The following is a 72089-nucleotide window of genomic DNA, read 5'->3' as shown; positions in this document are numbered from 1 at the left end:
AAAAGTGCTTTAGAGATTCAATGCAATTCCAATTAAAATCCCAATGATGTACCTTACAGAAATAGAGCAAGCAATTATGAAATTCATGTGGAAGAATAAATAGAATAGCTAGAATAAATACATACAGAATTGAATTGCTAGAATAAATAGAAATAGAATAGAATAAATAGAAAGCAGAATAGCTAAAGCAAGCTTCAGTAGAAAGAGTGAAGCAGGGGGTATTGCAATACCATATCTTCAACTCTACTACAAAGTAGTAGTAACAAAAACATCATGGTATTGGTACCAAAATAGGTAGATAAATGGTACAGAATAGAGGACATGGACACAAAACCAAAAACATACAATTTTCTCATACTAGACAAGGGGCCAAAAGTATGCAATGGAGAAAAGATAGCCTCTTCAACAAATGATGCTGGGAAAACTGGAAAACCATATGCAACAGAATGAAATTAAACCTCTATCTCTCATGCTGCGCAAAACTTAGCTCAAAATGGATCAGGGACCTCGGAATCAGACCAGAGACCCTGCATCTTATATATGAAAAAGTTGGTCCACATCTTCAACGTGTCGGCTTAGGATCAGACTTCCTTAACAGGACTTCCATAGCACAAGAAATAAAAGCAAGAATCAACAATTGGGATAGGTTCAAACTAAAAAGCTTTCTCTCAGCAAAGGAAACTATCAGTAATGCGAAGAGTAGCTTACAGAGTGGGAGAATATCTTTGCCACTCATATTTCAGATGGAGCACTAATTTCCAGAATATATAAAGAACTCAAAAAACTCTACACCAAGAATACAAATAATCCAATCAACAAATGGGCTAAGGAAATGAACAGACACTTCACAGAAGAAGATGTACAAGCGATCAACAGATATATGAAAAAATGTTCAACATCTCTAATAATATGAGAAATGCAAATCAAAACTACCCTAAGATTCCATCTCACCCCAATTAGAATGGTGATTATCAAGAACACAAGCAACAATAGGTGTTGGCGAGTATGTGGGGATAAAGGAACACTCATACATTGCGAGTGGGGTTACAAATTAGTGCAGCCACTCTGGAAAGCAGTATGGATATTCCTCAGAAAGCTTGGAATGGAACCACTATTTGACCCAGCTATCCCACTCCTTGGCCTATACCCAAAGGACTTAAAATCAGCATACTACAGAGATACAGCCACATCAATGTTCATAGCTGCTCAATTCACCATAGCCAGATTGTGGAACCAACCTAGATGTCCTTCAATTGATGAGTGGATAAAGAAACTGTGGCATGTATATACAATGGAATATTACTCCGCCATAAAGAATGATAAAATTATGGCATTTGCTGGCAAATGGATGAAATTGGAGAATATCACGCTATGTGAGATAAGCCAATCTCAAAAAACTAAAGGATGAATGATCTCGCTGATAAGCAGATGAGAAAATATAATGGAGTGTGGGAGGGGTTAGCGTTAGGGTTAGGGTTAGGTTTAGGGTTAGGTTTAAGGAGGATGGTAAGAATAGAGGAAGGAAGGACTGTATAGAGGGAAAAGAGGTGTGGGAGGGGTGGGGGGAAGGTAAAAAATAACAGAATGAATCAAACTACATTACCCTATGTAAATTTATGATTACACAAATGGTATGCCTTGACTTCATGTACAAATAGAGAAGCAATATGTATCCCATTTGTTTACAATAAAAAAGAAAATAAATTAAAAAAAGAAAAAGAAATTATTTACTCTGAATTACTGAATCATACAAGCAAAACTTTTCCTGCATTCAGATATCTCTTACATGATCATTGTATGCTATTCCCGGAAATATTTCCTAAAGTTGGTTTTTATGCAATTAAACTTGAGTTGCAGTTGGCAATCTAGAGGCAATTTTCTCCATGAAAGTCAATTATATAACTCCATTGCTATGTTTATGTGTCAGAGAGTTAAAGGCATTTCCCCCAAGCAATTGAGTTATGCAGCATAAATGCAAACAAAATATCACAAATAAAAAATTAGAACAAGAGCATTAAGTCTGCCTATGTGAAAATTCAACATCTTCAAGTTATGCAGAAAGCCTCAGTTTGTGGGATTCTTCAGTGGAATTACAACATTATCATTGCCCAAATCTTCTAAGTTTAAGAGTTTAAGGAAGACTTGTCTTTAATTTGTTGTTATTAGAGATAAAAGAACAATTGTGTGGCAATACAAATCTTAACTTTAAATTGATTCAGGCTTAGCTGAGCCAAAATACATAATTCTCCTCCAGTGATCTCAACTAAAGGTGAACATCTATTTTAGTAATCTTGTATGTATCTGTATCTGTAGAAAGAATTAGCAAGTGACAATGCTGAGAAATATTTTTCTGTGATTTCAAAATAACAAAAAGTCTTGATACTACCCTTTGAAAAATTATAGTGTTAGACTGAAGTGTATAGCTCAGCATTCATGAGACCCAGGGTTTAATACTCATTACCACATACATACAGATAGTAATAGTGTTGTAATACCATTTCATAATTTTGTGATGTGTTTTTGCTTTATTTATATACTTTAAATGTTCATTATATAATGACAATATTCAGCCTCCAACCTGGCTATGGATAAATTTTGATTTTAATACTCAGCTATTAGCAAAATGGTATAATTTTCACTTTTAATACACCCATTTCTTTTCTGTCTTAACTTCTCTCTCTCTCTCTCTCTCTCTCTCTCTCTCTCTCTCTCTCTCTTTCTCTCTCTATTTCTCTCTGTGTTTTCTCTTTTCAGTGCTGAAGATCAAAGCCAGGGCTTTGTTCATACAAGGCAAGCTCTTTGCCTGTGAGCTACAACCCAGCCCTGTACACCCATTTCTTTACTGAAGGAAAGACCAGGATAATTTATGAAGACAAATACATGGAAAGAATTTAAAATTCCAGCAAATTTGATCTTTCCTTAAATTTTGGAAAGAGAGTACCCAGTGAACCTTTCCCTTCAGGGCCTGGATTTCTTGACTTTAGGTTGACATGGATTTTCTAAGAAGCCCTTTTGTTATACCCTTCATTCTAAAACACAAATATTTTCTAACAATGGAATGAAACTCAAATCTTTTCCAATAATGAGAGAACTCATTTCCTGGCTTCTTTCACCTTCTTCCTTGTGTCCTGCTCCACTCCGTATAGACTGTCTGTATAGACTGTCTCCACTATCTCCACCCAGTATAGACTGTAAAGACAAGCAGAGCACTAATATTTATTGGTTTTTAGTTTTACAAATGTCTGGGAGGGGGTCACAAGTACAGGGATGTGCTGGACATGGGATCCTGTATCACTGCCATGGGCCAGAGAAATACTTTTCTTTCAATTCAAGTTTCCTTTTCAATATTCCTTCTAGTGCAACTTTCTGGTCCTTTACTATTACATAATACATAATGCCCTGTTTAATAAGTACCTCTTTTCCAAGGACAAACATTAATATTTTAAGAGACAATGTACTTTCAGTTCATACTTAGAAATAATATTTCCTACATTAACAATGTTTCTCCCCTGCCCTTGGAGTGTATGATTCCCCAATGTTGCTCTGAGGGGCTTTTTATTTCTCTTCTACTTTTCCTATGGCCCACAGAAATCATAAAAATTTACATTAGCCTTTAATGTCCACTTTTATTGGGACCTAGGGACATACTTTCTATTCTATTCCACTTTTTGGAGTCAGAGCTTCCCTTTGATTTAAGGAAAATGGAAGCTGACAATTACCAGCATGTCCTACAACTGACCCACAAATGAATAAAGACCTGAATAGTCATTATTGTACTGCATAGCAAGTAGGCTTACACAAGAAGAAAGGTTGGAATTAAAGTACAGTCATGCATTGTTCAATGACAGGGACACATTCCGACAAATGCTTTGTTAGTCAATTTCATTATTGTGCAAACATCTTAGCGTGTACTCACACAAACCTAGATGGCATAGGTTGGTCGCTTGATGTACCTCTTGATGCAATAAAGAGTGATATACATGAGATGTGATATAACATGATATAATACTTTACAGTAAACATTTTTGAAAGTAGAAGGTGTGTACTCTAAAATGTTAAAATTCTAGTAAATACAGAAAGTGTAATGTAGTTGTTTATTACCATTATTATTTTGTACTGTACATAATTGCACATGCTATATATTTGACCGGCAGTGCAGGTTTGATTACATGATCATCACCACAATCACATAAGTAATGTGTTGTGCTGTGACATTAAGCGGGTGCAACATCTCTAGGTATCAGGAATTTTTCAGTGACATGATAATTTCATGTGTTTTATATGGTCTATTGTTGAGTGAAACCTCTAGAGTGCATGGCTCTGATAACAATAACAATCCACACTTTTTCCTGAGCTTTTTCTGCAGTTATCTATAGTAGTGAATAAAATAGACACAATTCACTGTCATCATTGAGTTGATGTCCTACAGGAGAAAGAAATGATAAGAGTCATTCAAAAAAAAAGTGCTATGAGGAGAACACAGAGAAAGCGTAAAGGAATACACTGGTGAGGATTAAGTGCGGGATTTTAAAGAGGGATATTTGAGCAAACACCTGAATGAGAGGAGGTAACAAGTTAGGCAGGTATCTGAAAGATGAGAGTTCCCAGCACAGGGAGTACCAAAGACCTTGAGGCCAATCATGCCTGAAATAACTTCATAAACAACAAGGAAGCTGGCTGGCATGACCGGAGGGAAGTGGATAGAGAGAAAAGAATAGGGGGAGACAGGAACACTAGACTCATGTCAGATTTGTGGGATGTCATATGGATGGGATCTGGAATTATATGTGAGCATTTGAGCAGAATTGTGACATGATCTGACATGTCTTAAATGAATCACTCTGCTTTATTGAGAATAATTTAAAGTGGGAGGTAGTTAAGGCATGGAGATCATTTAGAAGAATATTAAAAGTCAAGCATTATATTATGGTGGCTTGGAACAGGGATATATCATGTAAATGGAAAGAAACAGACAGATTTAGAATATATATTTAAGGGATAACCAATATTTGCTGACAAATTGGATGTGGAATATTTGAGGAAGACAGCAATTGAGGATATATCTAGGTTTTGAGCTTGAGCAAATAGGGAGATGCAAATATTGTCAATTTGGAGAAAAGTGAAAGAGGAGTATTTTTCAGAGTGAGATGGGGAAAATTGATATTTATAGTTTTGAAAATGTGAAATTTGATGTGCCTAACAGATATACAAGTGGAGGAGTTAAGTAGAACAGTTGGATATTTTGGTTTTGAGAGATGTATGATTGCAGAAATAAATTTAGAAATGTACATCACGTATTATAATTTTTTTTATTGTAAACAAATGGGATACATGTTGTTTGTCTGTTTGTACATGGGTTAAAGGCATACCATTTGTATAATCATAAATTTACATATGGTAATGTTGTTTGATTCATTCTATTATTTTTCCCTTCCCCCTATCCCTCCCATCCCTCTTTTCCCTCTATACAGTCCTTCCTTCCTCTATTCTTGCCCCCCTCCCTAACCCTAACCCTAACCCTGACACTAACGCGTCCCACCCCCCCTTATGTGTCACCATCCGCTTAACAGTGAGAGCATTCGTCCTTTAGTTTTTTGAGATTGGCTTATCTAACTTAGCATGATATTCTCCAATTTCATCCATTTGCCTGCAAATGACATGATTATATCATTCTTTATGGCGGAGTAATATTCCATTGTATATACATGCCACAGTTTCTTTATCCACTCATCAATTGAAGGGCATCTAGGTTGGTTCCACAATCTGGCTATGGTGAATTGAGCAGCTATGAACATTGATGTGGCTGTATCTCTGTAGTATGCTGATTTTAAGTCCTTTGGGTATAGGCCAAGGAGTGGGATAGCTGGGTCAAATGGTGGTTCCATTCCAAGTTTTCTAAGGAATCTCCATACTGCTTTCCACAGTGGCTGCACTAATTTGCATCCCCACCAGCAATGTATGAGTGTACCTTTCTCCCCACATCCTCGCCAACACCTGTTGTTGCTTGTATTTTTGATAATCGCCATTCTAATTGGGGTGAGATGGAATCTTAGGGTGGTTTTGATTTGCATTTCTCTTATTACTAGAGATGTTGAACATTTTTTCATATGTTTGTTGATTGCTTGTACATCTTCTTCTGTGAAGTGTCTGTTCATTTCCTTAGTCCATTTGTCGATTGGATTATTTGTATTCTTGGTGTAGAGTTTTTGGAGTTCTTTGTAGATTCTGGAAATTACTGCTCTATCTGAAGTATGATTGGCAAAGATATTCTCCCACTCTGTAGGCTCTTTCTTCGCATTGCTGATAGTTTCCTTTGCTGAGAGAAAGCTTTTCAGTTTGAATCTATCCCAGTTATTGATTCTTGCTTTTATTTCTTGTGCTATGGGAGTCCTGTTGAGGAAGTCTGGTCCTAGGCCGACATGTTGAAGATCTGGACCTACTTTTTCTTCTATAATCTGCAGGGTCTCTGGTCTGATTCCAAGGTCCTTAATCCATTTTGAGTTGAGTTTTACCCTGATACCCAAACCAGACAGAGACTCATCGAGGAAAGAAAATTTCAGACCAATATCCTTAATGAACATTGACGCAAAAATTCTCAACAAAATTTTAGCAAATTTGCATGCAAAAACATATTAAAAAGATAGTGCACCATGATCAAGTGGGTTTCATCCCAGGGATGCAAAGTTGGTTCAACATCAGGAAATCAATAACTGTAATTCAGCATATCAATAGACTTAAAGTCAAGAATCACATGATTATTTCAATAGATGCAGAAAAAGCATTCGATAAAATACAGCACCCCTTCATGCTCAAAACACTAGAAAAAATAGGGATAGTGGGAACATTCCTTAACATTGTAAAGGTCGTCTATACTAAGCCCATGGCTAATATCATTCTAAATGATGAAAAACTGAAAGCATTCCCCCTAAAAACTGGTACAAGGCAGGGTTACCCACTTTCACCGCTTCTATTCAACATCGTCCTTGAAACGCTAGCCAGAGCAATTAGACAGACCAAAGGAATTAAAAGAATATGAATAGGAAAAGAAGAACTCAAACTATCCCTATTTGCTGATGATATGATTATATACTTAGAGGAACCAGGAAATTCTACCAGAAAACTTTCAGAACTCATAAGTGAATTCAGTAAAGTAGCAGGTTACAAGATCAATGCTCATAAATCCAATGCATTTTTATACATAAGTGATGAATCTTCAGAAAGAGAAATTAGGAAAACTACCCCATTCACAATAGCCTTGAAAAAAATAAAATACTTGGGAATCAATCTCACAAAAGAGGTGAAAGACCTCTACAATGAGAACCACAGAACACTAAAAAAAGAAATTAAACAAAACCTTAGAAGATGGAAAGATCTCCCATGTTCTTGGATAGGCAGAATTAATATTGTCAAAATGGCCATACTACCAAAAGTGCTATAGAGATTCAGTGCAATTCCAATTAAAATCCCAATGATGTACCTTACAGAAATAGAGCAAGCAAATATGAAATTCATCTGGAAGAATAAGAAACCCAGAATAGCAAAAGCAATCCTTCCCAGGAAAAATGAATCTGGGGGTATCGCAATACCTGAACTTCAACTTTACTACAAAGCAATAATAACAAAGACAGCATGGTATTGGTACCAAAATAGACAGGTAGATCAATGGTACAGAATAGAGAACATGGACACAAACCCAAAAAAATACAATTTTCTCATACTAGACAAAGGTGCCAAAAATATGCAATGGAGAAAAGATAGCCTTTTCAATAAATGGTGCTGGGAAAATTGGAAATCCATATGCAACAGAATGAAACTAAACTCATATCTCTCACCCTGCACAAAACTCAACGTATTATAATTTTCGAAAAGTTTTCTGGTGTTGGGAGAAATTTAGAGAGCATGGCAAAGTTTGGCCTCTTTCCTTTATCAGCATATTGCATCTTGATTCATTATTTTGATCCAGTTCCTGTGTGAGCATATGTACTAACAAGTGTTTATCCTGAGCAGTATGGTCTACTGGTTAACAGCAGAACTTGAAATAAATTGTCTGTTTGATTCCATCTGTTTGATCATGAAGAAATTATTAAATCTCTTCATGCCTCATTTCCTCATATAAAAATTGTAACTAATGGTATTACCTATCTCAATTTTTGTCAGAATGAAATGAATTAACATATGGTAAGTGGTGGAAACAAGGGTGATACATAGTGAATTTAGTACATGTTAACTATTATAATTTTTACAATTAGAACTTTCATTATTTATTAATGATATTTGGAACAGATGCAGTTTGAGCACATCATTGCCTTCTGTCAATTTTGAGTGGAGAAAAAATATTCTAATTTTAGAGCAATTAACTTATTCATATTTATCTGTGTAAATTATGGCTATTACTAAATTGCAATTATTATTCATGATTGCAAGGCAATTATATTCGCCAAACAACTAACTTTTTTGAAAAAGAAAACATTAAAAATTTGAAAAAGGAGTTTCCAGTATGCTTTTTACAACCATTTTGAAACAAAATTCATCTATTCCACCATTCATCAAACTTTTTTTATTATCCCTAATATAGTTATATTCTGAGCAGATGAAATAATTTTTCTGTATTTTAAAATTGATAAACAATTTTCGCACATTGAAATGAACAAACTTTTAGAGCATAGGTCCATGAGTTTTGAGAAATGCATACACTCAAGTACCTGTGTCCTTTCAAGGGACAGAACATTTCCATTACCCCCAAAATGTTTGTCATGTTGACTTCAGTTAATTCCTTACCAATTTCAGTAACTATTGATCTGTGGCTGGAGGTATAGTTCAGTGGTAGACCAGAACTTAGCATGTGTGAGATCCTAGGTCCAATCCCTAGCATAAAAAATATAAACAAATAAAAAATAAATTACTGTCCCAATTGACTTCATCAAGTGTTTATTCTGCCTGTTTAAGAACTTCCTCAAGTGCAATAATATTTTATTTACTCAAGTTTTATGTCTGGCTTCTTTCAGCATATCATGTATTTGAGTTTGATTCATATATTTTGGGTGGATGAGATCCTTTTTATTGTGGATTTATTTTTCATGTTAAGCATACACCAAATTTTGTCTTCTGATTTTTCTGTTGGTGGTTGCCTTATAGTTTTTTGTCTAGTGAGCATAAATTTACTACAAACATTCTTATACAACTCTTTTTTTGTTTTTAATTTCCTGTGAATAAATATTTAAAACTGTAATTTCTGAATCCTGGGGTAGTTACATGTTTATTTTATTTTATTTTATTTTATTTTATTTCTTCCTTCCTTCCTTCCTTCCTTCCTTCCTTCCTTCCTTCCTTCCTTCCTTCCTTCCTTCCTCTTTCCTTTTTTTCTTCCTTCTTTCTTTTTTTTTTTTTTTTTTTCTTTCTTTCTTCTTTTTTTCCTTCGTGGTACTGGGGATTAAAACCAGGGCCACTCTACTACTGAGCTACATGTTCGGCCCTTTTAATTTTTGAGACAGGATCTGGCCAAGTTGCTGAGGTTGGCCTCAAACTTAACAATCCTGCCTCAGTCTCCTAAGCCTCTGGGGTACTGACATGCACAACCATCCCCACATGCCTGGTTACTGATTGTGAGAAATGACCAAACCAGCTTTCAAAGTGACTGTATATGTTTATTCTTTCCCAAACACTGTAGGAGAATTACAGTTGTTTTGCAGTCCTGCCAACATTTGGTGTCATTATTTGATTTATATTAAACATTCTAGTATGTATATAGAAGAACAAAACTGTTAATTTAAAACCAAGTCTCACAGGTTTTGACAAGCATTATGTTGAATCCATAGATCCATTTCAGGGAAATATAAATCTTATGAATAATGAATCCTCCAATATCTTGATCATGGTTATCTTTCTATATATTTAACTTTTCTTTTATATCTTTCAACAGTGATAATAACCCTATTTGTTAATAACCATGAAGCATGATTGAGTGTTGCATGTCATAGAAAATAGCTCTTTCTTATATAAGAGATACGTAAGGCCTGATGTAGTGATGCATACCTGTAATCCCAGAAACTCAGGAGGGTGAGGCAGGGGGATTGAAAGTTCAAGGCCAGTGTCAGCAAATTATTAAGATACTCAGAAAATTAGTGAGACCCTGTTTCAAAATAAAAAGGGCTGGAGATGTAGTGCAGTGGTAAAGCTGTCCTGGGTTCAATACCCTGTCCCCTGACAACCTTCTAAAAAAAACAAGTTATGTCATTTTCCCTGATCATGTTATTTTCCAAGTGGTCTAAGTTGCTGAACTGATTAATTTCTGGAGAGATATGTTTACCTCTTGGTATTTTGGGTAGTTGGTTGAAAGTAAACAGAATTTTCCAAATTACTTAAGGCTCCTATATAACTTATTCTAAAGCCCAACAATTATATTACATATTTATAAAATGTTTGGGACTCAGATCCTTGAATCTTACCCCCCCCCAAAGTATATAGTCTGAAAAGATAGCAGCAATATACCATGTAAGGCAAAACAGTTTAGGAAAACATTTTTCAGAGCCCATTCACCTCCATCTATACTGATGAATTTAAACTGGTTCATTGAAGCAGCAAATACATTTCATCTCTTATCAGGTGTAACCTCTGCTGAATCACTTAGTTCTTTCCACCTCTGAGTTCTTTTTCCTCTTTGGTCTATTCTTGATGACACCAAAGCACTTGAGGTATATTATTTCTGGTTTCTTCCATACATGAGAATGTTCAATGAAAATCTCCAAATTTTGCATTTGACTTTAGTAGAACTATCAAAATATATCAAGAAGGAAAATAAGGCAATGAAATTTAAGTACTTATCCATTGCAAGAAGACACTTAATATTGATATAATGGGAGACAATTGATATTTGTGTACTCTTATTAAAAGAAGAAAATATGTAGTTCTCAGTTCTTATTGAACTTGCCCCCCAAAATGAGAATAAAGAAAAAATATTTGCTAATTCTAATAAAATTACCTTTACCTTTTATATTCCTTTTGAAAAAGTAAAGTAGATGTTATGTGAATTGTGGTTCAGATAAATAAGGTCACTTGACAACCTTTAGTTTCACTATTCTAGACTGCAGGACTTTAGAGTTCCAGGTAAATAATGAGTTCTGTCATAAAAATAGTAATAGTTATTACGTTCTGAGTACTTATAATGTACCAGAGATTCTGTACCTTTTCATTTATTCCTCAAAATAAACCCAAGGGCATCCTTTATTGCTCTTTGCTGTGTAATCTAATAAATTGAGACTTTAGGGCAATTTGGATGTGGACATCTTTAGGGAGCACTGTTCTGACTCTCACCTAGCCATTCCTGGACCTCTTATAAAGGCCTGTGATGACTACCTGGTTCTACCATCCTTGAGTGGCATTTCAGCCACAGTTTTTGTTTTCCCAATTATGCAGGAAAGTTTAACAGCAGGTTGGGGTTTTTGAATGTTGTACGTTCTGAAGAAAGGCCTGCTTTCAGGACTGGGCTTTGGCCTAGCTCCTGGGTTTTAACCCCTAAATCCTGGGAATATTCTGCCTTATTAAAGCATTTCTATATGCTGAGTCTTTAAGCCACACTGTCGCATTGTGACCAAATAGTTTACCTGCCCACGTGATTTATGAAGAAATTCCTGTTTTTGTTTTAGGGTCCTGGGGTCTCAGTAACCAAGATTAGTCATGCAGGCTTTGTAGGCCGATGTGACTAATCTTCCCTAGGAGCCCTGGACTCAAGGCTCAGGTGAGCTTTCCAGGTCAGTAACACTTTGAGTATGTCACACACACTTCCTGGGAAAATGAAATATGCCCTTGTTTGACTGCTCTCAGGGGACAACACAAAGGCTTTCTCTTGAGTTTCTCTCCATAACTCCTCTTTGCCTTTGTTGATTCTAATTTGTATCATTTTCCTGTGATAAGTCATAAGCATGAATATTATAGTGTCTGAGGCCTGTGAGCCCTATAGTGACTCACTGAGTCTGAGGGTGGTCTTGGGACCCTTCACACACCAATATTGTGAAACCTAAAATAGTTGTGTTGTATTCCCTGCTTCAGCATCAGCTTTATGCTTGATTTCTCACTATCTTGGTTGTTATACTTTTGAATCAGCAAACTCCTTAAGGGTAAATTCATGTTGTTAGGTTCATTTAATCTCTCTTCTTTCTGAATTAAACTTCACTATTTTTTCTTCCAAATTCTGCGAGATTGTTAAATTTCTGCTCAGCTTATGTGCTTCCTGGTTGTTGCTTTGTAGTCACCTTCTCAGCTTGTCTGTGCTGATTATAAATTGACAACTGTATAGTAAGGCAATGCAGAATATCGGGCTCATCATGAGCCATTTTTTTTCTCTATCAGATAATGTTCACTCAGGTGTTATCTGCCTGTTGTTCTCTGATGGCCTTTGGCTACTTTTAATGGAAGGATTTATCTGATATAAATGTGTCCTTCGACAGCAGAATAACACATCTTTCTATTCCCATTTATTTCTGCCTGTCATATGACATTCATTCTTGAGCTCATCCATGTCTCATAGTGTGCTTCCAAATGCTGCCAATGTCAGCCAAACATACCACTGAATATGGTGGTCCAGCTGTCTATTCTCTTTCCCTAAAAGAACAAGATCATTATCTCATAATCTTGTGATAATTTTCCTCCTGCATTCTCCAATTGCATGTTTTACTCTACTAAAAGGAAAAAAATCTTTGTCCAGTGCTACATATTTTATGTTTTATTTGCATTAGCAAATCATTCTTGATACCTGTTTCTTTCCAGCTAAACACAGTAAGAGTTTATTTCTCACTCATGCTACATGTTGATTTTGTTTGAAGTATAGTTCTACTATACATGATTCTTCAGAAACTAGCATGATGATAGCTGTTCAATCTATTATAATTTTACTACACAAATTATGAGGTCTTTTATTTTTAACTTTGGCACTTTTGTACATGGTTACTACTGGTCACACAGTGAAGCTTAACGGTGAAGAGGTTCAGAAATATGTGTTCCCTCAAAGGAAAGAAAACACACACACAAACACTGGGTATTTCGGACCACTAGTTAAGTTCACCCCGGAGCTCATATTTATTGCACATTCAACTCAGTGCTAGGAGACTTAACATACATTATTTCATTTAATGCCTATAAATACTATATTGCATAGTTATTAATAATTTTACCAACGTTTGTGTAGATTTAATGTCTGTTAGCATACATAGTTAGAGGAGAAACAAGAATGAAGTCCAGAATCTGACTCACTTTAGATCTGTGTATTCCCCTCTTGTGTATAAAGCATTTTTATGTAATTAGTATTAATGAAATAAAATAAAAATTATATCTTTGGTAGTTGGTGCCGTCTCAGTTTTCTAGAGGAAAATATTGTTATTTCAGAACTTATTTGGGAAGAACATCATCAAAAATATGTCATCTATCACATGCTATCATCTCTGAAATTTTTCTTCCACAATGTCTTTATCTCTAAATAACTACTAGGTTAAAATAGCTTTATTCTGTAATGGTTACATTTATCTATCTATCTGATCTCTATTTTCATCATCATCTATCTTTCCACATGACTTAGAAATTTGTTTTCTATAGAAATTTCATCTATGGGTTTGAGTCTCAAATTTGGGAAAGTAGAGACAGTCAAGAATATTAATTCTGTTTAATAAAAATATAATATGTTGCTGGGCACTATGGTGCATGCTTGTTATCCCAGCAGCTCAAGAAGCAGAGGAAAGAGGGTTGGGAGTTCAAAACCAGTCTCGGCAAAAGTGAGGTGCTAAGCGACTCAGTGAGACCCCATCTCTAAATAAAATTCAAAATAGGGCTGGGGATGTGGCTCAGTAGTTGAGTGCCCCTGAGTTCAAACCCTGAACTCCCCCAATAAAATACACATTTTGTGGATGTTTTAGTTAGATTTTTTTTACTGCTGAGATGAAAGGAGCTGACCACACAATTTTAGAGGAGGAAAAGTTTAGTTGGAGGCTCAAGGTTTCAGATGAGTCCATCCATAGACAGCCCACTCCATTTCCTGGGGCTTGAGGTGAGGCTGAACATTATGGTGGAAAAGTGTGGTGAAGGGAAGCAGCACACATGATGATCAGAGAGCAGAGAAAGAGACTCACTCACAAGATACAAAATATACATCCCAAAGGCATGCCCCTAGGAACCCACCTCCTCCAGTCACCTAGTACCTGCCTTCAGTTGCCATTCAGGTAATCTCATCAGAAAATTAATTCACTGATTTGGTTAAGGCTGTTATAAACTAATAATTTTTCCTCTGAACCTTCTTGCATTTTCTCATATATGAGCTTTTGGGGGACACTTAATATCTAAACCGTAATATTCCATCCCTGGCCCCCAAAAGCTCATACTCATTTCACAATGCAAAATACATTTAGTCCATTTCCAGGAGTACCCACAGTCTCAGATTCCCAGATTTCCCATAAGATCAAGTCCAAAGTCTCCTCTGAGACTCAGGGCAATATCACATTTTGAGCACCTATAAAAATCAAAAGTCATTTACAAGTATTCAATATATTAAAGTGCAGAGTAAACATTAGCTTTCACAAAAATAGGGGCATAGAAAGAAGGTTGACCAAAGAAAGATTGAAATCCAGCTGGGCAAACAAGTCCTGTAGCTCCATGTTTAGCATCTGGGGCACAAGGGCATGATAATCTTCTGTCCAAAAGGCTTGTGTAGTTCTGCCCCTGTGGCCTTGTTGGTTATAGCCCAAGGCCAACTGACCTTTCTGTTGGCTTGTTTCAGTTTGCTTCCTGCAGCCTTCCTCAGCAGACATTCCATGGTACTGGCATTGCTTAATCTTCGTGGGTCTCCACTGGAGCTTTGGTTTCCTCCACACATCTCCATGCATCACCCTCTCACGGGGTGCCCCCCAGGAACTCCGACCCTGCTGCACTTTGCCTGGTCTCCTAGACCTTCCTCTGAAATCTTGATGGACGCCTACATAACCCCCTAACTTCAGCATCCTGTATTCTTACAGAACTAGCACAACATGGTTGATGCCAAGGTCCGTCACCATCTCAATAGTAGCGAAGCCTCCAAGGACCCTGGCTGTAAACCTCTGAGAGTCCGGGTAACTGAGAACCTTGCAAACACTTTCTAGGCCCCCTTATGCAAGGTGGGTACCCCATTAGTCTCTTTTCAAGATAATTTTTACTTTTACTTCCTTGAGTCTGAAATGGATTTAATCTTTACAATTCCTGAGATGCCCTCAACCCATCTATCTTATGTCTCTGGACAAAGTCTTAAGCATTTCTTTAGTGTCAGTAATATCTTTAGCAATCGCAAATTCCTTACCCCCTGTTTTACTCCCACCTTTCAATCCCAGTTTTTCAAATCTTTCTGCTCTACTTTCTACTCCTGATTATCACAATTAATTTGTCTAAAAGCTGCCAGTAATATTCATGCCACCCCTGGATGCTATGCTCTATAGAAATCTTCCACCAGATTAAGAAGTCCATTGCTTTTAAAATCAGCCTCACAGAAATTCTGAGGACATGGGCAATATGCAGACATCTTCTCAACCAAAACACAACATGAATAGCCTCTAGTCCAATTACCAATAATGCCTGCTACACATCTCAAAATTTGTCCAACAAATTCCAAAAGACTCTAGTCTTCTGAACTACATGATTAGATTTGTTACAGCAACCAGCCAACTCCTCGGTACCAATTTCTGCTCTCGTCAGTTTTTTTTGCTTCTGTGACTAAAAACCCCAGCCAGAACAATATTAGAAGAAGAAAAGTTTATGTGAGAGTTCATGATTCTCCATCCATAGATAACTGGTTCCATTCCTCAGGGCTGGAGGTGAGGCTGAACATCATGGTGGAAGTGTAACAGAGTGAAGTGGCTCACATGATGATCAGAAAGCAGAGAAAGAGACTCCACTCTCCAGATGCAAAAGATATGCCCCAAAGGAACACCCCAGAGACCCCCCTCCAGCCACACCTTACCTGCCTACAGGTAATCCTTATGAGGTGATTAATTCACTGATTGGTCTAAGACTTTCATACTCAATTATTTCACCTCTAAATTTTATTACAATTGTCTCACACATGGGCTTTTGGGGAAACCCCAATCCAAACCATAATACCCCCCACTAGCATGTTCTTTATACCTAAGAGTGAGACTCATTGTGATATGTTAATTCAAACAATAGCATAAGTTGGTTGATTTCTTTACCTCCCTTCCTCTCCCTTGATATCCTATTTCTACTGATCTCCTTTCATGAAATCCTCTTATTGTTTTATTCCTTTTTTTCTCTTTAGTTTCCATGTATGAGAGAAAATATGTGGCCATTGACTTTTCACTTAGCATGATGTTCTCCAGCCTCATTCATTTATAAGCAAATGTCATAATTTCATCTTCTATATGGCCACATAGAACTCCATTGTGTATACACCACATTTTCTTTATCCATTCAGCTGTTGATAAACACCTAGGCTGCTTCCATAACTTGGCAATTATGAACTACATTGCTATGAACATTCATATGCTTGTATCATCATATGCTGATTTTAGGTTTTGTACAAATTCTAAGGAAGAATAGCTGGGTCATATGGTGATTCCATTCCTACATCCTCTTTTGAGGGATCTCCATACTGATTTCCATAGGGGTTGTACAAATTTGTAATCCCACCAACATTGTATAAGTGTTGTTCTTTCCCACATCTTCACTGGCATTCATTATTATTTATATTCTTGATGATTGCTATTCTAACTGGGGAGAGGTGAAGTCTCCGTGTAGTTTAAGTATGCATATTTTAACAGTGAAATTATAATTACTTTTGTTAAAAAATAGGTCTTGGCAACCACTTTGGAGATCAAGAAAGGAGGATTGCAAGTTAGAGGCCATTCTGGGCACTTAGTGAGACCCTATTTGAAAAGAAAAAAGTAAAAAACACAGTGGTAAAGCACAACTGGGTTCAATGCTCAGTACCACAGAAGGGAAAAAGGAAACAGGATTCAGAATAGGATACAGTGTGTCTCATTTATTTCAATATTTTGCACTAGGGAAGACTGGCTTATGAAACATTCAAGAAATCTCTTATTTTAGTGGAATTCGAGCATAAATTTTACATATAAGAGAGATGTAATCTGACACATGAAAACAAGTTGATACTTGGGGCAGATTCCCCTTAATAATTAAAATTTATGTCAAAGACCAGTTGTGCTATTCAAGCCTGAAACATAAAATTAGGAATTAAGAGAAAATGCATTTTTTTTTTCTTGGAAGAAAATATGTAACAAGGAATTGAACTCTTCACTTTCTCCTGTAAATTCCAATGAATGGCTAAAAACTGGATTAAAGACTTGGCATCTCTGCCTTCATTTGGCATCCTCTTTCTTATTTGGAGTCACTTTACGTTCCAGGACCAAGGTCTGATCTTATAAAGATCTTGTGATGATCCAACCTTCCCCGTAATACATCAGAAACTTTCTTAGCAGGGTCAAGTCCTTGCCTGACACAAAGATGGATAGACCACACCTGATCAAGATCACCTGCTTTGACAACTTCAAAAACCTTGCCTTTATTTCCCTTTCTGTAAAACCTCAGAGATGTTGTCAGCTCCTCAAAGTCATGGCTAAAGACATGGGCACCCTGTCTTTCCCATGTTGCTGCACTAACTAAAAACTAAAGTTCCATTTCATGCTGCTCACCATTACATTTCTGTTTGATTTGGGGGATGAGTGACTGGACTTGATCTGTTGGATCCTCAGAGTAAGGTCTCTTTGGCCTAGGATTCCTGTAGCAAATGCAGTGACTATTATTTGCCAGATACTATAGAAAGTGCTAGAGTGGGATTTTTATATTTATTTAAAGGGAATTGACAAATTTATATAACTCAAACATTCACTCCCAATTTTTATGTCATGATGAGAAATTCTCACACATCATTTTTTTTTAGTCAGTTTTTTTACTGCTGTGACTAAATAATCTGAGCAGAACAATTATAGAGGAGTAAAGGTTTGTTCGAGGGTTCACAGTTTCAGAGGTCTCAGTCCATAGAAGGCTGGCTCCATTCCTTAGGGCTCAAGGTGAGGCAGAACATTATGGCAGAAGAGCATGGCAGAGGGAAGCAGCTGGCATCATCAGGAAACAGAGAGAGTCTCCTTTCTCCAGATACAAATAGATACCCCAAATCCACACCCAATTCCAATTTCCTCCAACCACACACTACCACTTCAATTTATCCCAACAGGAATTAAGTCACTGATTGAATTAAGACTTCACAATCAAACATTTCTCTTATGAACCTTCCTGTATTATCTCACATGGGAGATTTTGGGGGATACCTCACATCCAAACCATAACAAGCACCTTCTAAATTTCTCAAATAAATAAGAAAATATTTCTAAAAATGAGAAAAATCAAATTTTCAAAAAGATGAGGAATATTTCTACAAAAATTAATCTCATGCTTCTAGAACTTTACAAGCTATTGATATAGAAAAGATTTGGAATTTGGGAATTAATCTATTAGGCAGAGATGTTTTCATAACTATTTTTTAAAGAAAATATTTATAGCTTTGCTTCTTTTTCCCGAGATGAATGTGCTTTCCTTTATAATTTTGAATCCCTACTGGTTCCTTTCCATCATTCAGATAGGACACGGCAGAGAATTGCTATCAATAAAAGAGCAATTTGTCTTTGAAACTCAACACACAGAATAGCTCCTTTGCTGCCATCAGCTATTGATTGCATTCTGATAGATTTGCTCCTTCTTTTCAAAAAGTCTTAAGACCATTGCTTTCTTGTTAACATAAAATTCCACTCTTCTTATTTGCATAACTTGTACTCACATTCAAGACCTAATGCTGAATTATTTTCTTCATGATGATGCTCTTCATAGTTATTATGAACTACACATAAAGAAAACTTGAGCCGTCTTTTAGTTTTTCTTTGTTTTCTTTTCAGCAAAACTGAAGGCTGTACCCAGGTCCATGCAGATGCTAGGTAAGATTTGAGATGCCCTTCATCCTATTTTTATTTAATTTTATTTTGAGAAAGGTCCCACTAAGTTACCCAGGCTGGCCTCAATCTTGTGTTCTTCCTGACTCCATTTTCTGAGTAACTGGGATTGTAGGCGAAACTCACCATGCTCAGTAAACCTTAAGTTTTCTTAGCAGATTCTCATAACAGATATTTATCTGTTTTTAATTTGTATTTATACTTTTTTTAACAAAATTAATTACAAATTCAGATCTGAAAAGGATCATTTTGATGTAGCTATATATTTTAAAGAAAAGCATGAGAATGAAATGCAAATGAATCAGGCATGGTGAGTTAGGCAGCTTTGTAATAACATACAACCCCAGGTCTTAGGGCTTAAAATAACAGAGGTTTATTTTTTGCTCACATGCTATGTTCATCCTGAGCAGTGTAGTGGCGCCCCCTCCTCCACCAAAGAATCTTAATTAAGCTTCTCTAGACACCCACACCATAATTGTTCTTATTAACAAATATTAGCAAAAATTTCTGCAAAGAACTCAATATGGTTTGAAACTTCCTATTTTCTGTAAGGGTCAAGGGCTTTGCCTTGTAAAAGCTAAATTAGCCCGCTAACTTGATGGTGTACAAGAATTGTTACTTCTGCTTTCTGTGGTAAAGATTTGTGAAACCTCTGTCAAGTCTGAAAAAATGGAACAAAAAGCACTTTTCATGTAAACCTTCAAACCCCTCCTCCTACTGGGTATAAAGATTAAAGAATTTCCATTTTTTCCCACCATGCCCCTCTGGTAATCACTGTTCTGTTCTGTATCTCTAGGGGATGCAAAATGACAAATATGTAATATGAACAAATCTAGAAATCCAAAGTACAACACAAGGACTATAGGTAATAAAATTGTACTGTATATGGGATTCAGAGTAGATATCATTTGCTCTAGGCACAAAACAAACAAATGAATAACTATAGGAGATAGTGGATATATTAATTTGCTTCATTATAGGAAACTTTTTACTATCTACTTATATCATATAGCATCATGTTGCATACCTTAAGTATACACAATAAAATTTATCTTAAAAAGAAAAAAAAAAAAAAAAGAATTTCCAGACGCATAGTCCAGAGGTTTTTAGGCATGATCCTTCTCTGGAGCACTGTAGACCAAAATAAATCTCCTTCCACTAATTCCTTGGGTGCCCAGCCTCATTTGTCCTCCATCACTAGCTCATGAGTAGCTCATCCAACATTAGTAGCTCAGCTTCCTGAACCTTTCACTCCTGGACCCAGGATCACCATCTGAAAATTTTCAAGTTGTATTTCAAATCAAAAGAAAATGTAGCTTAGGTGCACTGGCACCTAAAACTTCCTTCTAGTTATGCCATGTGGCACTCTTACATTTTCATTTATTAAAAAGAGTTGCATGCCAAGTTCAATATTCAAATGTGCAAAGAATGTTCAATATTTCCATGTGCCTAGAAAGAGAATATTTGAAATATTTGCAAATAGCCCTAACAACCATCTCAGGAATCATGATGATTCATCATGTATTTTGATGGATTTTAAGGGAAAAAAAGAGATTTTTGAGGAAATTTTGACTTCTGATTTCTTTTTTCAAATTTCTTCAAATTATGTGTTTTGTTGAAATAATTATGTGTTATTATCTAAAATCTATAATAAATATGGACTGTTGGAAAAGTTTTTTGGATAAAGCAGTATCTGTTTCATGCTTAAATAACCAGACCTTGAAATCTAGACATTATCATCTTAGTATTGTTACCCATTAGGTAATCTGGTTTTGATTATCATGCTAATTCTTGGAGAAAATCTTTAACCTGGAATTTTAATGACAAAGGATTGAGAATCATTAAACAAATAGTCTATTATGGAAACCATGCATAATTTACTCAATCAGTTAATTTTATATAAGGTTCAAAGTATAACAGATGTGCATGCAGTTCCTTTTAGAATTTCAAATCTTATAAATCCTAGGTTGTAAACTCAAAAATTCCTCCTGACTGCAAGCTTATCAGGGCCTGATTATGCAACTCTTCCATTGATATTATAGTATTATGCATTTTTCCAGAAATTGATGTTATTTTCCATTTAAACAAGTTATTAATCTAATTCAGTAGTCCTTAAATTTGGCAGAACTATTAGACTATTCCAGGGAATTTATTAAACCTTTTATTGAGCCATATAGCTCAGGAAATTCCAAATGCATAGTTTGGAAATTCCAAATGTATAGAATTGGAGACTGGAATGTGTATAATCCAGAAGGTATAGCTGTAATATCTCCAATTAAGTAAGTCAAATATACATCTTGGAGTTGAATATTAACTAATTTATTAAGTAGCTATAGCAGTAAATGGAGAAACTAAACCTCAGGTGGGTAGTTTACACAGGGATTAAGAAGGTTATCATGAGACAGGTTATCCTAACTTTGTTATTACTGATAATGTGATCTTGGACAAATTAGTTTTCCTTTCATACACAGATAGAAACCCTAAAAAACTGGGAGAAAAATTTCTTCTTCCTTACAGCACATAATCAACTTTTAAACAATATTAGTTCATATTGTAATTATTTTTGGGATAATATTACTTTTTTCAGATTTTATTCCTTTTTTTTTTTTGTCAGGGAGGGGTCCAAGGAATTAAACTCAGGTACTTGCACATGCTAGGCAAGTGCTCCTCCACTGAACCATACTCCAGCCATTTTCATTTCATTTTGAGATATAGGCTCATTAAATTGTCCAGGCTTGCCTCAAATTTTTGATATTCCTGTCTCAGACTTTCCAGTAGCTATGATTATAGGCATGTATTACCACACGAAATCAGTTTTCATTCTCAAACAGATCTTCATTGAGCTTTTTGCAAACTTTGATGTTAAAAGTGTTAATTGCTTAATAAATAGTAGGAGAAAAACTGCCAGAAACATTTTTTTTTAATGACAGTTTATAGGAACACTCCTTTGACTTTGAGTTGATGGTAATTAAAATGAACTTTGTTTGAAAATCTTTTACCTGGTTTGTGAAATCTGTGAGGAAAATCTATTCCTTTAAACAGGTTTCACATTTAATATTTATAATCATGTTTTCTTTTTTTATTTGAGAGAGAAGATAGATTTTTTCTTTATTGCACAAATTGAAGATGTAAAGCATGATATTTTAATGTACTTTAACATGCTCAAATTATGATAGTCAAGCAAATTAGATTATCTGTCCTCTCCAACTTGTAGTCCTCCGGCCTCTGCATCCCAAGTCACTGGAATGATAGGCATGCTCCACCACAGCTGTAATCATGTGCTTTTGATATAAAGATAATTTATGCATTTCTTCTGACACTTATTCCTCCCCCCAACTCACCAAAGGCAAGTGCAGTACCATTGATCTATATCCCCATCCCTTTTTTATTTTATTACAGGCATGCCTGTAATTATAGCAACTCAAGAGGCTGAGGCAAGAGGTCACAAGTTCAAGGCCAACTGGGACAATTTAGTGAAGCCCTGTCTCAAAATTTTTTTAAAAATTAAAAAAAAAAAAAAAAAAGATAAGAAAAGAGCTGAGGATGTAGCTCAATGGTGCACTCCTGGATTCAATCCCCAGTACCACCACCAAAAAAAAAAAAAAAAGAGATAAGGAATTTCCATAAAATGCTTAGTTTATATGCCTGAAATGTTAAATATTTAGCAAATGATAACTGAACTTTTTATATTTTATCTCAGTGTTAGAATTGTTATTTAATTTTTTATGTGGTAGCAAATAAGAATATTATTTTTAGATTGCATTTTGAAGTTTGACAAGAGGAAAAACAGATGCCTTTCAGGCATTCCTTAGGGTCTATATTCCTTTATTCCCATTTTAGTTCTGATACCAGAGATGGAAATTTCTGACTCAGTTAATGTAGAAACAAAACTGAGACAAGTGAGCATGAACATAGAGGCAAGACTTTAACTGAGCTGGGGAATTCTCCTTGAGAAGAGTTGAAACTGTGTTGATTGAGAATGAAGTCAGACTGACCACCAGACCAAGGAAGGAGACATTGATGTGTAGGGATTGCAGGATTGATCCAACATTCTGGCCTTGAAGAAGGGGTTGTTGGTGTCCCAGAAACTCTTGTGTTCCTGGTGGTGGTGTGATCCTGGCCTTGGGGTAAGGTTAAGCTATTATAGCTGCTGAGAAAGCACATAGGTGGAGCTGGAAGAAAACAAACATCTTGTTTTTGACTATTAACAGATTATAGGCCTGAGAGTCTGTCTTCTGTTTTTCTGTGGTGATCTTCAGCTGTCTTGTTCTGTCATTTGAGTTTATTCTTGGAGATGTTATGGCAAAGGCATCCTAATTTTTATAATACACCTTGTTTCTATGGCTGATAAAAACATTTGGGAAAGTGAGGGATTAGGGAAGACACCAGATACTTACCATACTTTTTATGGGTAATAGGTCATTATTTTCTGGCTTTGGGAGTGCATCTGCCCCCTTGTTCACATGGTGGTTCCTGATTATCTCAGTTCTATCTGTCAGAAATATTTTAGGAGATATTAAAACATAAGCCTAATAGTTTGCCACAGACAAGATTATTTCTGCAGTACCGTGAATTGAACCGCGGATGCTGTAGCACTGAACTACATCCTCAGACCTTTTTATTTTCTATTTTGTCACACAGTCTCACTAAGTAGCTAAGCCTGGTCTGAAACTTGCTATCATCCTGCTTCAGTCTCCTTAGTTGCTGGGGTTACAGGTATGCACCATTATTCCTAAAGGAACGTTTAGAGTTGAATTTGAAGAATAGTTATAGATGTGCAACATTCTCTTGCACTCTCTAACTTTAAAAAAAAAAAAAAAAAAAAAAAAAAAAAAAATTACGAGGGAAATAAATAAAATTACAAGAGTCCAGTAATTATTCCTAAACTATCCCTCACACCATAGACCATGGATTGTCAAAGGCTTTGATTAGAGCGGTGGAATGGCGGTAGATTTTGATAAACTTCTAGCTCCCTCTATGAAATTTACTTTGATACCTCACTGATTGAAAAAAGAGGATATTTGCTAAATTGGGAGGGAATCTTTTTAGAAAAATTATGGGTATTAAAATACCTTTAAAGTATCTTTTGGGATATAAATGCACTTAATAACTTAAATATCTTTATTTTTAGCAGAAATATAATTTTACTAGTTTTGATAATTATTGAAGTAGATATTATATTTCTTTCCGTACCAGTTAAGGAAAGAAAAGTTCTATCTGAAAGACATTTCTGATTTTCTAAGATACAATTTTATAGTATTTTTATAGTATTGCAAAATAGAAAAAAGTACATTTATCAGAACAGCTGCTATATTCAAAGTAGTGCCTCAGTCAGGGGAAGATCTCTTATGTGCCACCTGTTTACAACAATATAATATAGATTCTTAGGAACAAACTATTAATGACAGTCTGTCATGATTTTTCATCACCATCTGGAGCCAGATAAGGCTGTCTCAGTTTGTTCAGCCAACTTACACAAAGAGTAAGATGGAGTAAGAGGAGGGTTGTTTCACAGTGGGCATGCTGCCAATAGCATTTAGTGGGATTATCTTTTATCTCTACATTTTTAATTGACAAACATAAAAGAACTCACTGCATGCAAAAATCATAACTTTTCAGGAAAAAAAAGAATAAAAATAAACTAAGAGAACATTCATCATAGTCACAGGCTGGGAAAATATATTTCTAAAACATCACACTGTTTAACCAAACATTTTAATAAAAACCCCTTGATCTTTGTAGAATATATTTTTGAGAGTCAATTTAAGGCAGTCAGGAGAATACCTTATTAGAATATTAATGTTTGAAGAAGAAACAGAAATTACACATCCATGTATCTTCTTTCCTAGCCAGACAACGGAGGAAAAGCTCTGTGTTTAAAGTTAGTGGCTTAGTTTTAAATTTCTGATTTGCCCCTTTGTAGTTCTGTGACTTTGAGTAAGTCATTTAATTTTCTCATCTTGGTCTTGGTAATGTCTTTTGTTTTGTTTTGTTTTTGGATATGACTCCAAAAGTATAGGCAACAGAAGTCAAAATAAATAAATGGGACTACATCAAATTAAAAATTTCTTCAGAACAAAATAAACTAAAAGCAAAATGAAATTGTGACCTGTATATATAACAGCAGCTCCTTTAAAATTGTTCTTCATGCAACCCCAGAAAGAGGACCCACTCCCTGTCTTAACTGAGTCCATTTTGTTCCTGTGGCTTCTCTCTTTTTGAGTCCTCTCTCAATTTATTTCGGATTCCAGGAATGGTGAGCCCTGTAGGCATATACCACATGAGGGGAATTGAAATTGCCTCCTACATAGGAGCAATCATCATGATGGAAACTGAAGCCCCCTAAAGCAAATGACTTCCTGGTACAAGAGGGACCTTGCAGAATCAGACCTGAGGTAATGAGCAACTAGACTACTGTTTGACCAAAACTGCTTCGTTATGCTTATTTCTTGCCTCACCCCACTTTTATCCTTTTCCTTTATAATCCAGAGTTCCCCAAATACAGAGTTTAGGATACTGTAGTTCCTGTTCCTTCAAAATGTGGCCATACAGAATACATTTCTTTACTTCGTTTACTACCATTTGTCTCCTGTTTGGTTAATTGGGGCAAGTGACTGAGTCTGGTCTATTGGAACTCTGGCCTAGGATTCTAATAACTAACGGAGGGGAGAAAATATTTGCAAGCCAAAAGGGGTTGATATCCAATCTCTAAGGAATGTACAAATTACTAGCAAGAAAACAAACAAATCAAGGTAGAAATGGGCCAAGAATCAGAATAGATTTTTTTCAAGGAAGGTAAACAGATGGTGTACAGGTGCTTAAAAGTTTCTCAGTATCACTGATAATCAAGAAAATGCATGTCGAAAACCATGAAAAGGTGTCACTTCACATCTGTTAAGATGGTTGTTACAAAAATAAGAAAAAGTTAAGTGTTGGTGAAAGAGTAAAAGAAAATATTGTAAACTATTGGTGGAAATGTAAATCAATGTAATATTCCATATATACATACCCAAAGGAAATAAAGTTAGTGTCTCAAATATCTGCACCCCACCTCCACGTTCCATGCAACATTATTCACAATACCTAATGTATGAAAACAATCTATGTTTTCACCAAATTAATGGGTTAAAAAAATTCATTTAAACGCATGTATATTTGTAATTAAAAGAAGGGAATTTTGTCATTTAAGAAAATAGAAATGAATATGGAAAATGTTAAGTGAAATAAGCCAGACACAGAAAGACAAAGATTACTTTAATCTCACTTATATTTGGATTTAAAAAGTCAAACTTACAGAAGCAGACAGTAGAATGGTGTTTGTCAGAGACTGGGACAAGGAAGGGATAGGAAAATGGGGAGAGGTTTATTAAAAGGTACAAACTTGCAGTTAACAAGATAAGTTCTGGGAATCAAATGTAATATGGTGACTATCAGTAGTATTTCTTTACTTGAAATTTAATAAAGTAGGTCATACTAATGGTCCTTATCACACTCACATGCTTAAATACACTCATTCACGTACATACAAGGGTAACTAGGTAGTGATTGATATGTTAATTAGATTATGGTAATGATTACACAATGTGTTCATATAACAAATCACCACTTATATGACTTTATACAATTTTATCATTTAAATATTTTAAAATTAAAAATGCCATCACTTTTTGGTACTAGTTGAATAAATCAGACATCTTATAAGCTTATTTGTGTGTATGTGTGTGTCTATGTGTATGTATGAATATGCTGATTTATATCTGAATTTTCCCACATTTTTTGGCAGTACTGGTTGTAATACAAAGCCGATCTCCTGCCCCTTCCATTGCACCACAACTTAACTTGCCAGTCTGAAAGTTGCTCTGCCCACCCCTTATGTTGCAGAAATTTCCAGCCTAGCTATAGCAATTTCCTGCTTCCCATGTTACCTCCTAGCTTGTCAGTCTGAACATGCTAGCTAGCTATTGGTTCATCAGTCAGCTTGCAAGTATTCTCCTCTGCTATTGGTTCCTTCAAGCCCGGGAGATTCCAATATCTGGGAGAAGCCTCCACCCCATCTTTCTCTTTCCCTTCTTTTCCAATCCTGGAGCAGATGCACTAGTCGTCAGCATAATAAAGTCTCTTGTGTGAGATCCCGTGTCAGTCGTGGATTTCTGGGAGCTATTGTTGAGCTGCAACTCAGAACGGGAGTTCAGAGCACCAGTTCCATCAGAAGGGCTGGAGCCACCGTGGGTCCCGAGCTGAGCTGCATTTTTCCTTACACTGGTCATTGAACTTGATGTCTTGCTTACTGATCTACATCCTCAGACCTTTTTACAATTTTATTTTTGAGACACTCTTGCTAAGTTGCCCATGCTGGTGTCAAATTGCAATCCTCCTGCCTCAACCTCTTGAGTAACTGGGATTGCAGGTGTTTGCCATCACAATTGGCCTGTCTCTCCACCATATTTGTTATTGAATGAACCACTGTATATTGCACAATTGATTCTAAGGGATTTGTTTCTTCTTTAATAAATATCTGCCTTTTGGCAAATTCATCCAAAAATTTACACAAGTGTTTTGGCATCTTGAGGTTCAAATATACATACATTAAATAGAAAAAGATAATAGCCATCACTGGAAGAACTGAAAAAATCAAATTGATTTCACAGCTTATGAGCATGACTGTCACTCATAAACACATAACTAATGTGGTCATGGGGTTGAACAATTGATAGAGTAGAAACATATAAATTAATAATAAATGTAATTCCATCTGACTTTGAAAGGTAAACTTCACATTTGCCTTCATGACAGAACTGTACTTGGGAGATTTTACATAAGGCTTTGGCAATCCTGATATTCAGGGCTTTGTAGATTTTCAGAAGCACTTGTTAGTAGCTAGCCAGTAAGAATGGGTGAGCAAGGAAAAGACAAGGTAGGATAACTAAAAACCACAGGGAGCTTTATCTGATAGACAAGTCCCTGGAAGATGGGGCTTGGTATGGGAAAATCTCCCACAGCCTTAATTATGAAAACTACCATTCTGTTGTTATTATCATTTGTAACCACATCTCCAGGATCCTCACTTATCACAGAAACCTATTTTATAACTCCCAATGAGGCGGGGCAGTGGGACAGTCAGTGTAGGTAATGAATAATAGGGTCAGGAAGACAGGGGCTGATTCAAAAGGAACTAAAATGCTAATACCTTTAGAGCACTTTCCCCTCCTCCAACCTGTTGCCGAGGTTACCTGCCTTCAAGGAATTGTTCCTCTGTCAAGGAGTTGTTAATAAGTAGCCCCTAGGCAGCTTCCTTCCTGCCTTTATCCCTGGGTGACTTCCTTTCTGCCCTTGGATTACTCCAGCTTTTGGATCATATAGGCAGGATGGGAGGAGGAGGAAGGAAAACAGAGGAAATCTAAAATGTGTGAAAGGGGAAGGACACTCCTACTTCCTTGGGCACCAGCTTTGGACCCCCTCCTCTACACAGGAGTCTCTGTCTTTCTCATTATGTTCTATCTTTTAAATAAAACATTTTGCTCTTGCCTTGGAGTTTCTTGGGTATTCAATCTTCAGCACCAGGGGAATGGGACTCAGAACACTGGTATCATCTCTGGTCTCATCAACACCATGATAGCCAAAACATCAGGACCCTCACAAGAAAAACTTGATTTGAAGGATAATAAATGAATTAAGTGTATGGGAAATTAAAGCAGAAACAGGGGAACTGAATTATAAATGCGTTAAGGGGACAGAAAATTGAGACAAAAACAAAAGAACTCAGTTTCCTTAAAATAGTCATGCTTTTTCTCTTGAAGGCAGTCCTTATACTGCCTGAAGTCAGAAGGTGGATTTTGCAGGATTCTGGAAACTTCCCTGGGACCCCCAATAAAATTGGAGGGCAGCAGGGTCATGCTGCCCCTCTATTCTCTGAGTGGACTTACTCCCTTCCTTGAAAATGTCCCTTTTCCTCTTTCCTGTCCCTTCTAATAAACTCATACTTGTTATTCTGAGCAACATGTCTGAAATCTTTCTGACCTGATCACAAGAATTAGAGTAAGGGGGCAGGATTGGGGGCATGTCTTTGTGCTGCAGAAGTACTCAGGGAATGACATACTTGCCTCTGCCTAGTCCTGGAAGTGAGGCTATTACTGACTGCTGACTTTCAGAAAGTGGATACTGGAACAAGACACTTGCAGGTTGCCTGTTGTCTAGAAGTGGAGGCTGTCGCTGATTGACTGTGGGTTTTCATTGTTCGGCTGCCTTTTAGTAGCTTGGGACTGTCACTGATTTGCTTTAAAGTATAGTATCACTTACTAGCTGTTTGAAGAGCAGGCTACTGATCTAAAGTTTTCTTTAAATATGGATCTGTGACTTATTCTTTGCCCGTGGATTAAATACATTGGTCAACTCTTGCTGCAATTTCCATATCTCCATCCTGGAAACTGTGGTTTATTTTTAGAATGTGAGTTTGTAGGAGACTGACTTTCATGCAGCCACTCAGGAATGGAGTTGCTTTTCTGCTTAAGTGGTTCCATAATCCCATAAAGTTCTGATTCTCTCAGTTGTTTCTCAATATGACTGTTCAAAGAGGAGAGGAGAGAGACCACAGATAATCATGCAGGTTTTGAAAAGTCAGGCCCGGGAGTGGCATTTGTTGCTTTTGGCAATATTTCCACACAGAGAATCTGAGAAATCTGCTCAGTCTGTGAACACATGGTGGTAGAGAAATGGAATTTAGAAACTAGAGACTGTAATATACTGATCAATATGAGAGAAATGCATGGACCTGAATAACCCTGTTACACAGATCATTTATTTGCACCTTTTAACATGCTATTAATTGGCTGTGTGTTATAGTAGAAGAAGAAACCGAGAACATAAATGAATTACTCAAGGTCACACACTGAGAGAAGGATCAACTTCTTTTCCAGGCACTTTGAACCTAAATCTAAGGTTCTTGATTCTCTAAGCTCCTGGGAAATTTGACTAGAATGTTTTATTGTTCTTTCATTAAAAGGTGCTTCAATTAATTAGGGTAATTAATATGTTAGTCATTAACATTTTTTGTGATTTTAATATTTTCAAAAATTAAACTTTTATATCATTGGGTTTTTTTTGGCAGGGGAGAGGTTACATAATCTTTGGATACAGTATTTTGTAGATTACTCTAAATTGCCTTTCTAGGACTAAGGGATTAATTTACTTTTGTTTATTGAATAAAATTTCAGTTGCGTTGATGAAATGTTCCATTCTTTACACCTCATTAGTTATACGAATGCTTAGAATGTCTTATTATTTCAATTCTTTACCTACTCAATTAAACAACAACTTTTTTAAGGAATCTTCCAAAAGCACTAAAACCCATGCTTTACAATTAATAAATTTTGGGCAAGTGTTTTTTACATTTAAAACATTTTCCAAGTTATTAAGTATATAAAGTTAGAATATAAATAATACCTGTGTTTGATATATTGAAGCAATGATTGCCTAAATAGCAATACTAGATATTTTTATATGCATAATCTGAGTGATACATTTAGTGAATAGAACTTGGACTTGCTGAGCAGAAGCCTATATAAATAGAGAGAGAAATTATTTTAACCTTTCATTTTTCTTCCATCAACATTGGCTAATTTGAGAAGATTTGTTTTTAGCTAATATATTTACTGGATTTTTTTTTTTTTTTTTTTTTAAAGCACTCAGGGAAAGGCCAATAACTCAAACTGGTAATGAGACCAGTTCCATGCCTTAGGTTTTTTTGTTTATGTTTCTGAAAAATAAATGTTTGTCATATCAGTAGCTATACATTTGTACATTAGAATTACTATTAACTTCCATAGACAGTTAAGCTTTCATAATTTTATTATATTAAAATTATCCAGTTATGCTTATTAAAGCAAAGTATGGCAGACTTTAATCATGACCCTCTTGAATGGTCTAGGGATCACTGCAATGGGATTCTGCATTGGGGAGGCAGATTGTGTTAACTCTGACTTTAGCAGGGGAAGTGAAAATGTATAGTCAAGGAAGAGGCTGAACATCATTACTGAAACCTCAAGAGTAAGGAACTTTGGACTAAACAAACAGGAGGGTTGCTACAGTCTGAATAGGGTCATCAAATATCACCAGAGCATGGTGGAGAAAGAGGAAACCTATCAGGTATCAATGGTGATCAGGTATCAAGGTGAGGAAGGGGTTCTTGCTAAAAGACTGAGTAAAATTCTTGCTAAAGCTAGATTTATAATGAAGTGCAAAAAATCATTGTTACTGTCTTATAATAAATATTAAATTTTATTGTTTTCATTTATCCAACCAGGATAGGCTGGTTGTCCTATCATGAGTGTTATCATCATGACTCTTTGAACTATAGTTAGGAAATTAGCTCTAAAACTGAATTTCTTAAAATCTCTTTAAGAATTTTTTCCAAGTGACTCCTGGGATTTCATGGTTCGAAGTTGGAAAGAACTGGGCATGGTGGTGCATGTGTATAATTCCAGTGACTCCAGTGGCTCAGGAGGCTGAGGCAGGAGGATTGAGATTTCAAGGTCAGCCTCAGCAATTTAGCAAGACCCTGAGCAACTTAATAAAACTCTATCTCAAAATTTAAAAAAAAAAAAAAAAACAGTGGGGGGGGTGGGGTTGGGGATGTGGCTCAATGGTAAAGTGCCCTGAATTCAATCCCTGGTATCAAAAATAACTAACTAACTAAATAAATAAATAATTAACTAAATAAATAAATAAAGTTGGAAAGAAAAAGTATCTCCAGAAATTAAGGAATGTGGAATACTCTACATTTTCTGCTCTTCAAAAAATTTAGATGTATAGATTATTAAAGTTAAAATATTCACTGCTTTGAGTAAATCTTTCTTACATTAAATTGACTTTAAAAGAAAAGGAGTGTATCAAGAAGGAAATCTTGGTGATTACATCTTCAATTACAAAGAAGTCACATAAAGACAGAAATCACCATGTTTTTGTATAGAATGACCATTAGCAGCTAACAGTCTCCTTACTTTCACATGTTACAAAGTCCTCAAGGGATGTAAGGGTTTTCAGGTAAAGTGCGAGACACAGAGTTACATCTGAATTTCCTACGAACAATGAATAAATTTTAGTATAATTAGGCACTGACAATTATTTGCCCTTATAAGAAATTCAAATGTAACTGGCACTTCATATTCTTATTTGCTAAATCTGGCAAAATTAAAATACATTGATGACTCTTTCTCAGACCCACTTGTTGCATTTTGGAGTAAAGGATTGATTAATACAGGTCAGGTCATGTCTCCTTTTTTCATCTTCCTGGCCAGTTCCAGGAAAAGGGATTACATATTTTGTTTTAGGGCAATAAAGAGTCATCTGGAATTGGGTGAAAGAGGAATGGATGAGGAGATAAGCAGATTTAGATTTGATCGTACATAAAAGACAGCAAAATCTTCTGAGCTCTGATTTCTAGCTTATTGCTATGGGCCAGTATACTTTGTCTTCTTGAGTTTTCTCAGGGACTTTAGTATCTTTAATTACTTAAAGCTATCTTGAGATAAATGTTTATCATTTATCATTTGAAACCAAAATAACATTATTTTTAATGAAAATTTTAGATAGTATGGAAAGTTTATTGCAACAGTACCTGTCTGATGACAACATTGATTGTTATTTTATAATAGAATGCTATTTATTTTCTAATAGGATGTTAATACTTAAGTGATCCTCCTATTAGACCTTTCCTTTATCCAAAAGATTGGGGATTTATCAGTATATCCTAATAATGGAGAACTTTGACCCTATGAAGTCCTGGTAAAAAGCAGTGCTGGTGCAGGTAGTTTTGCTCATCTGTCACTATTTGGTAGAGGACAAAATTCCTTTTTCAGTCTGTAGAAGAGAATGTTTTCCTTTTCTAGTAAAGAAGTGCATTCAGGCTGCATAAATATGTTCTTCAGAATAGTTGGAAATTAATACCTTATATAGTATACTCTTCTGTTTGTTTTTTAGATATAAATAAAGAAGGTAGTCCCAGGTTTTGTGATATATAGAAATCGCAGTATAGAATAATTTTTAAAAAGTCTTTCATTTTATATACATCTTCATTGAGGTGGGCACTGAAGATTGAAACCAGGACTCCTTTCAACATTGAGCTACATACCCAGTCCTTTTTCAGTTTTTTGTTTGTTTGTTTTGTTTTTTTAAGACTGGTTTCAGTTTCAAACTTTGGATGCTCCTGCCTCAGTCTACTGATTCACTGGGATTACAGACCTGAACCATTGCCCCCAGACATCTTATTTTTTTTTCTTTTTTTTTTTTTTCTGGTGCTGGGTTGATCTTGTCTTTTAAACACTCTGAAGGGAATGCTTTTTTCTAAGGCCTGTGTGATATTAGCTGTGGTAGTCTGTAGGAGCCCACATTTTTATTTGTATTTGATTTAAAATTTAATTTATTTATTTTTTTCCAGTACTGGGGATTGAACCCAGGACTTCATGCTTGCTAGGCAAGTGTTCTACCATGGAGTTACACTCTCAACCAAGGTTATTTTTTCGATCATCCATGAAGAGGCAGAACTTTTTCCAACTCATGCAAATTCCATAGAGCCCGTCTAGCAGTGAACAAGAGTGCTAAGTGTTCTGAGATAAATAGAAGGGCAATAGGAAAGAAGGAAAAAAAAAAAAAAAAAAAAAAAAAAAAAAAAAAAAAACAACAACAAAAGGAGGCTTTGATTGAACGATAGCTCCTAAAAGGGGAGTAGAGAATTTTCTACAAATCTAACTAAAGCTATCTCTACCAGTCAGCATTGTGTTACTATAATAAAATACTGGAGGCAGCTGACTTTACAAGGATAAAATGTTTCATTTAGATCATAGTTTTAGAGGATAAATGCAAAAGGACATAGCACAGAGTCATTGCCCCCCCTTGCATCACCTCATGGCATGGATGGCAATTGTGTTTGTGAATGTGGGAGCAAGCAAGTAATGATATTGTGGAACCAAAGCAGAGAAGCTGCATCAAAATTCAGGCTTTCGTTACAATCCAATATACCATGAGAATGGCCTTCCAAAGATACTTCCAATGACTTAAGAACCTCCCACTAGGTCCCACCTCCCAAAGGTCCCTAATAGCACTAATGTGGGGATCAAGTTTTAGTTTTATGGGGTATTGGAGAACATTCAGCATTTAGGCATTCTTTCAAGAAAAGTAATTATAATCAATAGCTTTTCAATTCCATGGCACAGCCTTTCCTTCCAGAGTCTAAATTAGCTATAGCTTTCAAAAATTATATTTGGTCTTCAAAATAATATTATTTGTACTTTCCGTCTGCTTTATTATACTTAGTTGAATTATTTAACTCAAATAACTTTTTCTTGGCCTCTCCAGATAGCAATAGTTATTGATAGTTTTCACAGAGTTGTGACAACTCCATTTCACTTTATTTAACCATGTATTACATTTTTTGAAAGGGCTATAATTGTTAATGGAAATGGTAATTTGTGCAACTCTTGACAAAAGGTGTTACCTGAAAGATTGAAAAAGGGAGAAATCTATTCTTGGCATCTATGTAAATATAATATGGTAAAAGTTACTCTAATCTCAGGAAATAATAATCCAAAACTTCAAAAAAATCATATTCGTAGGGAAATTCCTACTATGTATTTGGTCTCCTTAAAGTACCTTTTCCTATTACGGTTTGGCAAACTTGCTCATGAAAGGAATTGTTTATTAGTTTAAAAAAATGTAGATAATGTCATAATGACAATTTGATACTTTGAACAGTCAGACTCATGAAACTATAGAAAATTACATACTAAATAGGTGCTAATAGTAGTAGGAGGAGAGTGTGATTTCAGAGAAACTTGAACAATTTTTGCCCGCCTTTTGTTTTGGATGCCATCACAAAGCAGAAGGGTAATTCCAGCTGGTGTCTATGGCAGAATATCATCTTCCAGAAGATGAAAAGATTAAATGAAGATTCATTTACAGGGGTATTAAAGGTCAAACATTGCCACTAAAATCCAAATAAGTACATCATCAACTGCCTGAAAGTCATAGTAATTAGTCTCACAATGAGAAAACAAAATAGCTAATTATTCCTAAAATAAAGTGAAACATACCAACTCTTGTACATCCTTGAGAGTTTTAGGCCCTAAGAAGAAAATCTGATTTTTAAAAGAAAATTATATAGAGAATAGGAAAAACAGAAAGAAAAATGATTTAAAATTTATTCTTTGATACTGTTTTCATTTATAACCAAACCCCACTGCTACCTGCCAACCTTTTGTGTCCAAGGTCTTATTTATTTATTTATTTTTTAACTATTACTGGTTTCCAAAAATTTGATCTTGAACATAATTTTTATATATTTGGTCATTTAATTTTTTCTTTTTTCTTTTATGAAGATCTTTAGATTATCTAATTCAGCCCTCAGTCTTTACAAATATATGTATTAGGTATATTAATTCTTTTCTTCAGTCATAAATACATAAATTGAGTTTTTATTTTCAAAACCTTTATATTTCATTTCTGCACATGCTATTTGGTTATTTATAAAATCTACCTGTTGCTCTTTTTCCTGATGCCTTTTTCTTCCCCGCTCTGTTGGTTCTATATTTTTGAAAGTAGATAGCTTATATTTTTGTGCATCCTTGCTTATTAGGGTAATGCAGATGGTGCATAATTTTAGTATCATACCCTCTTATTTGTAGCATCTTCTGACTCCTACTCTTGGTGTTTTAAGATTATTTTTTCCTGTGAGTGCACAGTGATTTTTTTTTTTTCCCACATAGAATCTCATGTGGCCTGTTTTTGAAGTCTGGTCCCAGAAAAATTTTGCATTTGGTTTTGTTAGGTGGTATCACTTGCATGGAACAAGTTTTTAAATAAAAATTTCAACTTGACTTTTTGTTAATTATTTTTATAACACCTGAGTACAGTAAAATTGAACTACAACTTCTGTGAGTTTTTTTTTTTTCAATTTTCCATAACTATTTTTTTTCCTATTCAGATACTAGAAAAACATTAAATTAATTGTACACTTTCTGGTCAATATTTCTAGTTATTTACTTCTTCTTTAACTACAATTATATTCCTCCTAGTGGTGTTGAGTTTTTCAAAGTGTTTGAGTTTTAATGATCAGTCTTCTGTGGTTATGAAGACTGGTCTATTCTTGGTGGAGGTAGAGGTTAAAACCTATCCTCTCAATCAGTACTGAATTCAGTTTCATGGCTACAAATTTATCACTCACATAAGTTTTTCTCTGGCTTCTATCATACATTGGTACTTGAGGATTTTTGTTGCTTGTTCCTTTAATTTTCATCTATAACTTATTTTTAAAAGGTAAATATTAATTTTTATTCATCATGTCCATCTTTAGGAAGTGTTAGTGAGAGGTTTTCAATAGCAGCCTGGTTCATGAAAACGCTGAAGATGGGATTCCAATTCCTTTTCCACAGGGCTGCATTGTAATTCTTGATATGGATATACAATCTATTGATTTATTCACTAAGTGACTTAGTGATGCATATTTAGTTTTTTCATTTCTTTTTACTGTTTTAAGTAGAGAATAAATAAAATCATCATGCATATGTTTAATGCACAATGTTAATTATTAAAGTTCCTAAATATTGGATAATGTCTTTATAATGAAATTGCTTGAAATATATTATTTTAAAATATTATATTTTGATATTATAATATTATAAGCTAAATGCTTTTACAAAAGTTTATTATTGACTAAAGAATTAGCCATTTAACAAATATAGGCAAAGTTTCTTTCTTAGAGTTCTAAAATGAAAGCTAATAATTTACTTCTTTGGTTTTTTGTTTTGTTTGGTTTTTCTTGTCTTTTTCTCTTTCTTTTCTTGTTTTTTTTTTTTTTTTTTTTTTTGTACTGGAGATTTAATTTGGGGGGGGACTCTGAGCCACATCCCTGAACTTTTTATTTATTTTTTTTTATTTTGAGACAGGGTCTCCATAAGTTACTTAGGCCTTTGCTGTTTCTGAGACTGGCCTCAAACTTATGATCATCCTGCCTCAGCCTCCTGAGCTGCTGGGATTACAAGCATGTGTTACTGTGCCTGACTACTTCTCCAGTTTTTCAACCAGTGAGATAACTTGTACTTTTTTAAAAAACAGAAAATAAATTATATAATAAAAATAAAACCAAAGCACAAAGAAAAAATAATAAATCACCAACTTTATGCATAACCAGGATATTTGAGATTGAACATATTATTTCTGAGACAGAGAACAGAAGAAAGAAATTTTTACCTCCACAAAACGCTCATCTAGGAGATAGTTGTTTCTTCTTAGCTCATTGGCTAATGAAGGGGCCATTGAAGGTGCTCAGTGGAATCTTGTGGTGGTGGCAGCCTGTGCTCATGTCTGTGAAGTGTTGGTATTCAAATTAGGTCACTCAAAAAATCAGAGTAATTATTTCTTTGAAATTTTGCAAACACCATATTTAAAATTTATAGTGTCAAATGATTTAAATGACATTGTGGGGTGTTTGAACCATCTCTGTCATTGTTGACTGAAAAATTATCTGTAACGCCAGTCAGTTTGTTCACTAAAAAGAATGTCTGTGACTGCTGCATTCTCACTAATGATTGTGTTTTCTCACATTATATGTCATACATTGCCTAATATTTATGAATTTTCTTAAGAACCCCTTGCTTTAAGTGACAGTCTTAAATGGTTTTACATCATGCACCACCTCCAACACATGCTAAACCACAAGAGTCAGTACGTTTTTACATACATGTTACTTAATTTTATGCCAGTGGTGTTTCATAGAGAGCAGGCAACACAGAGTGAACTGCAGGGTAGAACTATTACTGAAGCAAAAGTCTTGGGGTAACTGGATTAATGATTATACTTTTCCCTCAGTTTTGAAAATGGTCAAATGACAGAAGAATACATACAATCGCAAGAAGACCCCCCCCAATTTTTAAGCATATTATGAGTCAAATTTTGTGCTATTTTCAAAACCTTATCTACTATGGGTTGGATAAAGGTATCCCAAAGGACCATGTGTTAAAGACTTGGTTATCAGCCATGGTACTATGGTAGGACCTTTAAGAAATAGCCCTGAGTGGGAGGAAGTTCATTTGCTGAGGGTATGCCCTTGAAGGGGATATTGGGACTCTTTCCCTACTTCTCTCCGTTCCTGGCTACCATTTAGCGAACACCATCCTCTACTATGCACCCCACCATGATGTACTATTTTGTTAGAGGCTCAAAAGCATCACAGTAAAGGTGACATACACTGAAATCTCTGAAATTGTGAGCCCAAATAAATCTTGCTTCCTTATAAGTTGATTATTTCAGGTATTTTGCACAGTAACACAAAGTCAACTAACACATTATCTTTTCTAATATTTATAGGAATCCCCTAAAGCAGATACATTTGTCATCATTGCTGTTTTGTGTTTGAAAAAAACTTAGGTTTAAATTTTTGCTTAATGTACCTAAATAAAATATTTGGTAAGCAATAATATGATATGAGAATTTGAGTCTAGAAAACCTAAATTCAGAGCCTGGATTTATTTATTTTTGTTTTTGTTTTTGGGGTACAGGGGATTGAACTCAGAGGCACTCCCTCACTGAGACACATCCCCAGCCCTATTTTGTATTTTATTTAGAGGCAGGGTCTCACTGAATTGCCTAGCACCTTGCTTTTGCTGAAGCTTGCTTTGAACTCACTATCTTCCTGCCTCAGGCTCTGAGCTGCTGGGATTACAGCCATGCACTACTGTGCCTGGGAGAGCCTGGATTTGTAGCACTGTATAATGCTGTATCTGTAATTCCTTTTACCCTATTATAGCCAAAATTTCAAGACACAGGAATTGTCTATCACATTTTTTTTGCCAGACTATATTACAGTATGTAAAAGAATACCATTATCTAAATGAATGCAAACAGTGGCCATACTCTTATTAAGTCTTGATCATCCATCAGATGATCATAAATGGTATCAAGGCTTATTTTTTCCCCCTACCTGGACTGTGACAAAGCGAGTTTTGGTATAGTCAAAAGGAATTTAAAAGCAGCTTCACAGCATGCTGAATTTATGTCTCTTGTCAAATAAAGGAGATTCTAACATTAGTACTATTGGGCCAGGCACTGTACTTAGTGTATAATCAAATAACATTATAAGAACTCTTTTACAGATTAATAAAATGAAACCTCAAAACATTAACTTGTATTCCACTGCAATAAATTCAGTGAAATAATATGTAAAGTGGGAAATGAGAACAGGACATGTTTGAAGGCAGGTGGGATATAGATGGTTAGGTTATAATTCTAAATGAACTGGTCAGGAAAGTATAATAAGAAGATCATATTCGAGGATAGACTTGAAAGAGGCAGGAAAGCTACCTCCATACTGAAGCAAATTCTGCCTGAGTCTCCAGCCCTTGAATTTAAGACTACTGCATTAAATCTTGCCTGAATTTCCAGCATGTTGACTCAGCTTGTGAACAACAGTTTTTTCACTTCAGACAATCACTGAAATAAATTTGTGTCTTTCTATGTATTTGTCTATCGTCTATCTTAACTTATTAGCTGTGCTTTTTTTTTTTCTTTTGAGAACTCTAATAATGTGTTCTCCCAAGTTCATGAATTCATGTATTGAAAACTTCAAGACCAGTGGTAAAGTATTAAGGCATTTAGAGGTGATTGAGTTATGAGGGTGGAGCCCTCATGGGTGGACTGGGAGTCTTATGAATGGGTTGGAGAGAGTATACACATGCCCTTCCAGTCTTTGTCCATGCAAGAAGCAGCAAGAAGGTCTTCACCAGACACTGAATGCTGGTTCCTTGATCTTGGATGTCCCAGTCTACAGAACTGTGAAAAAGAAAATTGTTATTTACACTCACCTAGTCAAAAGGTATGTTTTATAGCAGCAGTAACAGACTACATTAGTATATCAACATTTTCAAAATATGTGTACTTATATTTTTCTCATTTTATTTTCATTCCACTCATGTGATACAGGAAGATATTTTAATCTATAGATGACAGATGGAGTCACAGATACAAGCTAATGCCCCAAATCCCATGACAAGTTAATGTTGGAATGTGAAACCAAATATCACAAAACTTAAAGCTTGGTAATTTCTCCCAGGCCATGTTGAAAATTTAATCTGATTTCCAAATCTCTTCCTTGTTTCCTGAGTTTTGGCAATAATATTTGATTGTGCATCTAAAAATGCAAACCAAATGTACAAAATTGGTTTAGTTTTATAGTTTTGGGGTTTCAACTCTGGTTGTTTTGTTGGTTGGATTTGATGTTAAACCATTATTAGTAGAAATTATGGCAGTTTTTAATTCAAATGTTCAAGCTAAAATTCTGCATATAATCAGAGTTCTCCATTTCATTTTAGTAGTTATGTTGCATTTAAAATAATAATGAGATCCAAGGACCTTGAATGTTTATACTCTATAACTCTGAATCTTTTCTTATATATTGACTTATGTAACTATTACATTGAGATTTCCTTTAAACTGTATAGTAAATTCCATAAACATGAAATATTTTTTAAAAATAAGAAATATGTAAGGGCATTCTTATAAAAGGGTCTAGTAAGACAGACTTACGCTGGTTCAGTATTCTATTGCAATGAAAACTGATTCTAAACCTGAGTTCTAAGAATCATTCCTCTACAATTTCATATTATATCAACTCCAGTGCTTTCTGCAGTAGATTTTATAGGAATTGTATGTAACAGTTAAGGGGAATTGCTTGTTCATCTAATACCAACAAAAAATTTTCCCCAATCCAGGCATAGTCATGGATGCTCACAAAATACAAGTGCGTGTTTGGCTCTACTTAGTTCACATTCACAGCACATACAGAATTCCTAGGGTAAAAGACAGTGATAATATCATCAGCAAGTGAAACATGGGAGGTATGACCACTCAGAAAACTTTTAGACACATATTTTATATGTTAATAATGATTTTTTATTAATATGATTTAAACTTTATATTAGCTACTTGATAACTTTCTTTTAGAGTATATTTACTACATTAAAAATGAATAAACTATATATTACAGAAGTCTCTAGTCCTTCTTTTGCTTAATAATACTTTAATAGCAATTATTTCTATTTTAAAGAGTGACCTGTGACTACTTTGTTCTACTTCCCCTCACTTTTTGATAGTATATATCAGGCACTAATGAAGTCATTTTATTTGATATTATTAAGATCTGTTATAAAACATTACAACAATATGCCCTCCCAAACTACTTTTAATTAGATCTTTCAATATTCCAAGCATTTCAATGGCCCACATTTCTAGGAAAATAGCAGTAGATTTCAGAAAGTATCTCTTAGTCCTTGGATGCTACTTTTAAAGTGGTCTAAATCAGTCATAAGAAATGAAACTACCTCTGTTCCACAGATAGGAAAATGAGGGAATTAACAACACTGTTAACCAGGAGATAAGCAGAGATAGGCAGATCACAGTTTAAAAAATCCTGTGTTCTTGCACATGTTCTTTAGACATAACACCAAATGTCTTTCAGTGTTAGTGAAGGAGTTATGAATATATAAGTTAGTGAAGATATAAAAATAGTTTATAATAAAAAGTACAATGAACATGTGCTTTCATAGGCATAGAGACATAGTGTTTAAGAAGTCCCTTAAGGAATACAGAGAAGATAAAATACAAAGAGTAGCATTATAGAAGTAAAAATTTAATTGGATTGAGCTAAAATTAAAAAATTCTCTGCAAAGACTATGTTAAGAGAAACAACATATGAGTGACAGGCTAGGAGAATATCTTTGCAAAACACATGTCTGATAAAGGATTTGTCCAAAATATACACACAACATTTAAATCTCAATATTAAGCAAACCACCAATCAAAGTTTAAAAACTAAGTGAAATATCTGGACAGTCCACCAAAGATAAAAATATGGCAAACAAACACTTGAAAATTTGTTCAACATCATTTGTCCATAGATAATTTTAAGTTAAAATAATAAAACATCATTATATATCAAAATGAGTAAAACTCTAACTTTTTACAACACCACTGCATATAAGTAATTCTCATTTATTGTTGGTGGGTTTGTAAAATAGTACAATTAATTTGCAAAACAGTCTGATAGTTTCTTACAAAAATAAACATGCTGTTACCATATGCTTCAGCAATGGAAGGTATATATTCAATTGATTTGAAAATCTAAGTCCACACAAAAATCTGTGAATGTGAGTGTGTGTGTGTGTGTGTGTGTGTGTGTGTGTGTGTGTAGCATATTTTTTCATAACCATTTAAAACTGGAAGCAACCACTATATACTTTAAGTGATTTCATAAACAAACTGTAGTACATTCATAAAATAAAATATGATTCAACAATAATGAGCAAAGAGGCTACAAAAAGACAAGGATGAATTATAAATGCATATTGAAGCCTATTTAAGGAAGATACTTACTTTATGATTAAATTTATATGACACTTTGGAAATGGCAAAACTGTAGCAATAATATAAAGTTCAGTGGTTCCCAGGAGTTCCAGAAGAGGGAAAGAAGTCTGAACTGATGAAGCAAAGAGAATTTTGGTTTTTAGGGTGATAAAAGAAATTTGTAGGATACTGCAATGCCATATAAATGATCCTATACATTTTCAAACACTTAGAACTTTATAACACAATGTGTGGATTTTAAGGTATGCACATTTAAAAACAATTCCAGAGGTCAGGGCATCTTGGGATGGAATGAAGAAGTAAGAACACAATCTAACATTGTTAAAAATGTATGAAACAATCTCACTGAAGGAGGTGTGGGAAGGGTGGGGAAGAGTGTTAATATTAGTAACTTTGGAAATGAATACAGTCCGTAAGAATAAAAGCAAAACTATGTAAACCCTGTACTCTGATTAATAAATCAGGGATTCCTAGGGGTATAGATTCACAATTTGTACCATTATATATAGATGTGTGTGTATGTATGTGTATGCCTTAGTTGATCATTTGAATAATCAAATGCAAATAGTTTCTCAGTGTTGGTATGTTTGTTTTTAGATAAACAGGAGATGGAAGCTAAAATAATTTACGTGACAACTACTTAAAATCAGAAAACCCAGCATAAATTCATGTTTAGTTTACTATAAATACAGATGGTTTCTCATAGGCATATTTACTGATACATTAGTCAGTATATACACATTTATTTCCTTGCTCTATGAGCTAAGTACCACAGAGGAAATGACACTCCAGTAGCAATGGTTACACCTAGTGTCCCAAGAAGTTAAAGGAATCAGGGGTCCTAGGAGAAATGACTGATTATAGGAATGGGATTAGAAATATTCAAGATGATCCTGGAATGAGAAAGTTCTCAAATAAAAATAAACTTATAATGACGAGAGAAAGTCAAAAAGACTTAGAGTCAACTGAAATGTTGGGACTAATGACACGTTAACTAACTCAGGCTGACTCCTTACTTCCTGGCAGGTGAGCAAGATCACCGCCTCAAAGGCGGTTTCAAAAGTTAATGACGATGAATTGGACCACCATCAGGGATTGATTAATAACAGTTCCGCGAATGTAATCAGCTCGTGCTTGCCATATAGTCCTATATAGTCCTATGGGACTCTCGCCTGTGTGAAACCCCCGACCCCCACATGCCTTGCTGACCTTTAGGCTGATTGGTTCCCGCCTAGCCTTCACCCTACATAAAAGCTGTGTCACTTCCTCAATAAAGGAGTTTCTGCTGTGACTGGTCTCCCTGACATGTCTGATTGTCTTCCACCCAGAGGGCTGGGTGTGGGAAGTCAGTTGGCCCTACCTTTCCGGGGCTGGCCTTGTTGGCGAGTGCCCTCTTCCCTTGTCGCTTGTCGAGAAAAGCAAGGGGACTAAAGACCCCAACATTGAAAGAGTTCTCAATGGCCAAAACTGGAATAATTTCAGCAACAAAATAAGTTATTATAGTATAAGCTGAAATAAAAAATATCTATGAGCCCATACTAATATAAATAAATAAAATAAAATCAATAAGAAAATGGGGAGAAAAGATAGATCTATGCAGCAATAATACACATTATTTATATAGGCATTATGCTGTGTTCATATTAAATGTGGTCTACATACCCTGACTTCCCTCCAGTGAACACAGTAGGCCAAAGGTGTAAAAGACAGTGACCTTCAGCAGAGAATCCTGCATTCCTACCTCAATCAGGCAATTGAGGTGAACATCATCAGTGATGCGTTGATATGTCCATTCAAGATGTGATGAAATTGATACTTTGTTTCTGTGGTCATCCTCTCAAAAACTCATAACTCCAGAAGAACCATGAAAAAAAAATCAGCAGACAAATATCATATGAGCAATATTCACAAAATGCCTCACAAATAACACATGACATGTCATCAAAAACAGGGAAAGTTTTGAGAAACTGTCACAGCCTAGAAGGGACAAAGGACATAGGGTGACTGAATGTAATATGGTATCTTGAATGAGATGCTGGAACAAAAATCAAGGACATTAGGTGAAAAATAAAGGACAGCTGAATGAAATATGGACTTTAGTTAATAACAGTTCATTAATTGTAACAAATGTACCATAATAACTCAAGATGTTAATCACTAGTGTAAAACGAGCATAGGACACATGGGAACACTGTACTACTTTTGAAAACCTGACACTTTTTAAAACTTTCTAAAAGTTTTATATGGCCAGGGGCAGTGGCACACACCTATAATCCCAGGGGTTTGGGAAGCTGAGACAGATGGATGGCAAGTTCAAAGCCAGCCTCAGCAAAATGAGTCATTAAGCAACTCAGTGAGGCTAAATAACTTTATTCTCTAAATAAAATGTAAAAAATGGCTGGGCATGTGGCTTAGTGGTCAGTGCCTGAGTTCAATCTCTGGTACCCCTACCCCCCAAAAAATAAGTTTTAAATGAGTTTTAGGTCTTGAAGAATTAAAAGAATGCAGACAATTCCAGATAAATTTTTGTAGTCAGAGAAAAACAGCAAGAATAAAGTATCTAAAACAGAAATAAGTTAAAAAAATTCAAACAGAAAGAAAGTCAATTTTCCTGAGAGGACAGAAGTAAATGACTATCCCGAAGGGTGTGAATCAAATGATTATAAAAAATTTGTCATGTCTAAACTAACCACCACAACCTTGCAGGGCGTAATCATTTCTTGAACCTTGATTGTGGATCCTTTGTCACCATGGGCAGAACTCTAAATTCTCAAGTGATAATAATGTAGGTTAATAGCATCCAAAAGTTTGATGACTTGGTATCTGCATTTGTCCCACCAGAATGAAGAGATAGCGTCAGCCTGCAGAAACAAGATTGTTCACTTAGATAGCATTCCTTGATGGCATGATTCAATATTAATAATTTGACAAGTTAATTGAGGAATAACTCAAACTTAACTCTTTAGAAAATTAATTCAGCATCCAATTTGATACAGCTAAGTAAATTCTAAAACAAATGAAAGCAGTGTCAGGATCACAAGAAAGCTGACAAATGGGATTATGTAGCAGCATCGCAGTCTCCCATTATTTGGGAAAACCCAGGAGGCTATTTTCATGTCTGGGTCTAATGAAAGATATATAAAATGTACAAAATAAGAAGAATGAAAGCAACCATGATTGATTTCATTCATTGTAAATTGTTCTATTCATTTCTGAGTGATATTAAAAATCTTTAGTAACAGGTTTCTTGGAGAAATAAGTCACAAATAAAAATTAATTTTACTTTGAGCAATTTTTAGTCTAATTTCATGTAACTTTTTTTCTAAAATTTACAAAACTTCACCAGGATTACAAATCATATGTGATTGAACACATTTTTTCCCTTGTTTTTCATAAGTTAATTTATTTGAAAACATGTTCAATTTTAAATTTCTTAGGGGCAGAAGGCTTGATTTCTAGTGTAAGGAAAAGTAAATATGACATGTTGCAAAGCCAACAGTCCTACTAAGCTAGCAGATAAGTTTTATTATGTCACTGGAGTAAAACATTTTATTCTCCTTTATGATTTTATGCTTTTGATGAGATTATATAATAATTAATTTCTGTTTCTGCCTAATAGTTTACATAATTCACTTTTATGTTTAAGTTCATATTGATGTAAGAAGTAGTATAGAAATTAAAATTCTTTTTGTACTATTATTTCTCAGGCACCTCATCACCATTTACTGAGTAATACCTATATTAGAAATACAGAATATTCTTCATTCCTTCCTCCCTAATTTTTCATCTGTCTAAGCACCACTTGGTCAAAACCTTTAAACTTCAGTTCTTTTATTATAACAATCTTATGAAATGTTCAATATTTTTATACATTTTATGGGTGAAGAAAATGAGATATATGAGCACTAATTAGCATACTCAAACATACCTAGAACATGATGAAAAAGTGATTTCTCAGCTCCATTGAATATGTAAACTCCTTAGGTATTCTTATAGTTTCTATATGATTTCTAGTATTTTTTGTTTATTTATTCATACAACAAGCACTTACTTGGCACCAGAATCCATTGTAAACAACTTACAAATATTAACAGCAACTTTGTGAGATTTATCTTAATAGCATTTTCATTTCCTATGAGGAAGATGACGGAAGGAGGGTAAGTAACTTTCCTAAAATCATGCATTCAAACCCAGGGAGTCAGACTACAATCTGTGTTCTTAATGGTTACATGAGCTATTTGCCTCTGTTCTTTTGATCTGTGCAAATAATCAAGGAAATTTTTGTATCTAAAAGTGAAGAAGTAAAGAGAATTCTCAGAGTGAGAGTAATGATACTCTGCCTACAAATCATAAGTTAAGAATAGGCAAGATAACTAAAATCATTGGTAATAATACAAAAAAGGGTATACTATTTCAACATGTCAGGAATAACTAGTGAAAATGAAAATGTAATGGAAGGGAAGCCTGACAGGGTAATTTAAAACATTCTAGAAAAGATGAAAGAAAGAAGCCAGACGAAGGGAAAAATATATGCAATACATGGAATATGTGTTTTAAAAAATTTCCTGTTCAAACATAACTGCTAAATTAAATATTATTTTCTCTCTTCCCTTCTCCAATCCTTAACTATATCAACTTGTATAGTTTGAAATGCAAAGCTTTTCAGTAAAAAAAAAAAAAAAAAAGGCAAATATTTTTAAACAGCATACTTTTTTGCTAGGTATAATAGTTAATTGAATTGTTCACTTGATTGAATTAGGAGATGCAATGATTAAGAAGTTTCTGGGTGTGTCAATGAGGGTGTGTCTAGGAATGACTGGTATGTGGGATAGGAACTGAAGTGGAGTCCCTCCCCAAGCATGGACACCACCACCCAATAGGATGAAATAAAAATTGGAAGAAGAAGAAAGCAGATGCAGATGTAAGCTAGGCTCTTCTTGAACAGGTTCTTAATTGCTGCTTGGATGTCTGAGGATATTGGACTCTGGCTTCTACAATATTTCAAAGTGGACTCTGCCAGTGATTCTCCATAAGCCTTGATCTCGGTCTCGGGTAGCACTGTTGATCTTTCTTATTTTGGGGTTTCCGTCTCTTGGACTGCGCAGCTGCTGGCTCTCTAGCTGTAGACAGCCATTGTGGGCCATACAACTTCTAGTCCTGTAAGCTAATCGAATAAATCCCCTTTTTATAATCATACTTCCTGTTGATTCTGTTCCTCTAGAGAACTCTGACTAAACCAGTAGGGGATTTCTCTCTGGATTAAAATTACTTATCCACTGGTCTCACTATAGAAATCTCTTTACTTTTGGAGGTTAAGTATTATGGAGAAGTTCTTTTGGTTTTATATATTGAGATATTTGGTTCAAAATTGTTCAACCGCTTTCTATATTATGAGAAAAGCACTAAAGTTAAATTTTTATATCATGCATATTTCTTTAATGGTAGGACGGCTGCAAGGACTGAAATTCTGAAATGAAAACATGTCTAAGACTAATTAAAATAGCAATGTTATATGTATTGTCTGTATATATAAATGCATATTTAAAGGGACAGACTGTCAGCTGATCGTCAGGCCTGATTCATCTTCTTCCCAAACATGAAGCTGAGCTATATTTTCCAGTCTCTCTTGTCAGCTATACTCATTTGATTGAATAATCGGTACCCTCAGAACCTCTCAAGTTTTGGTTATAACAGTGGAGACAAAGCTCAGTGCCACGTTGTGAACAATGGAGGAATCACAGGCTGGGATGACCCTGGGTCCTTAATATGGACCTAGAAGAGAGCTACCTACCATTTCATGAATATGGATTCAGACTTTAGGTAGTGAAAAAGAAATTTGCATTGTGTTAAATCACTAACGCTTCAGAATCTTTTAGAAGAACTATATTTAACTTCAGGAATAAATTCTAGTCCTTAATTTCATTTTGTACTATTTTATGAGATAATAAATTTTAGATTAGTCATTAATGAGTTGCTCATGAACATTCAGGTTCTATGTGGAAAACCTGGGTTACAAACCTTGATTTTTTTAATCCAAAATTTTGATATATTTTTCCTGTGCTAAATTAGTTGTCAAATACTTTAGTTTCAAATATGTTTAAAAGCTGAGGTCAGAGAAGGAATATTTGAATAATGGCTCCAATTGTTACTAGCAGTATGAATTTTGTTATTTAACTCTTCTGAATCTTAATTTCAGAACTATATGTTGAATAAATCTTTACACTTTATAAATTACCCAGTTGGTATTCAGTTATAACAAAAAATAGTAACAAAAATAGGCTAAGACAAATACAGTTTCATTGATTTTGTCCAATTGTTTTAAATACTGTATTTCATTCATTTCTGATTTTATATTATTTTCTTTCCAATACATTTTTGGGGGCTTACTGAGTTAGTACATTTCCATTATTTATGTTTCATGAAGTTTAGTATATTGTATTTCAAATTTTTTTATTTTAAAATTTTGTTCTAATTTTCCTACTCACCTATCTGTCTACCCATTGGTTGTTTAGAGTAGTGTTTAATTTTCACACACAATCCCACTGTCTCCTGGTCTTCATGGTTTCTGATGACTTCTATTCCAGAAATGCTTCTTTCCCCAAATAATTTGTAAATGTTTGGAATCATTAAAGTTTGAAGAAGATTATTTACCAGGGTGCTGGCTAATAACCAGCCTGAAAAGGATTTTATTTGATTACACTATGGTGCTAATTGTTGACTTGAAATGTCTCGGATGAGGTTCCCTGTATGAGCTTCTGATTAGTTGTTAAGTATGTGTTATCTGAATTGTCAAATCTCTATTTGTATTGGAACATGAGAATGATATTTTATTTAAGTTCCAAATGCATTAAAAAGACTTTTATTTAGTTATAAGGTTTTACTCACTGACTTCTTATATGAATAATGAATGAGCAAATATATTTAAACAAGTACATATCATTCTGTACATTTGTGTATTTAGCTTTGTAATTGTGAATGATTAAATAAAAATGATAAAGTTTTTAAAACCACAATGTTCTTAATATTAAATTAGTTTTAATCCTTGTTTTTCTTTCATTATTACAGTTTCACTTAACTTACTTGGTAAAAATTCAAATCACTGGATAAAATAATCATATTAGGATCAGAGAACTGAAGAGCTATTAAAACTATAGAACCCTCGGGGCATGTGCTGAGAAAGGGGTGTCATCAGTATGTGAATTGTTTTTTATAAAGTTCCCCAATATTTCCTTAGAATATAAGACTTTAGTATACTCTTCATAAATAATGATCTTACATGTACGTATATTTTACTTGTTATTAGAACATTTGTTTATGTATTATGCAACTCAAGAAAAATTTTCTCTCTAGGGAATGGAGGAAATGCTATTGCTTATATTTTATTCATAACCATGTCAGTACAGCAAACTCTAGGGTATTTGGAAAATTTGGTGTGGTATCAGTTATAATCCATAGAATTTCAGTCATCAAATGAATAGAATCTTGCTGCATATTGATTGAGAAGTGATATGTGATAAAACTTTGCAACATCCAGATTTCATAAAAAAGGAGACCAGAACACTAGGTTTTTAAAATTATATATTTTAAAAATTATATTCTTTTAAATAAGACCACTTGTTGGAAGTGACATATCACCATTAATAGTCTCTTAATAGTTGTGTGACAATGGACAACTTTATAGAATTGTAGATTCTCAGGAATAAAATAAATTTTAAAGGTTATATTGCCGGGTTATTTACAGATGCACAGATCCTCTCTTTCATGAGTACCCCCACAGAGTAAGTTGTTCTGCTTCTGATTGACTAGTTTTAGTAGCAGGGAACTCAGAAAGATCTAATGAACTCCAGTTGGTTTCAGGCAACTCTGAGTAGTTACTCTCTTGTTCACTTTCTTCATTTTTTTCAGTGTCCTTATATTGGAAAGGGGATGACAACAGCTACTTGTTATACAGAACTGCTGTAAGATAAAACACATAATGCATGCAGAAAACAGAGTGTACACAGTGATGCAGAATATACCTATAAAATAGTTATTGCATCCTGCGCAGTAAACTATATTATCACTCACAAATATTTACTCCTATTTTGGAGGGAAAAATGATACTTTATTATCCATTTATATTAGTCTTGGTCATCTAACCTACTTTGATTCACAGAATAAGAATCACAGTGACATGTGTCACTTTTGGGCAGAAACTTTGAGAACCAGCACATGGTTCCATGTTCCCCTTTCCTTTTTGTCCCAGTGACCAGCAGTGCTTCAGGTAGACTCTGCCCCACAGCTGGATCCTGGAGTGACACCAATATGGAGTAACACTTAGTATAGATCCAGCCGGCCTCAGATGCACCTGTCATGTAATTCACTGAAATTATTTGGTTGCAAACAAATGTAACTTAACCTATCTTCCTTCATACAGACTTTGTTCTTTGATCTATAAAGATCTGCTTGTCAGAATATATACTTGAAGATTTTTTAGCAGTGTAAGGAGACCCTCTATTTCTATAGATCCTGTATGAACTTGAACTTCTGTGCCGATGCAGGAAGGAGAGTTCACTTTCCTGGGCTGACCACATATGATTTCAATGACATTAGGAATCAAGCATTTATGGGATGAATTGTGAAAAACCTTTCTGTAAATAATGATCTTTCGTGACATAATTTTCATAAAAAATCATTTGAACTTGTCCTTTTTCTCTACTTGAAGATTGACAGATAAGGCATTTTTTTTTTTTGGATTTTGTAGAAAAATGTGCAGTCTTGCATTCAGGGAGCAGAATTTAGCATAGCAATATTAAATACTTTTCTTCCTACACATTAGAGACACTTACAGGTGGAGAGTCTACTGAAATAATGAGAATATTTAAAATTCACTATGACTCTCCGAATGTGAAGGTGAGATGGTAAAAACAACATAGCCTTTTAAAAAAAATTAAGGTACAATAGATAGTGACAAAAAGGATATGGAATTCATTAAGCATTTTTGATGTAACTAACATTTACATACATGTTTCTTTCTCAAAATAAGCTGTGGATCATATAATACTATTAATTTTATTTTACAAATAAAATTTATACTTAAGTTATAAAATTTACCCAACTTCATGTAACAGGTAAGTGTCACAGCCAGATTATGTATCCAAGTTCTCTCAATTCTGAATGTAGAGTGCATAAGTCAAATGTTATATAATTGTCTTTCTTAAATATGCTATAACTTTAGTATGGGGAATAGCAAATTGTGCTGCTAAGAACCCTGTGGGGCTGGGTTACCTTGCTAGAATTTCCTTTGGAAAGTGTTGGATCAGTGTGGATTTTCTAGGATTGTGTATGTGTGTAGAATTTGGCTTATTCTACTACCTTCTAATGAAAGAATTAGTGTTTTTTTTTTTTTTTTTTTCTGGCATGTAAAAGAGATAGCTCCGTTACTAAACATTGGGTTCCCCTAGGGTTCATACACATCAATTTCATGCTTATATCTTCTTTACAATATTTACTATATTGGCACATAAACAACCCCAGAATATTTTTTTCTCCCACAGATGTTATTAGGAAAAAGCAATCATATATCAATCTTTGTTTCTCTACATCTCTGAATCTTGGCTTTTGGAATTTTTCCTTATTACATTTTTCATATTTATATTTACTCAATGCTATTTGAATGAAAATATAAGGGCATGATATAATTTTTGTCTTTTTTTTGTCATTGTTCTGTCACTAATATTTCAAATAGTGTCTGTTACCTAATAAATGCTCAAGAAAAGCTACTCATACCACTCTGAAAAAATACAAGGCAGGGCTCTAGAATAATTATCATTCATTTATTGTTTGAAGATAAAAATAATTTAAGATCTCTAACCAGACAAGTAAGACCAAAGTTCAAAAACAAAATAATTAACTTGGATTACATAACAAGAAAGCCCATTAAACAACATTAAACAAAACTTAGAGGAAGCCATTATTTTGGACTGGGCTCTTGCACTAGGCTCTGACAGATCAAACTGAAATGGTCACCTGACCACAGAGAAACTCAGTATTTTTATCTGAACTTCTATAGAATTTGAGAGAGACAGACAGAGACAGAGAATTTCAAATAAAGCCAATGAGTTCTTCAAATTAAATTTGTTGAAAGTTTGGATTTTTGGCAAATAACAGAGTTTAAAAATAAATCTGATTTCCACTTGCAGAGTCATTAGAGGAGATATTGCATAATGAAAAGCATATGATAGGAAAAATAAATAACATTAGATCTCTTAAAAATTAAAAATATAACTGGCAATGTTTAAACATTTATTGCATCATTTGAAATTTAAATTGTGAGAAACTTTCTTGAACATTAATGTAAAACACAGAGTTGAAAATTATGAGAAAAATATACAAGTTCCAGAGGTTTATTCTGAAACTATAAGATTCTACTAATGAGAGATAATGAAAGTGAGAACAAACTAAAGGAAAGAAAATATTTATAAATAACTGCACACATCTAGATCTGAAAAGGGTGTGTGATTTTAGATCTAAAAGGATTTTTTTCAAAAATGCACTTTCGGTGTGGTAGTTCTCAAATTCCACTTGTAAGTAAAATAATTCTTTAAAACTTAGAAAAAAAAGTCACTCATAAAGAGAACAATCTACAACATAGATTTGGTGGTAGTAATCCCTTCAGAATTCTATGGGAAAAATAATTTGAAACCTAATCTTACATGCTTATAAAAATTTCAATCAAATGTGAAGGCATAACAATGAAACTTTCAGGATTAAAAAATGTAATTCATATTAATGTTTTCTTAGGAAATGACTTCAGATGAGTTCCAGAAGTGCAAGATGGTAAGCAAAGAAAGGGATACATGGATTATAGGAATCAGTGACTTTTAATCAGCAGAAGAATAAATGGAAATTATCAGATTATACTCAGATTATGAAGCATGTCAGCAAGAGAGCGGAGTTGAGTTTTAGTTGATAAAAGAGGGATTTGGGGCAGTGGATATATTAAAAGATATAATGATTTTAATATTTGATAGTTATATGTTGATCACCTAGACAAAAAAATGAAAGACCACGGGAAATTTATAGGGGAGGAGAGAAAGTATGTAGTCATAATTAGGATCCATAACATGTAAAATAAAACATGGAATGATCAACTGATAGATTATAGAAAATAAAAGCTATTTGACTTCTTACTTAGCAACACTTTCTTTTAAGTGTCACAGGTTTCTCACTCAGATGCTTATTAGAAAGGATTATATGATATTAATAAATTCTTGACAGTTATAAGTGCTTGTACAGGTATGTTAATGTAACATCTATTTATTGGTTTTAAAGTTGAAAATCGATTTTTAGTAAAACATGTAAAATATATTTTGCTTACAAAGAAATGTATTTGGTAAATCTTAAGGTAATTGTGAGGTAAAAGTCAAAGGTAAAATGAATAGAAGTTTGGATTTAAATGGCTATTTAGAGTTAGAAGGAGAGTATAAAATATTAATATCCATGTATAAGTAAATGGCTGGAAAATATTGCCTAAAAGAGATACCAAAATAAATTTTAAGAATATTATCAATTTTACAAAATTTGCCAATGAATTAAATTAGTAATATCCCTCAAAAATTAAGAGAAGGAAAGGAAGAAGTACAAGTTTATGTAAAGGATAGAAATAGAAACATTTAAAAGCATCTTTGAAGATGATGCTTCTCAGTCTGAAATCTTTACGGTTTAATTGCTTTAATCAACAGTTCAATATATTACTCTCTTTACAAGATAACATTTATGGAATTGGGGATGTAACTCAGTGGGTTAGAGGGCTTGCTTAGCATTCATGAGTCCAAAGCCCTGGGTTCTACCCCACATTGTAAAAAATTTAAAAAAAAATTAAAGATAACATTTATATGAAAATAACCTCTTCATGCTCTGGGCAGTCTTGAGAATATACAGTTTGGATTTCCCAGTTGAAAATGGACAGTGAGCAGAATATTAACACTACCCTTTTACAGTAGAAAAGCTCACAGAAATATTTCTTAAATGAGAAATTTGACCCATTTGTAAAAACTTGCTCTTATCAGACTGTTTGTGAGAAAGCTGATAATTGGCTGATCGATTTCACTTTTTTTTTTTTTTTTCAGCTCTTTAGGTATCTTTGGGCATCACCAGTAAAAATATGGGAACAGTCAAGGATTCCGTTATGGTTTCTATGTCAGTGACCAATAACAGGTTTTTTCTTTTTCTCATGAGACTGAAAATGGTCATAATTCACAGGTCAATGTAAGTAGATTTGTTTAAAACAGAAACTCACAAATGTCCAGCTTATAACCTACCAATAATCTACTGTCCTAAAAACTGCATCATCGCTTAAAGAAACTAGTACAATATTTTTAGACAGATGAACACTCACCTGTAAAGATGAGATTTTATTTCATGGATTTGAAATGCTGCCATTATTTGGCATTTTATATTTATCTAGCATTGGAGAAAGTTATATTATTTTTTGTTAGAATTTGTGGGAGGGAAAAAAGCTATGAAAATTCAATTCCACATGAAAGTGTTTGAAATTGCCTTTCAGTCAGCCAAACAAATAGATTATTGATTTCACGCTTTTATAAAATGAAAGGTTAATGAACAAAATCACACAGCTTTCATTTCTAGAAGAAATACATACACAGAGTTCGATAACCTTCCCTTGTAAAGAAATAGGTCAGTATTTATACACAAGTTTATGAACTATTATGATAATGAATTATTTTTAATTCAAAAAGGGCTAATTCATAATGGTTAATGTTTTGCATTTTGTATGAGAATTATTTAATATGGAGGACCACTTAGCATGGAGTCAAATGGAAAAAAGTTTTCTAAATCAATTGATATGTCCCAACTGACGAAGGGATGAAACATGTTTCTTTTCTTTGCTGTTGAAGATAGAAAATAAGACTAAACATGGGCAAATGAAAGTATACAATATCATATTCCTTGTAATGGCACCATTAATTATCAAAGATACTAATTTAAGGTAGAAAGTTCCATACAACTTACTATTTTTCTGTTAGCAGATTAGATGATCAAAAACTACCCTTTTCTGGAGGACTGTGGTTCTTTCTTTCTTTCTTTCTTTCTTTCTTTCTTTTTTTTTTTTTTTTTACTGTGTTTCTTTTCCAAGAAAAACATAGCATTATTAAAATACTCTGTGAAAATTATCATTAATAGTTGTTGCTTACTTAGGTCATTACACATTGTACCTATTTATCAAATTTATAGTTTCCCATAAATATGTACAAATATTAATTATCAAGGAATTATTTATATAGGCTCTTTCAAAAAGTTGTGCCTCCTTTATATGTGAAGTTAAATGCAACACAAATAACTAAAATGGAGAACTTTGTTACACAAGAACAATTTCATCTCTAAAGTGTTTAGGAAAAAATACAAAAAATTGAATTTTTTAAAAAACTTTTCTTCATTGCAGATAATTACTTCAATTCTTCACTCTAGTTCAAAGACAAATTTTGTGTAATTTTAATTTTTATTAGATATTTACATATGAATCCCAAAATCATTTATGGTATTCCCTTTCCTTTCTCAAACAAAAGCTTCTTGTTGAGCAAATTATATTTTATATCTTCAGAAAATTTTCCAAGATTGAGAAATTATCCTCAAAAACAAAGAAGGAAAGAAAGGTAAGTACAGTAGAGGAAGGGTGAAGGAGGGATGTGATAAGGGAAGAGCAGTAGAATGAATCTGATCTAACTTTCCTATGTACATACATAAATACCACAGTGAATTTCACCATTGTGTTTATCTACAAGACACTAATTTAAAAAAAAAAAATTGTAAGTAAATAACAGAAAGATCAGTAGATCTAGAGGGACAAGAACCAGGTAGGAGTCTACATTGTGCACAACCATAGAAACAAAATGATGTACCCAATTTGTGTACAATGAATCAAAATGCAGTCTGTAAAAAATAAATAAATGAATAATTTTTTAAAAAGGAATTGAAAGTAAGGAAGCAAAAGATGATTGCTACAATGGGAGTGAATTGGATAATACAAAAATTAGCATGAATCTAAAAAATTATTTTTTATTTGCTTTTGAAAACTAAACTCCCAAGCTTCTTTTGATTTCTATACCAAAAAAGAAAAAAAAAAAAAAAAAAAAAAAGTAATAAAACAAAAGAACCAGTACAGATTTGCAACAACCTGGGTTTGAAGTACTGGAGAAGTACTCAGTTCAGGAAACCTCTCTCCAAGGTAGAAAGGAAAATGCTTTTGAGCAAGCATCAAGTCAAAATTTAATATTTATCAAGGAAATCTGCTAAAATTTTGCAAAGATAGAAATTCTTTCTTTTTATATAGCTAAGTAGATACAATCTATCATTCACGTTTTCTCAACATAAACTTTAATTCCCAAATAGATTTGAAAGCACCATTTGTCACCCTTGATTTATCATAAATTCACCTGGTAATTGGGGTGACCAACTGTGTTTGCTAATTGACTTTATCAAAAGGAGAAACAAACTTTTCCAATTTATCTAAAGTAAATGCAATATGGGAAGGGAGTGAGTAGAGTCCTATCCCTTATTTTCATCAGGGAGTATTAAACCTCTTCTTTTAAGTTTTTACTAGCCCTTACAGAAACTTAAGGGGAAATGAAAAGGACTTTGTGAGCAACAATTATCTTCCAGATCACTATTTTTCAAAGTTGAAAGCCACTGAACTGGTAAGATTTGTGACTTATAAAGATATTTAGCCACTGAGGTCTAAGCTTTAGTGTGTTTAAAATTATTCAAATAATGAAGTGTGGTTTATATATATGTAAGAAAATATTGAAATGTTTTTCCAAATATTTTAATGTTTGAAGTAATGTCTTAAAGTCTTTAATGTCTCAATTTGTTTATGTTTATTTAGAAATAGCTGGAATTTAAAAGATATGCTATCAGTATAGTTTGGGGGTAACTTTGAGGGAGTTCCAGTCTTAGCAAATGAAAATTCAAGATGCTTAGTTAAATTCGAGTTTTCAATAAACTCAAATGTAATTACTTCTCTCGCTTGTTATTTGGCAAATCCACCCTGTCTTGCAGTGATTAAAGTAATAAAACATTCATAGCCTCTGAAGTTTGTTAAGTACTGAAAAAATAAAATCCAGCCAGAAATTTGCAGTCATTTTTGTCATCCATCAACTATAAAATTGCCTAGAAATTTTAACCTTAAGTCAGAAAGTTAATAATAGAAGCTGGTGGCAATTAACATGTATTTAATGCTAGCAATGGTCTAAGTATAGCTACTAGTCCTGTAAGTATCCTCTCATTTAATTCATACATTTTATGAGGATCAGAGAAATATTAACTTGTTTTAAAAGTGAGAAAAATTATTTTAAGGCATGTAAGATGACAATTAGAACTGTGATTTAAAGCTCAGTTTGTCCAAATTTAAAGTTTGCTTTTTTAAAACAGTATGTTATATGGTTTATACATGAGATGTCCCCACAATGCACGTGTAAGACAATGCAAGAAAGTTTACAGGTGAAAAAATTGGGTTATGAAAGCATTAACCTAATGGGTCCATTAATCATCTGATAGGGATTAACTGGGTGGTAACTGCAGGCAGGTTACCAGTGTGTGACTGGAGGAGGTGGGTCCCTGGGGGTGTGTCTTTGGGGTATATATTTTGTTGCTGATGAACAGAGTTCTGTTTCCTGTTTTCATGTCCTGAGCTGCTTTCCTCCTCCATACTTCTCCACTTTGATGTACTACCTCATCTTGAGCCGAGAACAATGGAGTTGTCTGTCTATGGGCTGAGACCTCTGAAACCTGAAGCCAAATATACTTTTCCTCCTCTATGTTGTTTTTGTTGGGTCTTAGGGTCACAGTGATGAAAAGTTGACTAAAACAGTACATTATACTGCCTTCCAGATGAAAGATTCTCAGATCTTCTCTATCTAGATTTGTAGTCTTCTTTGAATAAAACATTTAGCCTCTCTGTTTCTAATTTTTTAAATATATAAGATTAGAGCATGAAATTAGGTATATTTCAGGTTTTCTATTTTCTAAAATTCCATGATTTTGTCAAGAAATCCAAGTTATGCTTGTAAAGTATGGAAAATAAGAATGTGTTTAACTTAGACTATGCTGTATTTAAGGTTAAGCAGCACACAATTTTCTTCCTCTCCACTTTTTCCCTGTATGTATCAAAGTATTCTGCTTAGACACTCAGTGAATGCTTGATTAAAGATGGGATTACTGAGTTGTGTGTTTCTTCTGGAACTATGAATTCAAAAGGTCATTGGAAAGAAATTACATGTTCTTGAGTTCCTTTTGCATATTTAATAATGTAAGTATGGTCCTGGAGAAAAATTTGCTGAAATGGTAGCAGTGAACCCTTTAGGTTAGTAACATAAATAATCTTGATTCTGGAAACTGGATATGTGTGTGAGAGTCTACTGGTTCTCTTACAGGTACTAGATTACTATTTACTCTGGAATAAAGATTTTTCTCCATCTCCTACAACACAGATGTTCACTCCCAACTTCACTGACTCCCATAATCCTTCAGAGTTGAGAAGATATACTCTTCAAAATATGCAAAGACTTGTAATTCTTTTCTGTCTCTCTCTCTCTCTGTCTCTCTCTCTCCCTCCTTCCCTCCCTTTCTCTCTCTGTGTCTGTCTCTATCTCAATCTCTTTTTCATTTTACTTAAAACAGAAATATATGTTAGCAGAGCATGGTCATGCTCATCTGTAATCCCAGTGAATCAGGTCTCTGAGGCAGGAGGATTTTGAGTTTGAGGCCAGCCTGGGCGACTTAGGTACACAATATCTCAAAATAAAATAAAAAGGCCTTGGGATGGAGCTCAGTGGTAGAGTGCTTGCTTAGAATGTGAAAGGCCCAGGGTTCATTTCTGGTACCCATTATTATTTATAATAAATAAACAAATGTATAAATAAGTAGTAAGTAAAATCACAGTGACCAGGCTTGAGATGTAATTCAGTGATATAACACTTGCCAGCACAAGAGAGGCCCTGGGTTCAATTCCCAGTATGGGGGGTGGAGGGTGGAGAGAAAGAAAAGAAAAGAAAAAACTACATGGTAATGGGTGTAAAAATCCCAAAGTATTCATTTTACAAAAATGTCATATGTGAATGTGTGGAGGCCTAGCTTCCAAATAGCTGCCCTTCAAAATGTATGGATTATCAGTCAATAAGATTAGAGGAAGCACAGAAGAACACACCAGAAATTAGACCTGCCCTGACAGAGTGACATGAACATCAAAAGGCACTATGGCATTTGCAGTTGGCAGGAAAGTGATTATTGCGCATCTCAACCTTGGAAAGTGTTGGTTTAAAATGAGGTACTTCAGAATAAGAAACTTGGCATTGATAGCAGGTAGGCTGAATTTAATAAAACTAAAATGTTTAAGAATTGAGGAGACTGAATTTTAAAAGAAGATTACAGAGAGAAGCAATATAAATTACAGTGAAGTGATTTGTTAGAAATAAGTGGGATCTAAAGGAAATATTAAGAGTAATTTAATATTAGGAAAATAATGCAGCCCAAAATATAGAAACCATAAATAACTAAAGTACCATAAGTCTAGGCTATGCCCATGAAAGGAAAAAAACAAATTCTGTTAGATCAGAAAAAGGAGACTCAGTCTGCCTGTGTTCTTTAAATTTGTATATTTATTCCATCAAAACAAATAAAAAACCAAAATGAATAAAATCTATTTAATATAAGAAGGATTGACAACTAGAGGTAAAAAATAGATGATTCTGCATAGAATGTGAGGCAGCTGAGAAAAAGTTTGCACATGGCTGTATTATATTACAGCAAAGTAGATAAAGGTATTTATCAGAGGTTAAGTGTGGGGGGTATAAAGAATGAGATTTATGGGACCTTGTGGAATGTACATGGAGGAATTCTGTGCACGGAATAGGAATGGAAACAACTGCCAAAGGTCGATCTTGTAACACTGGTAGCAAAACACTAGAAAACAACTAAATAGATTAAAATGAGATAGGAGAACTTGATAATAGTCTGTTGCCTCTTTTAATTTCCAGAACACTGTGGAGGCCATTTATAGGGCTTAAGAAAACCAAAAAAAGATTTTTTTCCAACTAAATCAGAATATACAATAACAGCATTTGCCAAATATTAATCAGTGGATCTTCTAGCTCAGAATAGCCAAGAGAATTTTTAAAATAGATACAGAATTAGGACCGTATTAGTTATTTCTTGCTGTGCAAGGAAATAATCCAAAATTTGGTTGCTTTAAACAATAAACATTTACTATCTCACAATTTTAGTGTGAGGAATCTAGATACAGCTTAGCTTATCCTTTGACTTAGGATTTCTCCAAAGCTCAAACAAGGTGTCAGCTGAAACTATCATTATTTAAAGGCTAGAGTGGGGTGGAAGGAAGCTTTCTTCCAAGTTCACTTACATGTGTGGTTGGCAGGCTCAGACAACTCACTTTCAAGTTCAGTCCTGTGGCTGTTGACAGGCCAAGGGTCCTGCATGAAGCCAGGACACAGGAATTCTTGGGGGATAACACCAGGGATGCTTTCCTCCCTTGACTTTGGGATTTGGTGTGATGCTAGGACTAAAGGGTCTAGGCTTACCTATTTCAGGGCATGTATCTGACTGGGTACACTTCACAAAGCTGAAAGTTTATTTGCTATGTCACTTCTGGCTGCCTAGCACAAAGACTTACCTCTCTTGAGCAATGTCAGATGATAAGCAGCCAGTATTGAAAAATAAGAAGGTGACCCTCTAGACTCAGACTATCCAAGTATAACAATCTCTCATTGCCAGAATCAATTATAGCTCAGAAAAAAAGTCTTTTTCAAAAAACATTAACACAGAAAGACAGTATCTTCCTGTTTTAAAATGTTATAAAAATATTTAAGGAACTATGATGTTCATTGAGCTCTCCAGCTTAAGTAAGATTAAACCAGCACAGATTAAATCATAAGAACCAGGGCTAAGAAATTCCATATAACATTCTTAACTGAGCAGCAAATAACTCTCACAGTATATTTATTTGATTAAATCACAATGTACTTTTTTCGAGTTACTTTTTTTTTAACAAAAGATGTTTTCTTTATATACACTGCTGGAAAATGTCGGTACTTAGTAGATTTTTGTCTTGACTGAGTATGTTTCTTTTATTAAATTTTAATATGAACGAATGTATGACATTAAAAATAATGATAAACATCATAATTGAGTAGTTTTACATTTAGGAAGAGGTGATAAGTCTTGGATTAATTTTTACCTTATCTCATGATTAAAACGATTTACAGTATGTGAAGTGTAAGGTAGAAAAAATTGCTATTAAGTGAACCTGCCACATAATGGATCCTTACTGAATGAACATAGTTTTAAAGTCTATATAAACACATATACATAGACATACATATATCGCTCTATATGCATTAAACAAGATGATCTATAATTTAGGCATATTTCCTTTTACACTTTAAATTTATATTCTTAGTTTTTACTATCTGATTGTTTCCTAAGCAAACAGAAGTCTAGAGACTGTTTATTAATGGTCTGATCTGAGAAACTATTTGCAATAGACAATTAGTATTTTTAGAGAATACAACATTTACCCTGTACATTCTTAGGGATTATGAATACAAAGAAAAAAATTGAGAAGCACATAGTCTGAGTTGGAGATAAATGGATGATTTCTTAGATCATTTCCTGTCATGCTTCCCCTCTAGTGTTCCTTCCATAGCACACAAAGCTTCTCTACATTTCCACACATAGGAAACCTCACACTGCCTGTTTCACTGTCAGATATCTGCAATTAATTAATAAATAATGGTTATATAGTGTCCATTTTTACCTCTCTAGAGTTTCCACAGATCAACCTTTGTTTCGCTTTGTGTTATTAGCTTCGGGAACCTAATTGCTCCCTAGAATGAGCTCCTTGATGTCCAATATCGTATCTTTTTCTTACCTCTGAATATCATATGTCTGGCAAATAGTGGACATCCCAAATGTACTATCGAATGAATGAAGTTTAATCTCTTGTCCAAGTTAGTAGAAAAGTCCTAGAATTAGTTTTCCTTGTGATGAGCATAAGTATAAATGGAGTCTAGTGATTAATTCCCTGGGGTCAGGTTCACTTAGTCTCCACAAATGCATGGGAGAATATCTGAACTAAGCATAATTCATGGTATGATCCTTATCTACTCTGACCCACAAAACAAAATTTCTTCTTTGTAATTTATTGCCCTCTTGACATTCTTAATTGTGTTCATCCCCTGATTCTTTCCTTGAATTTATGACTACCTTGTACCTTATTTTGATCTGTGTTTCCACTGACTTTATAATGCCAGTCCTGGAAAACTTTCTAAAGTTCTACCCTGAGCTAATTTTTTCTTCTCTAATGCCATATATACCCCAGGATAGTGGATTAAATTGAGTTCAGATTTGTTCATTTGTGAATATTTACTGAACAGTGGTGCGTTCCTGAAACATAATTGATTTGGTTGTGAAATGGGTCGGGGAGATAAGAAAACTAGTACCCATTAAAGAAGAATGGGTCACAAAGTAAGTGATTGGCCTACAGTTAGGTCCTTCCAGGCAGGATGATTATTGCATGGGTACAGGTGGAGTAAATCAAGGAACCAGAGTCTCTGATGGTCTAGAAGATGTCAGGACAAAAGCCCAAAAGAGAGAATGTCACAAGAACTCAGACAGCATAAAAGCCAAAGGACCTAGTGGTTGTGGGTTGAAATGCCAAGATGAGAGGGAGGGGCAGAATCAAGTCGGGAGAAGAGAGAACAGAATGCAGTTTGACCCCAGGGATGCTCTCCTCCCTTAACTTTGGGTTTTGGTGTGATGCTAGGGCTAAAGGGTCCAGGCTTAACTATTTCATGGCATGTATCTGACTGGATACACTTCACAAAGCTGAAAGTTTATTGGTTATGTCACTTCTGGCAGAAAGTTTCTGAAAATTCCTCTTATCAAGATTTCACGCTGGTCTTGTGTGACTCTCATTGCCTTTATTATTGCAACCCCTTAAAATTCTCCCTTCACAGTCTATTGTTTAGTTCATGTCAACATTCAACAAAAGCTAACTATTGGTTAATCCCTTATGGTTGCCATATGCTGTGCTGTGGAGCAGGGGAGGCAATGATGAACAGGAGGATTACAGATCCTATCCTCATGGAGATACCCACAAGTAGGGGAAGACCTACTAAAGGAGGAAGCATAATGCAATATGAGGAAAGCTATGTTGGAGGATCAGCACAGAAGGGAGCACCAGAACTAGGGTTCCCTGTCTTTCTAAAAATCTGTGGTCAGACACTGCAGATATACTTCTTTTCAAGTACTTTTCATTCTCTGCTCTTTACTTCTCTATTTGAACTGTCTTTAAAAAAAAATGTTTAGTTATTAATGGACCTTTATTTTTAAATAAATTGAATTGCTGAAAATTGAACCCAGTGCCTCACACATGATAGGCAAGTGCTCTACAACTGAGCCACAACCCCAGCCCTGGAACTGACTTTACATCTCCTAGTTCAGATTCAATCATTTCTCTCTTTATCTCTTCTGGTTCTCTGAACACTTTGTTGGACTAAGTGGCAACACTGATTCTCCCTCTGTTATTTAGCTGTCATTTATTTTCATGTTTGCTTCATTGTATTTATGTAGTTGCTGCAAACTAGTTCCATCTAAACCAGCTCAAATCTTTTAACCCTCAACATGTGACTTTAACTCCTGTTTTAGTGAGCAGATTGAAGATATCTGGAAAACATACCCTCATTCCTTCTACTTTTTACTGACTGCCAATAAATTGTCTTCACTGCATTAAATATTTCTTTGTTGTTTCATCTTTGCTTTTTCTCTTGCTTTAGGGAATAAAACTTTTTTTTCAGTCCTTGTTATTTCACTATACTTATTTTCTATTTATTTACATTTTATTATTCTTTGTAAGTATCTGGTTCCTCAAGTTAGGAAAATTGTTATAGAAAAAGATCACTTAAATACTATGGTTTACAAAAAATGCTAATTGTAGGACTTTCCTAATAGTCTTCAATTAATTTTAAGGGAACTGCTCAACTTTTATACAATGAACTCCTAACTTTCAGAGAATAAACTCCTAACTTTACGAAAATTGATGGTCCTTGTACTTTTGACTCCATCCTCTTGTTGCCTCTGAAACTAGTACATTAACGTTCTTCTTTCATGTGCCTGTTACTCCTGCTCATTGGGTTCTTTCCATCTATGTAAAATCAAGTTGGTTTTTCTTCTTCATCCAAGTCAGGCTAAGGTTAAATGGTTTCTATTAAAGGTCAACCATATTGAGTACAGAGTGCTCTGACACATTTCAAACTGATTCTTTTCCCTCTCCTTTTGCCAGATACAAGGGAATCTTTCTCTGATATTTATGATAAGAGCATATTCAAGCTCCAGAAGATAAAACTTGCAAAGATGGGTTGCACCTCAATCCATGACTGAGTCTTATGGAATTTTAAGCTTTTAGATTTGTCCACACTGAACCTCCAACTATTTACCAACTGTACTCCAACTCTTCCTATCCTGGCACTGGTTTCAGCAGAGGTCTTTACTTGTGAGTGTCTTCTATGATTCCTTGTATTTACCTCCATAATCTTGGGAATGGCAATTTGCTTTGTGTCCTCTCTTCTCTTAAGAATATAAGAAGAGTTGAAGATTTTTCAGTTTTTCAACTTTTTTCTTCTTTTTTTTTTGTGGTGCTGGCTATTGAACTCAGGACCTTGTGCATGCAAGGCAAACACTCTACCAACTGAGCAATATCCCCATTCCTCCTCAACTTTTTAGTTGTTTGCATGGAATGTCAACTTCTGTGATCCTTATCTGTAGAGCTGGGAACCAAAGAAAGTCTACTTCTATAATTATAATCTCAAAAGAAGAAGGGGGAGGATAGGAGGGGAAGGAAAGAGGAAGAGGAAAAGGAGAAGGGGAGGAGGAAGAGGAGGAAAAGGAGAAGAAAGAAGAGGAAGAAATTGTGACTATAGTATTTCCTTTTGTAAATATAATTTCTCGGCTTCTATGGGTGTGGAAGTTCTTTTCATAGAATCTTACACATTCATATATTGAGTACATGGAGAATTATTTATACATCTAATATATTTAATCATTTAAAGTAGATATCACATTTCTAAGCAGAGACTAGGTTACGGAGAAATTTTGTTTGCATTCATGTCTTGATGTTCAGAATGTAATCGAAAAGCTATCTTAAGGATTAAGCATATAGAGTACATGAACATATCCTGGGTGAGAGAGGAAAAGTTTTGTAAATCTTTGATCACAATTGCTGTCAAAGGAGTGGATCCGATAACACTCAACAGTGTCTGTGGTCTAATATACTTGAGTACATTTTCCTCCTGATATTCCCTGATGAGAAGATAGAAAACTCCCACAGCCCCCTTTGTTTTTTTTTTTTTTTTTATTGTAAACAAATGGGATACATGTTGTTTCTCTGCTTGTACATGGCATAAAGGCCTCTTAACCCATTATCATTAGGAAAGAAAGAGATAGCAAAGCAATCTGGCTGTACTTTTGAATATTTGAAGATAAATACATTCTAATGGGGTTAAGAATTTTATTCTCATGAAAAAAAAATTATATGGGCTTCATAGCTATCTACAATATGCCTTAGGTTATTTTAAAACAATCAAGAAAAGAAAGAATATTCACTTCCTGAGGATTCATTCTTGTTATTGTTGTTCATGTCTTTGTTTTGGGGCTTGACTGCAAGTTAAGATATCACTGAGAAGAACAATTATAATAAACTGTATTTAGGACACTAATAACAAAAGAGAGAGCTCAGAATGTGTCATGATGCAGTGCTTAGTAAAAATTTGGAAAAGTGCGCCTAAAAGGAATCTTTGCATACAAAAACCACAGACCAATTAATGAAAAGTATACTATGCTTCACCTTGAAAATGCAGCTTTTTTCTGTAGGCACTATGAAAATGTGTACTGAGGGGTTGAATATATGAATAAATAGTTCCTTTACTCTTTCATTCTATTAGATATCTTCTGGATATATTCTTTCTTCTGAAATTTTCAATACATTATCTTCATCCATACTTTTTACTGATGATTTATACTTTGGAAGATGTGTCCATAATTCCAGGTAAGGACAGTCCCTCCTCTTTGACATACACTAGTTTCTATCCCTTTTAGATGCCCAAGAAACTGGCTCCCACTCATCACCCCTCTCTCTGGCATGAACTTGTTAGGGTTTTTTTTTTTTTTTTTTTTTTTTTTAATAGCACTTCTGACCCCACTCCTTCTAATCACTGTTCCATTTACAATAAAATTTCTTGAAAGAAAAGGTTTTGCTCACTGTCCCAATTCCTCTGGTCCTTCTAATTTCTCTTAAATTTGCTCTATTTAGGATTTCAAAACCATGCAAATTAAGACGAAACTATTTGCTAAATCCAAAAGAAACTACTCAGTCTCTTCTTGATTTATAAGCAGAATTTGACCCTGATCATTTTTTCCTTTCTGAAACCATGCTTCTGGTGCACTGTGCTGCTATCCTGAGTACTCATAGGAGGCTCCTTCTTAATGTTCTTTTCCTTTTTTCATCATCCTTCTAGAATCAAAAGGATCCAGGGTTAGTCCTTGAGCCTCTTCTATCTACTCTTGTTCTCTTAAGAAGTTTAGCCAGTTTCATGGCTTACATATCAAGTATACATTAAAAACTTTAAAACACATATTTTCAGGCCAGATTTCAGACATGCAATGGCCTTCTAGAAACCCCTACTTAAATGTCTAAAAGCTATGTCAAGCTTAACACATCCAACTAAAATTTGATAGTTCTATCTCAATGTGCTCTCTCTTTTCTCTCTTCCCTACACCTTAAAAAATGGAAGTTCTATTTTTCCAATCATCAGAAAGAATCTGGTGTCATCCTTGAATTTTCTTTTGCTCTTATACTTCATATCCAAACTGCCAGAATGTTTTCCTTTGCTCGTTATAGAAAATTCAGAACTTGACTACATTTGTGGCTTCACTATCCAAACACTATCATCACTCCCTTGTGTTATTCCAACACCCTCCTTAAGTATCTTAGCTTCCACTGTAGTCCCTCTAGGGGCTCAAGTGAGAGTGATCTTGAAATGAAACCCAGATTGTTTTATTTTTCTGCTTAAAACCCAGTGGTGCAACTTAAGAGTTAATCAAACTAATAGTTACCCCTGTTGTGCACAAAACATTGCTTAAAACATCATTTCACAGTTAATATATTAATAAGTTATTTGTACACTCTAATCTTGGATAATACATTCACACACACACACGCACAAAACAATGGAAGTGAGTGGTACATAAAATACTCTTGTTTATATATAAAAAAAGTTATAGAAAAAGCAAAGAGTTTTTAAATCATTGCTCTTATACTCCTTCTTTCCCACCACCAAACTTATTGTATATTATTTTTCTTCAGAAGGAGCAGCATTATTTGCAGATCCTGATTTAATCTAGAGCTTAGAGGGTCTTTGCCAATATGTGCTCAAAGAATATTCATTTAATAATGATGCTGGGATTGCAGTAAAAACCTGAATGTGCAAATAGCTGCAGACAATAAGGGTCATGGTTTTGGGGAATTAATGCCAGGAACTGTTTGCTTTGCTTCTTGTTTTAAGATTTATAGGAACACAGGTATAAGGTTGAGTGTGATTTGGAAATTTATTCTTTGATCATCTTAAAGTGAAAAAAGGATTGCCTGAGAATTTGTCCTTCCTGTATTATGCAAAACTGTCTCAAACATTTTTTAAATATGTTTAGTTGTAGATGGACACAATATTTTATTTTATTTATTTATTTTTATGTGGTGCTGAGGATCAAACCCAAATACTCTTATTACTGAGCTACAACCCCAACCATCAAGCATTTATTTTCAGATTTAAGAAATCCTTATTTTGCAACTATATTGTAAAAATAAAAGTGTAAAAATAAAAACTTTTTATCACCATTAACTGTAAATAAATTTTCATTGGGGATTTTGTAATTGTTTAGACAAAGTTACAGAAAGCACATGTTAAAGATGACTTCATATTTTATAACCTGGTTAAAATTTCTTTCCTTTATTTTTAAGAAAAGAATGAGGTTTCTGAATTTCCCATTTTGTGTTTTAGCTGAAATTGCTAGAAAATTATTCCTGCAACTTTTTACATTTGCCTGTGATCATTTGCCTGTGATCAAGAAAACTTATATACCAAAGCTCAATTTAAAAAGTAATGCCATAAAATAAGCACATATGATATGTTTTAATAAAAAAATATTTATTAGAAATCAGTGTACTACAAAAGAACAAAGGTTCTCTTAGGTTAAAAGAGAACCATGAAACTGGGCCAGGATGTAGAGTATACCTATCATATACTCTGGCTGGTAATGTAAATTGATACAGGCAGATTGGAAAAGTATTTGGTTGTGTACATATCCTATGATCCAGAAATTTCACTAATAGAAAATACATACAAAATAGTAATGCATATATATGCTTAACGAGAGACATTATGAGAATATTCATGGCAGAAGTATTCATGATATTCAGGAAATGAAAAACAGTACCAATCACAACAGTCCGTGGACAGAATAGATAACTATGTTCATAAACAGAATGTTCATAAACATTCCTTTAGTCAGCCTTTCCACTGCTGTAACTAAAAGATCCAACTAGGAAAATTATAGAGGAGAAAAGGTTTATTTAAGTGCTCACGGTTTCTGAAGTCTTAGTCCATAGACAGCAGGTTCCATTCCTAGGGCTCATAACATTATGGTGGAAGAATGTGGAAGGCGGCTCACATGATTATCAGAAGCAGAAAGAGTCTCCACTTGCCAGATACAAAATATACACCACGAAGTCATGACCTCAATGCCCCACCTCCTCAAGCCACACCCTGCGACTTCGGTTACCACTCAGTTAAACCCTAACAGGATATATTCACTGATTGGGTTAAGACTCTCACAACCCTCACTGAGTCCCAGACCTCCAAGCGCATCTCTCCTGTGGCCACTTCCCTCTCACCTCTACTCTCTACCTGGGCAAAGTGCTACTGCTGTCCAGTGACAGACCTCTGTGCTGGGCTCGGCAACCCGCTGCCTCCCCGCAAAAGGGGCTCAAGCCCCTGATCCTGTTCTGGGCAGCGGACTGCAAAGACAACCTCTACTTCTTCAAGACTTGGAGGTCTTCTTCGACCGTGGCACCAGCATGGTGGAGGATAAGCTGGTGGAGGACCTGAAGACCTGGGAGAGCGAGGAGCAGAAGCAGAACATGGTGGGAGGCATCCTGCGAATCATCAAGTCCTGCAACCATGTGCAGAGCCTCTCCTTTGGCATTCAGCACGACGAAGGATCCTGGAAGGTAATCGAGAGCTACCAGGCCTAGCACAGCCAACACCGCGCGCCCCGCAAGGGAGACATCGGTTACAGTACTGATGTGAGTGTAGATGAAGTAAACGCTTTGGCTTCTCTAATGGCTTTTAAGTGTGCAGTGGTTGATGTGCCATTTTGAGTTGTAAAGCAGGTGTTAAGATCAATCTCAAGAACTATACAGATAATGAATTGGAGAAGATCACAAGAAGGTTCACTATGAAACTCACCAAAAAAATGTTTTATTGGTCCTGGCACTGATGTGCACTGGCAAATGAGCACTGGCAAACAGGAGATATCCTGGATTGCTGACATCTATGCCAGCACCATAGGGCACTAAGAAATTAATGCACATGACTTTGTTCCTGGTGAACCTATCCGTCAGGGAGGCATCCATGGCCGCATCTCTGCTTCTGATCATGGTGTTTTCCATGGATTTGAAAAATTCATCAAAGAAGCTTCTTAAGTGAGCATTTTAGGAATGATACCAGGATTTGAAGATAAGACATTTGTGGTTCAGGGGCTTGATAATGTGGGTCTGTACCCTCTGAGGTATTTACATCATTTTGGTGCTAAATGTGGTATTGGTGTTGGTGAATCTGGTGGGAGTATGGAATCTAGATAGTATTGAACCAAAGGAACTAGAAGATTTCAAATTGCAACATGGTCAATTCTGGGTTTCCTCAAGGCAAAGGTATATTAAGGAAGTATCTTGGAGGCTGACTACCAGTTAGAAGCAATTGAGCAAATCCAATGCATACAGAGTCAAAGCCAAGGTCATTGTTGAAGGTAAGGTGCCAATGGACCACAACTCCAGACACTGAAAAGATTTTCCTGGAGAGAAACATCATGGTTATTCCAGATCTCTCTACTTAAATGCTGGAGGAGTGATAGTATTTTGCTTTGAGTGGCTGAAGAATCTGAATCATGTCAGTTATGGTCGATTACCCTTCAAATAGGAAAGGGATTGTAACTCCCACTTGCTCATGTCTGTTCAAGAGAGTTAACAAAAAAAAAAAAAAAAAAAAAAAAAAAAAATTGGAAAGCATGGTAGAACAATTCCTGTAGTACCCACTACAGAGTTCCAGGACAGGATATTGGATGCATCAGAGAAAAACATTGTGCATTCTGGCTTAGCCTACACCATGGAGTGTTCAGCCAGGCAAATTATGTATACGGTTATAAAGTATAACCTGGGTTTGGATCTGAGAATAGCTGCCTATGTAAATGCCATTGAGAAAGTCTTCAAAATGTACAATGAAGTAGCATGACTTTCACATAGATGGATCATGGTTAACTTCCTCACCATCCTCTTCACCTGTAACTTCTGCTGACCTATCACAGGTATACATGTAACTGCAGAAATCTTTGTCTCATGACTCATTAAACAATGGACACAGTTCTTAACAAGTCAATCTGATTCAGGCCCTTAAAAAGAAATTTAGGGGACTGTGTACAATCTGATGAGCATGAAAGTAGAAATCACCTATTCCAGAAAGTCATTTAGGCATTTTGCTTTTAAATAAAAAGTCTTTTGTGCCTGATTGTGCTGCCTTACCCCACGTTCTTCCCATGAGAGTCAGTGCTGTTGCCAGGGAAAGCAGTCAAGAGCAGTCACTCACTTTTGCTCTGAACAAGTCTGGGAGGTGTGGTAACTTTGAAACATATGAGAATTAGATGTATATTTTTCAGAAGATGGTATGGTCCTCAAATGAGTTATTGGCATTTTACATCTGCATAGTAACTCAATTTTACATGTTGCAAACAAAAATAAAAGATGTTTCATATGCATTTTATTCTCAGAGAATAAAATAAGTACATGCTGCTGTAATAAAATTGCCTTGAATCACTTAATAAGCCTAACCTTGACTAAAGCAGTCAATGCCAATAAACATAAGGAAATGAGTTTCTAATTCTTTTTTTTGGAGCTGGGGATCGAACCCAGGGCCTTGTGCTTACAAGGCAAGCACTCTACCAACTGAGCTATCTCCCCAGCCCCAACATAAGGAAATGAATGCTAGCATTTTTATAACATAAAACAGTATCATTTATAGCTTATCAGTCATGTATTGGCCAGCAAAAATAAAAAGCCTGATGGAGGTCTGTCTTCATACCTGGAAAAACTGGAGGCTATTTTTGTTAAAACTATCAGAATTCACTAACTACCGTCATGATACATAGTTCAAAGAATGCAGTAACCTCCTTATCATGTTAATTAATTGTTCTTCCCTTTTGAAGATCTATCGTGCTGACTAATTGAACCATAATTCAAGTAGAGTGTCCCACGATAAACCACTGGCTTCCTGTTTGGAGTTCAACTGGCTCTGAGCACTGCCGATG

General features: G+C 34.8%; 1 pseudogene across 1 annotated transcript; it reads left to right on the top strand.

Moving 5' to 3' along the window:
* The first annotated feature begins 15005 nt into the window (after positions 1–15005).
* Positions 15006–71020, top strand: LOC306660224 (glutamate dehydrogenase 1, mitochondrial-like; annotated as a pseudogene). Its single transcript has 4 exons — positions 15006–15086; positions 53172–53207; positions 54508–54638; positions 69445–71020. The product of its transcript is annotated as a glutamate dehydrogenase 1, mitochondrial-like (transcript).
* Positions 71021–72089: the final 1069 nt, after the last annotated feature.

This window comes from Sciurus vulgaris (genome assembly GCF_902686455.1).
Source record: "Sciurus vulgaris genome assembly, chromosome: 4".
Lineage (NCBI taxonomy): Eukaryota > Metazoa > Chordata > Mammalia > Rodentia > Sciuridae > Sciurus > Sciurus vulgaris.
Note: the sequence above shows the minus strand (reverse complement) of the source record. Positions and strands in the feature narration are given on the sequence as shown.